Source organism: Arachis ipaensis, chromosome B9, assembly GCF_059453495.1.
Source record: "Arachis ipaensis isolate K30076 ecotype BB chromosome B9, ASM5945349v1, whole genome shotgun sequence".
In the NCBI taxonomy this organism is placed as follows: domain Eukaryota; kingdom Viridiplantae; phylum Streptophyta; class Magnoliopsida; order Fabales; family Fabaceae; genus Arachis; species Arachis ipaensis.
The window spans coordinates 63,027,785-63,099,873 of record NC_142444.1 but is presented as its reverse complement, the minus strand read 5'-3'; the positions used below and the strand labels follow the sequence as shown (position 1 = coordinate 63,099,873).

At 38.1% G+C, this 72,089-nt stretch overlaps 2 non-coding genes across 2 annotated transcripts; one reads left to right on the top strand and one right to left on the bottom strand.

The window, feature by feature from the left end:
* Positions 1-16,801: 16,801 nt before the first annotated feature.
* On the top strand, positions 16,802-16,909 carry LOC148544881 (small nucleolar RNA R71). Its single transcript, XR_015901746.1, has one exon. It is a non-coding gene; the product is annotated as a small nucleolar RNA R71 (small nucleolar RNA).
* A 42,435-nt stretch (positions 16,910-59,344) lies between these two features.
* LOC148544880 (small nucleolar RNA R71) lies at positions 59,345-59,452 on the bottom strand. The gene has a single exon (XR_015901309.1). It is a non-coding gene; the product is annotated as a small nucleolar RNA R71 (small nucleolar RNA).
* Positions 59,453-72,089: the final 12,637 nt, after the last annotated feature.

The following is a 72,089-nucleotide window of genomic DNA, read 5'->3' as shown; positions in this document are numbered from 1 at the left end:
CTCTTTTCCTTTCTAAATTGTTTGCAAGTATCTAAATTCTTTTTCATCACCTGACATACCGCAATACCTTCTCTTATACCTTTTCTTAGGTGTTTAATAAAGAGAATTAAGGAATTCTGGACTCAACACTGCCTTCCTGAGGCTTTTGGGAAAAACTGCTTTTTTATCAATATTTTAATATTTTATTCAACTTTCAAAAATTGCATTTTGAACCCCGAATTTTTTGGAAATTGTATTTTAACCCCCTTAACTTTTAATATTTGCACTTTGGCCCCTCAACTTTCTATTAATTAACTTTCAATCCGAAGCTTTTTAATAATTTCATTTTGACCTCAAAATCATCAAAATAAATGTTTTCACATCCTTCTAAAAACCCAAAATATTTTTCCAAAAGTTCATCAGATTTCCACTTGATTTTCAGCTAGTTTTTCAATCTTTTCGGTAACCGATTTTTACCTGATTTTTACCAAACCAAAGAGCAACGTTTCAGCCATCAAATACACATCAAATATCATGAATTTCATGGTTGGAAAGCCACGTTTTCCAGCAGTAATAGCAACAACTTCAGAACCATCAAAAACTTGATTTTCAAGCATTAAACAACAAGATCTCATGATCAAACCATCACACAAACACTCAAAATCAAGCCTCAAGCAACAAGATCTGATTTTACACTTCAAGAACACAACCAATAATTGATTAATTTACCAAACCTTACCTCCTTTGCTGCTGCCAAAAGTTGAACCAAAAACAAGCTTCCAAAAGCACTTTTTTGCCTTAAGGCAGCTAGAAATCACGTTTTCTTAGAGCCTATGGTGATTGAACAAGAGACCCTAAGAGAAAACATGAAGAAAACATCATCAGCTTGAGTTTCGACCCTGGCTGAAACTTCAAGGAGGAGGAGCGGCCATCATACCTTGATTTACTCCATGAAAATTGACATAGGAATGAAGAGGAGGAAGAGGCGAACACTTTGATCGGGTTAGATTTTTATTACAGTTTTAGTATAAGAAGAAACGGAGAAAGAAGCTCAGGTGTTCATGGAAGTTCTTCCATTTTTCTCTCAAGAAATTTCGAAAATTCTAGCTTGTTTGGAAGAAAAGTTGATGTTAATGATGAGCCTAGGGACCCGTGGGGTTAGGATAAGCATTATCCTAAAGTTGGGTTTAAAAATATCTCAAGAAAAGATAATTATTAAAGTTAGATATATTAGAATACAAGTGTTTCTTTCTTTTTTCTTAAGAAACCTTTGCTTGGAGAGCAAGAAAGAGAACATGTGGTGGCTAACTCTGGGAGAGCCACGTGTCACTGGGTGCTGACTCATCAGAGTTTAATAATAAAATATCATTCTGGAGATAATTATTAAAACTAGAAATATTAGATTACACTACTAAAGGATAAGCATAAGCTTTACTAGTATAAATGACACTAGTAACAAGATAATCATGAGAATAAAAGATATATGATGAAGCATTAGCATTGCTAATTTCATCTAAGAATGCCGGTATTATTCATTACTGGTAGATTTCAAGCTCAGTAATTATATTACTAAACATAGATCAACACCACAGCAGAGAAATAATAATATAATATTCCAAATAAAATAATAATATATGAATATTATATTAATATAATTTTCTTTCAAAATTCGAGATCGGCTCGTCACATAGAGATTAACCACGGAAATCAGAATTTTGAAATTCGGACTCGAAGTGGCTCAAAAATGCAACTTTTCGTGACATGCTTACATAGATCAGGAGAGGTGTCTGGTGCAGTCAAGCTGCTGACTCAGCAGCTTGATGACACAACACCTGTGCGGCAGAGGTGCTTATACGCACTAAAATTCCTAAAAATTCCATAAAAATTCTGTTTGATCCCGAAAAAGCGCCGTTTCTTCGATGCTAGGCCGTTACATTCTACCATCCTAAAAGAAAATTTTGCCCTCAAAATTTCAGCCACGTGTAAGAATCCATCTTCAAGCGATCTATTTTCTTCAAGATATCCTAACGAAGAAATCGGTCCGTTCCTTACAGCATCCAAATCTCACATAGCCATAGCCATGGACATCATAACAACTATGAGAATTGTTGTGCCTCATACGAATTTTTCATTCGGAACTCGATTAAACTATGCCTATTCACAGTCATTGAGGTCTTGTTTGTACCAAACAATCGACATTAAGGTGATCAGTGTTAATATCTCAAGGTAAGCACGAACATTCCCAAAATGAGCGCTCACAGACATTCATGCCAAATGTATCTTAAAGATACCTGATAAACCCCATTTGTAGGGTTTATCTTTTGTTGAATTTAGAGTATTTTATCAACTTTTTCTCACATTTATCCAATGAAATAGCATGATTTTGTGATTCTCCCTTAGTTTGCGCTTAAATGTGAAAACATGCTTTTAGACCTTTAATTTGATGATTTTAATCTTTCTTTGATTCCACTAGATGCCTTGATTTGTTTGTTAAGTGATTTCAGGTAGAAAAGGCTAGGAATGGATCAAAGGAGTGAAGAGGAAAGCATGCAAAGTGGTGAAATAATGAAAAAGCCAAAGATTTAGAAATATTCATCCACGCGCATGCGCACTAAACGCGCACGCGTTGATCGCGAAAACCTCAAGGGACGCGCACGCATGCTGTACGTGTACGCGTCGGTGGCCGCACGTGATTTTTAAATAGAAAATGTGACCAGCGATTTCTGAGAGCTGTGGGGCCCAGTTTACAACCAACTTTGGCGCCAAAATGCATAAAAGGACCAAGGATTGAAGGGGAATGCATCATTCACACATCTTTTGCTCATTTTTACATATTAGGATTAGTTTTATTTAGTTTTAGAGCGAGAAGCTCTCACTTCTCTCTAGAATTAGGATTAGGCTTAGTTCAATAATCTTAGATCTAGGTTTTAATTCATGCTTTCATATTCTTCTACTTCTCAATTCTTTGTTGTTACATTCATCGTTCTTCTACTCTTTTGTTGTAATTTTCTTTATGTTGTTTCTATGCTTTGTTGTAGATCTACTCTTGTTCCTTCTATTTTCTTCCAATTCAATTTGAGGTAATTCATATTAATTGTGTTTCTTTTGATTGTTGTTGTTAATACTTTGTAATAATTGTTGTTAGAATTCATTCTTGTTGTGATTTTATCATGTTTTCCTTTTGTGCCTTCCAAGTGTTTGATGAAATGTTTGGAAGGATGTTAGGGTAGAATTTTATGCTCTTGGCTTGGGATGGTAACTTAGGAACTCTTGAGTTACTAATGTCCAAGTAATTGATGATTGGGAGCCATTGACTCTAGTTCTCACTAATTGATTTGGCGGAGAACTAGGACTTATGGACTTGGATTGATATAGCTCATTTGACTTTCCTCTACTACTAGTTAGAGGATGTTTTAATGGGATTGATCCTTGCCAATTCTCATGTTGTGGTTAGTGATAGGGATAGAAATCCTTAACCACCAAACCTTGCCAAGACCGCTTTATCATTTACATTTCCATTGCCATTTACTTTTCTTGTTTCTTATCTAAACCCCCAAAATATACAACTCATAACCAATAACAAGAACACTACCCTGCAATTCCTTTGAGAGACGACCTGAGGTTTAAATACTTCGGTTTATAATTTTAGGGGTTTGTTACTTGTGACAAACAAATGTTTGTATGAAAGGATTATTGATCGGTTTAGAAACTATACTTTACAACGAGATTCCATTAGTGAAATTCTATACCGTTAAAAATCCATTCATCAATACCCAAACATCATGAGACACACAAGTAGAGTATGCAGTAAAGCATAGTCAGTCCATTCCCTATGCTTTACTGGGAACAAACTGCTCTGATACCAAATTGTAACGACCCAATTTTCAGTATGTCTAGATCATACCGAAAACTGAGCGCTACCAACTTGTCTTTCTAATTATTATCTATTATTTACTATATGAGCCTGATTCGTTGTTAAAAGCGTAGTTATTTTGCAAGGTACTTTTTGTTTTTGAAAACATTTGTATTAATAGACGGAATCATTCATAATCAATTCACATCAGATAATAAATAAAACAGTTATAAACAACCACACATAAATACATCACAAGCAGTTAACAACATTCAGTGATCCAGCCTTTATTTAAGTATAGACTTTTAGTTAGAACACCCCTAGATATATCTAGATAATAACTATATATATATATATATATATATACAACATCCCAGGCCCTGACCTATTCAAGAAGTCCTTAAGCTGTTATCCAGGCTAGCCTAGACTCTATACTCACTTAGTACCGCTAAACTACTAAAGCGAAGGAAAGTACGTTCTAGTCTTCAAGACTCAATTCAGGTGGAACATTATCAAAAGGTGGAGCATCATCTACTACTCCTCTGCACGATTATACGTTGTCATATGACGTCTCATTGGTACTTCATCACGTAGCCACATAACTGGAGTCTCGTACACACAATTTAGGTTAAAGTTCGCATACGAACGGGGTGCAAACGTTGGCTGGTCCCACAGTGTATACATATAAATAAAGAGCGAGATTCACCCTAGACTTAGAAGACTATTTAGAGCGGAGTCCTCTTTATGAACGTTCATCAGCGAATTACGGTAGGGTACTCATGCTTCCATCTGAAGGGGGAAGGGAGAGAGAAGGGGTAAGAACTGGTGAGTTCTTAGCAAGGCCGGGTTTTTAGTTAAGTTCATTAATTCTGTATTGCTTAGCCGACAAATAGCAGAATACAGTGAAGCAGTAAACAGAAGATACAGATAAATAAAGAAATTAAGAAATCAGAAAGCAGAACACAACAAAGAAAACAAGAAAATAAAACACAGACACAAAGAGTATATTACAAACAGGAAAAGCATATATTCAAACAACAATCATAACAGAGGAAATGCACAACCAAGTATGATGCATGTCTGTCCTATGCAGGCCATGAGCTCACGTGTCGGTTTACACCCTGCAGCCCGACATTACCTAGGAACTAGTCCTGGATATGGCTTATTCTCTGTAGGTGAACTTCGGCCTACAGAAATAGCACTCTTGTAAGTGAACTTCGGCTTACAGGAATAGTCTAACCACAATACAACAACTTTTTCTAGGTGAACTTCGGCCTATGGAAATGGCACCTCTGTAAGTGAACTTCGGCTTACAGAAATGGCGTCCCTGTAAGTGAACTTCGACTTACAGGAATCACAACTCTCTGTAGGTGAACTTGGGCCTACAGGAGCAACACCCTGAGATACACATTTGATATTCACTGTAGGTGAACTTCGGCCTACAGGAATAACAACTCTCTGCTTATTCTGTGAGGTCAAACACACAACTATATAGCTTTTAACTCTTTTCCTTTCTAAAATGTTTGCAAGTTTCTAAATCCTTTTTCATTACTTGACATACCACAATACCTTCTCTTATACCTTTTCTAAGGTGTTTAATAAAGAGAATTAAGAAATTCTGGACTCAACACAGCCTTCCTGAGGCTTTTAGGAAAAACTGCTTTTTTATCAATATTATAATATTTTAATATTAAAATAATAATATTTTATTCAACTTTCAAAAATTGCATTTTGAACCCCAAACTTTTTGGAAATTGTATTTTAACCCCCTTAACTTTTAATATTTGCACTTTGGCTCCTCAACTTTCTATTAATTAACTTTCAACCCCAAACTTTTTAATAATTGCATTTTGACCTCAAAATCATCAAAATAAATGTTTTCACATCCTTCTAAAAACCCAAAACATTTTTCCAAAAGTTCATCAGATTTCCACTTGATTTTCAGCTAGTTTTTCAATCTTTTTGGTAACCGATTTTTACCTAAGTTTTACCAAACCAAAGAGCAACATTTCAGCCATCAAATACACATCAAATATCATGAATTTCATGGTTGGAAAGCCACGTTTTCCAGCAGCAACAACAACAACTTCAGAAACATCAAAAACTTGATTTTCAAGCATTAAACAACAAGATCTCATGATCAAACCATCACACAAACACTCAAAATCAAGCCTCAAGCAACAAGATCTAATTTCATACTTCAAGAACATAATCAATCGTTGATTAATTTACCAAATCTTACCTCCTTTGCTGCTGCCAAGAGTTGCACCAAAAACAAGCTTCCAAAAGCACTTTTTTGCCTTAAGGCAGCTAGAAATCACGTTTTTTTAGAGCCTATGGTGATTGAACAAGAGATCCTAAGAGAAACCATAAAGAAACCATCATCAGCTTAAGTTTCTACCATGGCTGAAACTTCAAGGAGGAGAAGCAGCCATCATACCTTGATTTACTCCATGAAAATTGACATAGGAATGAAGAGGAGGAAGAGGCAAACACTTTGATTGGATTAGATTTTTAATAGGGTTTTAGTATGAGAAGGAACGGAGAAAGAAGCTCAGGTGTTCATGAAAGTTTTCGTGGAAGTTCTTCCATTTTTCTCTCAAGAAATTTCGAAAATTCTAGCTTGTTTGGAAGAAAAGTTGATGTTAATGATGAGCCTAGGGACCCGTGGGGTTAGGATAAGCATTATCCTAAAGTTTGGTGTAAAAATATCCCAAGAAAGGATAATTATTAAAGTTAGAAGTATTAGAATACAAGTGTTTCTTACTTTTTTCTTAAGAAACCTTTGCTTGGAGAGCAAGAAAGAGAACATGTGGTGGCTAACTCTGGGAGAGCCACGTGTCACTGGGTGCTGACTCATCAGAGTTTAATAATAAAATATCATTCAGAAGATAATTACTAAAACTAGATACATTATATTACACTACTAAAGGATAAACATAAGCTTTACTAGTATAAATGACACTAGTAACAAGATAATCATGAGAATAAAAGATATATGATGAAGCATTAGCATTGCTAAGTTCATCTAAGAATGCCAGTATTATCCATTACTGGTAGATTTCAAGCTCAGTAATTATATTACTAAACATAGATCAACATTAACCACAGCGGAGAAATAATAATATATTTTTTCTCTTGAAATTCGAGACCGGCTCATCACATAGAGATTAACTACGGAAATCAGAATTTTGAAATTCAGACTCGAAGTGGCTCAAAATGCAACTTTTCGTGAGGTGCTTACATAGATCAGGAGAGGTGTCTGGTGCAGTCAAGCTGCTGACTCAGCAGCTTGATGACATAGCACATGTGCAGCAGAGGTGCTTATACGCACTAAAATTCCTAAAAATTCCATAAAATATTTATTTGATCCCGAAAAAGCACCGTTTCTTCGAGGCTAGGCCGTTACACGTTGGCGCTATTTTGGGCCAAAACCTTTAAGATAAGTGTCTGTTTTTTGTTCTAAATATTTTTCTTATCTTTCATAAAACAAAGATCAAATCTCAAATAGCTCATATCTTAATTTTTAAAAATTTGGGGTCTTACATTATGGGTGTTGGTGGTCTAAAAAAGTTAGGAGAAAGCACGGATTTGGAGGAAATTGCATAAAGAACAAAAAGTTGTAAGTGCACTAGTGCATAGGCACCACTTTGGGCATAGGCATCAATACTCTAAAATATCCAATTTCACTAAGTCAATGACAAATTGGTGTGTGCACACCATTTTGTGCGTACGCATTATGCCATTGCACCATATTGTGCATGTGCATTCTTAGACACACTTGCCTTACTTAAGAAAGCACGTGGACAAGATTTTTGGGCCTTCAAAGGCCCCAACGCATTAGAAATTCAAGGATTTAAAGAGAAAATTCAATAATCAATTCGGGGAGAGTTTATTGTAGTTTAGTGTGATATTTTTTTAGTATTTCTAAAAAAGTTCTCCCTAAGATTAGAGTTAGATTAATTAGTTTAGTTTAGCTTAGTTTTTTTGTTCAATTTTTATTAGTTTTTGCAAGAATCAAGCTTTATTTTCAACTTCTAGTTCTTTGTGTTGCTCTTTGATAAACTCCATTTTTAGGATTTACCTTATGTTGAATTTAGTAGATTTTATCAAATTTTCTCACATTTATTGAATAAAATAGCATGGTTTTGTGAATTTCTCCTAAATTGTGCTTAAGAGTGAAAACATGCTTTTTAGCCCTTAAAATTACTAAATTTAATTAATTTTAATTCTATTCGATGCCTTGATATGTTTGTTAAGTGATTCCAGGTCTATAAGGTAAAGATTGGATTGAAGGATTTGGAGAATTCAAGGCCGCGTGTACGCAAGGCTCACGCGTACGCGTGAGAGGGAAAATCGTAATATGACGCGCACGCATGACAAGCAGCATGTGACCTCATTAAAGGCAACATGCTAGGGGCAATTTTTGAGCCCAACCAAGCCCATATCGAACTCATTTCTGATGCTATTGAACCCAAGGATTGAAGCAGGATGAACCAAGTAATCATAGTTAGTTTTTACCATGTTTTAGGTTAGAATTCTAGAGAGTGAAGCTCTCTGTTCTCTCTAGAACTAGGGTAGATTTACGTTAATTTCTCTTAGGTTTAGATTTTAATTGTTGCTTTTATTTAGTTTCATTGCAATTTATTGTTCTTACATCCTTATTCTTTTAGTTTTATTTGCTATTTTCTTTATTTTGTTGCTTTTATGTTCATGAACTCTTGTTAATTTCAATTTTCATTTAATGCAATTTGATGTTTTCTTTGTTTATTGTTGCTTAATTTAGTTGTTATTATTGTTTTCTTGCATTTGGTAGCCATATATTTTATATTCTTGCACTTTTAGTATGCTTTCCTTTTATGCCTTCCAAGTGTTTGATAAAATGTTTAGTTGGATTTTAGAGTGGATTTTTGTATTCTTGGTTTGGGTTGAGTAATTGGAGACTCTTGAATTGTCAAATTCTTTTGTTGATTGGTGATTGAGGATTTCTAGTTGGCTTGAATTCTACTAAAGCTAATCTTTGATTGTTAGAGTCAATTTTGCTCACTTGACTTTCCTTCAATTGTTAGAGGTTAACTAAGTGAGAGCAAAAGACAATTACCATCACAATTGAGGATGATAATAAGGATAGGAATTCCAATACTCACCTCTTGCCAAGACCTTTCTTAGTTGTAGCTTTACTCTATTGTTATTTATATTTCTTGTCTCTTATTTTAAAACCCCAAAAATACCTTTCTCATAACCAATAATATGCACACTTCCCTGTAATTTCTTGAGACATGACCCGAGGTTTAAATACTCTCATTTTTATTAGGTTTGACTTAAGTGACAAACAAATTAAACTTTGATTGAGGGTTGTTTGTCGGTTTGGATCGATACTTGCAACAGGATTATTTTTGTGAAAATTCCTAACTGACGATTCCCTCACATCAAGTTTTTGGTGCCGTTACTGGGGAATTGCAATGTGTTCTTATTGTTGGTTATTGTATATATGTTGATATTGTGAATAGCTTGATTTTTGGTTTGTTTGCTAGTTTTTTATAGTTGTAGAAGTTTGTTTTCTTTGTTCTTATTGGCTTTTGTTTTTGATTTCTCTTGTCACCATGAATTCTCACCATTTTGGCTATTAGTGTGGTTACAATTATGTTGTAGGAAATGAGGACTACAATGAAGGCTTGAATCAAGGATGGGAGAATCAAAGGTGGGAGGAGCCGTATGCTTATGATCAACCCTTTTGGCAACAACCTCCTCCAACATACTATGAGCATGAACCATTCCATGATGCATACCCATCTAATGGATATGGTGGACCTCCTTGTGGTTATCAACCACAATGATCATATGCCTAGTAAACCACTCCTCAACATAGTTTTGAACTACTATACTCACAAGCCCCATTTTACCAAACACCATCCTATAACCCATATCCATCATACAACCAACCTTCTTTACCTCATCCTTGTGACCATTATGAAAGAAAATCCTTAGAGCCACCACAATTCTAACACAATTACTCACAAGAACCATCTCCATATACATCATCTCCATATGCTTACGAATATGAACCACCTTCCTATTGTGAACCCTTTCTCCCACATGAAGAACCCTCCTATCCACCTCAAACATCAATAAATGACATTCTCATTTTATGCCTCCAAGAGCAAAGGGAGATTTATACTACTATCCAAGGGGTAGTAACTACTTTAGTCGCCCTAAGCTTAGACACTCAAAGCCCTCCCATGGTTACATGTGGAGAATCTAATGAAGAGCGGAGCATAAAGGAGATATTAGAAATTACGGTGGAGAACAAGGAGTGAGATTTTGTATTAGAACAATTGGAGAAAGCTATAATTGTTAAAGAGGAAGAAGTGGTTGAAGATTTAGGAGATACTAAACCTCCATGGGAATCTAGAGTTGTAGAGAATTCCTCCAAAAAGCTTGAAATTGTTGTTGAGGAGGATAGTGCACAACCTCCAAGGCATGTTCCCAATGAAGAATTGGAAAGAATAGAGCAAGAAGTAAGTTTCCTTAGTGGTGATGATCATGAATCAAGTTTGGTGCATGAAATTGTCATCTCAATGGCGCCAAAAACTTGGTACGCACTATCATAATCTCAATTCTTCCTCACAATTTCGTACAACTAACCAGCAAGTGCACTGGGTCGTCCAAGTAATAAAACTTACGTGAGTAAGGGTCGATCCCACGGAGATTGTCGGCTTGAAGCAAGCTATGGTCATCCTTGTAAATCTCAGTCAGGCAGATTCAAATGGTTATGGGATTTTTATAATTAAAATATAAATAAAATATAAAATAAGATAGAAATACTTATGCAATTCATTGGTAAGAATTTCAGATAAGCGTATGGAGATGCTTTGTTCCTTCTGAATCTCTGCTTTCCTACTGCCTTCATCCAATCATTCATACTCCTTTCCATGGCAAGCTGTATGTTGGGCATCACCGTCGTCAATGGCTACCTCCCATCCTCTTAGTGAAAATGGTCCAAATACGCTGTCATCGCACGGCTAATCATCTGTCGGTTCTCACTCATGTTGGAATAGGATCCGTTGATTCTTTTGCGTCTGTCACTACGCCCAGCACTCGTGAGTTTGAAGCTCATCACAGTCATCCTATCCCGGATCCTACTCGGAATACCACAGACAAGGTTTAGACTTTTCGGATCTCAAGAATGGCCACCAATAATTCTAGCTTATACCACGAAGACTCTGATCTGAACCAGGAGCCCAAGAGATAAATGCTCAAGCTATTGCATATAGAACGGAAGTGGTTGTTAGGCACGCGTTCATAGGCGAGAATGATGATGAGTGTCACGGATCATCACATTCATTAGGTTGAAGTACGAGTAAATATCTTGGAATAAGAATAAGCTTGAATTGAATAGAAAAACAATAGTACTTTGGATTAATTCATGAGGAACAGCAGAGCTCCACACCTTAATCTATGGGGTGTAGAAACTCCACCATTGAAAAATACATAAGTGAAAGTGGTCAAGGGATGGCCGAATGGCCAGCCCCCTAAACGTGATCTCTGAACATAAAATTATTCAAAAGATGTGAAATAAATCACTAAAAGTAGTTTTTATACTAAACTAGTAGCTAGGGTTACATAAGATGAGTAAATGATGCAGAAATCCACTTTCGGGCCCACTTGGTGTGTGCTTGGGCTGAGCATTGAGCTTTCATGTGTAGAGACTCTTTTTGGAGTTAAACGCCAGGTTGTAGCCTGTTTCTGGCGTTTAACTCCAGAATAGGGCAGGAAGTTGGTGTTTGAACGCCAATTTGCGTCATCAAAACTCAGGAAAAGTATGGACTATTATATATTTTTGGAAAGCCCTGGATGTCTACTTTTCAACGCATTTAATAGCGCACCAATTGGGTTTCTGTAGCTCCATAAAATCCATTTTGAGTGCAGGGAGGTCAGAATCCAACAGCATGTGCAGTCTTTCTTCAGCCTCTGAATCAGATTTTTGCTCAAGTCCCTCAATTTCAGTCAGAAATTACCTGAAATCACAGAAAAACACACAAACTCACAGTGAAGTCTAGAAATGTGATTTTTATTTAAAAACTAATAAAAATATACTAAAAACTAACTAAATCATACTAAAAACTATGTAAAAACAATGCCAAAAAGCGTATAAATTATCCGCTCATCACAACACCAAACTTAAATTGTTGCTTGTCCCCAAGAAACTAAAAATCAAATAAGACAAAAAGAAGAGAATATACTATAAATTCCAAAATATCAATGAAACTTAGCTCCAATTTAGATGAGCGGGGTTAGTAGCTTTTTGCCTCTGAACAGTTTTGGCATCTCACTTTATCCTTTGAAGTTTAGAATGATTGGCATCTATAAGAACTTAGAATTTAGATAGTGTTATTGATTCTCCTAGTTCAGTATGTTAATTCTTGAACACATCTACTTTATGAGTCTTGGCCGTGGCCGTAAGCACTTTATTTTCCAGTATTACCATCAGATACATAAATGCCACAGACACATAATTGGGTGAACCTTTTCAGATTGTGACTCAGCTTTGCTAAAGTCCCCAATTAGAGGTGCCCAGGGTTCTTAAGCACACTCTTTTTTTACTTTGGACCTCGACTTTAACCGCTCAGTCTCAAGCTTTTCACTTGACACCTTCACGCCACAAGCACATGGTTAGTGACAGCTTGGTTTAGCCGCTTAGGCCAGGATTTTATTCCTTTGGGCCCTCCTATCCACTGATGCTCAAAGCCTTGGATCCTTTTTACCCTTACCTTTTGGTTTAAAGGGTTATTGACTTTTTGCTCTTGCCTTTTGGTTTAAAGAGCTATTGGCTTTTTCTGCTTGCTTTTTCTTTTTTTTTTCTCTCTTTTTTTTTTCTGCAAGCTTTTGTATTCACTGCTTTTTCTTGCTTCAAGAATCAATTTTATGATTTTTCAGATTATCAATAACCTTTCTCCTTTTCATCATTATTTCAAGAGCCAGCAAATTTAACATTCATAAACAACAAATTCAAAAAATATGCACTGTTCAAGCATTCATTCAGAAAACAAAAAGTGTTGCCACCACAACAAAATAATTAAACTTTAGCTCAAGGATGAATTCAAAATCATGTACTTCTTGTTCTTTTGTTTTTAGAATATTTTTCATTTAAGAAAGGTGATGGATTCATAGGACATTCATAGCTTTAAGGCATAGACACTAGACACTAATGATCATGTAATAAGACACAAACATAAATAAAAATAAAGCATAGAGAACGAAAACATAAAAAATTAACTAGACAAGGAGATTAAGGAACGGGTTTACCTTAGTGAGGGTGGCATCTTCTTCCTCTTGAAGAACCAATAGTGTTCTTGAGCTCCTCTATGTCTCTTCCTTGCCTTTGTTGCTCCTCCCTCATAGCTCTTTGATCTTCTCTAATCTCATGGAGAATGATGGAGTGCTCTTGGTGCTCCATCCTTAATTGTCCCATGTTGGAACTTAATTCTCCTAGGGAGGTGTTGATTTACTCCTAATAGTTTTGTGGAGGAAAGTGCATCCCTTGAGGCATCTCAGGGATTTCATGATGAGGAATTTCCTCATGCTCTTGTTGAGGTCCATGAGTGGGCTCTCTTGTTTGCTCTATCCTTTTCTTAGTGATGGGCTTGTCCTCATCAATGAGGATGTCTCCCTCTATGTCAATTCCATCTGAATTGCAGAGGTGACAAATGAGGTGAGGAGAGGCTAACCTTGCTAAAGTGGAGGACTTGTCAGCCACCTTGTAGAGTTCTTGAGGTATAATCTCATGAACTTCCACTTCCTCCCCAATCATGATACTATGGATCATGATGGCCCAATCAACAGTTACTTCGGATCGGTTGCTAGTAGGAATGATAGAGCGTTGGATGAACTCCAACCATCCTCTAGCTATAGGCTTAAGGTATCATCTTCTCAATTGAACCGGATTGCTTCTGGAGTCAACTTTCCATTGAGCTCCTTCCACACATATGTCCATGAAGACTTGGTCCAACCTTAGGGGTGTGCATTTTCTTGCATCATTGGCAAGTTGAACGCCAACCTTACATTCTCCGGACTGAAATCTAAGTATTTCCCCCGAACCATTGTAAGCCAATTCTTTGGATTCGGGTTCATACTTTGATCATGGTTCCTAGTGATCCATGCGTTTGTATAGAACTCTTGAACCATTAGGATTCCGACTTATTGAATAGGATTGGAGAGTACTTCCCATCCTCTTCTTCTAATCTCTTGTCGGATCTCTGAATATTCGCCCTTTTTGAGCTTAAAAGGGACCTCAGGGATCACCTTTTTCTTGGTCACAACTTCATAAAAGTGGTCTTGATGGACCTTTGAGATGAATCTCTCCATCTTCCATGACTCAGAGGTGGAAGCAATTGCCTTCCCTTTCCTCTTTCTTGAGGTTTCTCTGGCCTTAGGTGCCATTAATGGTTATGGAAAAACAAAAAGCAATGCTTTTGCCACACCAAACTTAAAATGCTTGCTCGTCCTCGAGCAAAAGAAGAAGAAAAATAGTAGAAGAAGAAGAAAATGGAGGAGATGGAGGGGAATAGTGTATTCGGCCAAGGGGGAAAGAAGTGTTTGTAATATGTGAAAATGAGGTAGTGTTGAGGGGTTTATATATGGGTGGGGGAAGGGTTAGGTTTCGTGTATTAGGGTTAGGTTTGGGAGGAAAAGGATTTTGAATTTGGAGGTAGGTGGGGGTTTTTGGGGAAGGGTGGATGGATGTGAGTGGTGAAGAGTGTTATGAAAGGGTGTGAAGAGGAGAGAAGAAGAGGTGGGGTAGGTGGAGATCCTGTGGGGTCCACAGATCCTGAGGGGTCAAGGACTTAACATCCCTGCTCCATTTAGGCATGCAAAACGCCCTTAGAGTGCACTTCTGGCGTTAAACGCCACGTTGCTGCTTGTTTCTGGCGTTTAACGCCAGCTTTTCTCCCATTCTTGGAGTTAAACGCCAATTAGATGCTCTGTTCTGGCGTTAAACGCCAGTCTGGTGCCTTTTTCTGGTGTTAAATACCCAGAATGGTGCCAGACTGGACGTTTAATGCCCATTCTGCTATTCTTACTGGCGTTTAAACGCCAGTAAGCTCTTCCTCCAGGGTGAGCTATTTTTCATTCTGTTTTTTATTCTATTTTTGATTTTTCAGTTGTTTTTGTGACTTCACATGATCATCAACCTAAAGAAAACATAAAGTAGCAATGGAAAATAAATAGATATAATTAAATAGCATTGGGTTGCCTCCCAACAAGCATTTCTTTAATCTCAATAGCTTGACAGTGAGCTCTCATGGAGCCTCACAGATAATCAGAGCAGGGTTGGGGCCTCTCAACACCAAACTTGGAGTTTGGTTGTGGCCTCCCAACACCAAACTTAGAGTTTGAATGTGGGGGGTTTTGTTTGACTCTGTATTGAGAGAAGCTTGTCATGCTTCCTCTCCATGGTTATAGAAGGAGACCCTTGAGTCTTAAATACATGGTAGTCCTCATTCAACTGAAGGACCAAATCTCCTCTGTCAACATCAATCACAGCGTTTGTTGTGACTAGGAAGGGTCTACCAAGGATGATGGATTCATCCTCATCCTTTCCAGTGTCTAGGATTATGAAATCAGCAGGGATGTAAATGCCTTCAACCTTTACTAGCACATCCTCTACTAGTCCATAAGCCTGTTTCATTGATTTGTCTGCCATCTCTAGTGAGATTCTTACAGCTTGTACCTTAAAGATTCCCAGTTTCTCCATTACAGAGAGTGGCATGAGGTTTATCCCTGACCCCAGGTCACACAGAGCCTTCTCAAAGGTCATGGTGCCTATGGTACAAAGTATAAAGAATTTTTCGGGATCTGGTTTCTTCTGAGGTAATGTCTGCCTCATTAATGCACTCAGTTCCTTGGTGAACAAGGGGGGTTCATCCTCCAAAGTCTCATTTCCAAATAACTTGGCATTCAACTTCATGATTGCTCCTAGATACTTAGCAGCTTGCTCTTCAGTGATGTCTTCATCCTCTTTAGAGGAAGAATATTCATCAGAGCTCATGAATGGCAGAAGGAAGTTCAATGGAATCTCTATGGTCTCTGTTTGAGCCTCAGATTCTTTTTGTTCCTCAAAGGGAAATTTCTTTCTGTCCAGAGGACGTCCCATGAGGCTTTTCTCACTGGGACTTACGTCCTCCTCACTCTCTCTAGGTTCGGCCATATTGGTCATGGTTATGGCCTTGCACTCTCTCTTGGGGTTTTCTTCTGTATTGCTTGGGAGAGTACTGGGAGGAGTTTCAGTAATCTTCTTACTCAGCTGATCCACCCGTGCCTCCAAATTTCTAATGGAGGAGCTTGTTTCATTCATGAAACTTAGTGTGGTCTTGGATAGATCAGAGACTATGGTTGCCAGGCCAAAATGGCTCTGTTCAGAATTCTCTGTTTGTTGCTGAGAAGATGATGGAAAAGGCTTGCTATTGCTAAACCTATTTCTTCCCCCATTATTATTGAAGCTTTGTTGAGGCTTCTGTTGGTCCTTCCATGAGAAATTTGGATGATTTCTCCAAGAAAGATTATAGGTGTTTTCATAGGGTTCTCCCATGTAATTCACCTCTGCCATTACAGGATTCTCAGGATCATAAGCTTCTTCTTCAGAAGATGCTTCTTTAGTACTGTTGGATGCAGCTTGCAATCCATTTAGACTCTGAGAAATCATATTGACTTGCTGAGTCAATATTTTGTTCTGAGCCAATATGGCATTCAGGGTATCAATTTCAAGAACTCCCTTCTTCTGAGGTGTCCCATTGTTCACAGGATTCCTCTTAGAGGTGTACATGAACTGGTTATTTGCAACCATTTCAATGAGTTCCTGAGCTTCTGCAGGGATTTTCAGATGAAGAATCCTCCTGCAGAATGGTCCAATGACATTTTTGACAACTCAGACAGACCATCATAGAATATACATATGATGCTCCATTCTAGAAGCATGTCAGTAGGACACCTTTTGATCAGTTGCTTATATCTTTCCCAAGTTTCATAGAGGGATTCTCCTTCCTTCTGTCTGAAGCTTTGGATTTCCACTCTAAGCTTGCTCATCTTTTGAGGTGGAAAGAATTTGGCCAGAAAAGCACTGACCAGCTTATCCCAAGAGTTCAGGCTATCCTTAGGTTGTGAATCCAACTATGTTCTAGCTCTGTCTCTTATAGCAAAAGGGAAAAGCATAAGCCTGTAGACCTCGAGATCAACTCCATTGGTCTTGACAGTGTCACAGATTTGCAAGAATTCAGCTAAAAACTGATGAGGATCTTCCATTGGAAGTCCATGAAACTTGCAATTCTGCTGCATTAGAGAAACCAATTGAGGCTTAAGCTCAAAATTGTTTGCTCCAATTGCAGGAAGTGAGATGCTTCTTCCATAGAAGTTAGAAGAGGGTGCAATAAAGTCACCAAGCATCTTCCTTGCATCTCCACCATTGTTATTAGGTTCGGCCATGTCTCCCTCTTTTTCAAAAATTTCTGTCAGGTTCTCTCCAGAGAGTTGTGCTTTAGCTTCCCTTAGCTTCCTCTTCAGAGTCCTTTCAGGTTCAGGATCAGCTTCAACAAGAATATTCTTATCCTTGTTCCTGCTCATATGAAAAAGAAGAGAACAGAAAAAAAAATATGGAATCCTCTATGTCACAGTATAGAGATTCCTTATGTGAGTATAAGAAGAGAAGAATAGAAGAAGGAAAGAGAAAAATTCGAACACAGAGAAAAAGATGGGGTTCGAATTTTGGGTGGGAGAGAAGTGTTAGTAGATAAATAAATAGAAGGAGATATGAGAGGGGGAGAGAATTTGAATTTAATTTAAAATAAAAGGAAAATATTTTTGTTTTTATTTCAAATATTAGTTAGAATTTGAAAATTAAAAAGAGAAATAAAATTAAAATTAAAATTTAAAACAATTAGTTAATTAAAAAGAATTTTGAAAAAAAGGGTGAGGAGTTTTCGAAAATTAGAGAGAGAAAATTAGTTAGGTAGTTTTGAAAAAGATAAGAATCAAACAAAAAGATGAGATTAATTGAAAAAGATTTAAAAATCAATTTTTAAAGGATAAGAAGTTGGAAAAGATTTTGAAGTTGATTTTGAAAAAGATGTGATTTGAAATTTATTTTTGAAAGAGATTTGAGAAAGAAATGTAAAAAGATTTGATTTTGAAAATTGAAGTTGATTACTTGACTAACAAGAAACTAAAAGATATGATTCTAAAATTTAAAGATTGAACCTTTCTTAATAGGCAAGTAACAAACTTTAAAAGTTTTGAATCAATCACATTAATTGTTAGTAAAGATTTTGAAAATAATTTTTTTTAAAGTTTTCGAAAATATTAATAAAAAAAAAGATGAGAAAGATTTGATTTTTGAAAAGGTTTTGAAAAGATAGGATTTTTAAATTGAAAATTTGACTTGACTCATAAGAAACAACTAAATTTTAAAAATTTTTTACTAAGTCAAACCAAATTTTCGAAATTTAATTGTAAATAAGGGAAAGATATTTTTTTTATTTTTGATTTTTAATGAGGAGAGAGAAAAATATCAAAATGACTCAAAACATGAAAATTTAAGATCAAAATAAAAAAATATGCATGCAAGAACACTTTGAATGTCAAGATGAACACCAAGAACACTTTGAATGTCAAGATGAACACCAAGAACTTATTTTTAAAAATTTTTAAGAAAAGAAAGACATGCAAGATACCAAACTTAGAAATTTTTAATGTTGAGACACTAATAAATTGAAAATGCATATGAAAAACAAGGAAAGACACAAAACATAAAATTGCAAAGATCAAACAAAGAAGATCATCAAGAACAACTTGAAGATCATGAAGACCACCATGCATGAATTTTCGAAAATTTTTTTTTTTGAAAAATTAAAACATGCAATTGACACCAAACTTAAAATTTGACATTAGACTCAAACAAAAACACAAATTTTTTTTATTTTATAAAATTTTTTTGGATTTTCAAAAATTAATTAGGAAAAGCAAAATAAAGAAATTCAAAATTTCTAATAAGAATTCCAGGAATGATGCAATGTTAGTCTAAAACTCCGGTCCAGGAATTAGACATGGCTTACTAGCCAGCCAAGCTTTCAGTGAAAGCTTCGGTCCAAAACACTAGACATGGCCAATGGCCAGCTAAGCTTTAGCATACAAATCAGGCATACAACAGCTGAATTGATGAGAATAAAAAAGCTCTTGTGATGATGAGTTGAAACCTCGGTCCAAAAGATTAGATATGGCTTCACAGCCAGCCAGACTTCAACAGATCATCATGAAACTCTAGAATTCATTCTTAAAAATTTTGAAGCCATAGAATAATTTATTTTTTTTGAAATTTTTTTTATTTTTATTTCGAAATTAAAAATAATAAGAACAAAAGCTTAAAATTAAAATAAAATTACCTAATCTGAGCAACAAGATGAACCGTCAGTTGTCCAAACTCGAACAATCCCCGGCAACGGCGCCAAAAACTTGGTGCACGAAATTGTGATCTCAATGGCGCAAAAAACTTGGTACGCACAATCATAATCTCAATTCTTCTTCACAACTTCGCACAACTAACCAGCAAGTGCACTGGGTCGTCCAAGTAATAAACCTTACGTGAGTAAGGGTCGATCCCACGGAGATTGTCGGCTTGAAGCAAGCTATGGTCATCCTTGTAAATCTCAGTCAGGCGGATTCAAATGGTTATGGGATTTTGATAATTAAAATATAAATAAAATATAAAAAAAGATAGAAATATTTATGCAATTCATTGGTAAGAATTTTAGATAAGCGTATGGAGATGCTTTGTTCCTTCTGAATCTTTGCTTTCCTACTACCTTCATCCAATCATTCATACTCCTTTCCATGGCAAGCTGTATGTTGGGTAGCACCGTCGTCAATGGCTACCTCTCGTCCTCTCAGTGAAAATGGTCCAAATGCGCTGTCACCGCACGGCTAACCATCTGTTGGTTCTCACTCATGTTGGAATAGGATCCGTTGATCCTTTTGCGTCTGTCACTACGCCCAGCACTCGTGAGTTTGAAGCTCGTCATAGTCATCCCATCCCGGATCCTACTCGGAATACCACAGACAAGGTTTAGACTTTCTGGATCTCAAGAATGGTCGCCAATAATTCTAGCTTATACCACGAAGACTCTGATCTGAACTAGAAGCCCAAGAGATAAATGCTCAAGCTATTGCAGATAGAATGGAAGTGGTTGTCAGGCACGCGTTCGTAGGCGAGAATGATGATGAGTGTCACGGATCATCACATTCATCAGGTTGAAGTACGAGTGAATATCTTGGAATAAGAATAAGCTTTAACTGAATAGAAAAACAATAGTACTTTGCATTAATTCATGAGGAACAGTAGAGCTCCACACCTTAATCTATGGGGTGTAGAAACTCCACCGTTGAAAAATACATAAGTGAAAGTGGTCAAGGGATGGCCGAATGGCCAGCCCCCTAAACATGATCTCTGAACATAAAATTATTCAAAAGATGTGAAATAAATCACTAAAAGTAGTTTTTATACTAAACTAGTAGCTAGGGTTACATAAGATGAGTAAATGATGCAGAAATCCACTTCCGGGCCCACTTGGTGTGTGCTTGGGCTGAGCATTGAGCTTTCATGTGTAGAGACTCTTTTTGGAGTTAAACGCCAAGTTGTAGCCTGTTTCTGGTGTTTAACTCTGATTTCCAACCTGTTTCTGGCGTTTAACTCTAGAATAGGGCAGGAAGTTGGTGTTTGAATGCCAGTTTGCATCGTCAAAACTCGAGCAAAGTATGGACTATTATATATTTCTGGAAAGCCCTGGATGTCTACTTTCTAACGCATTTGAGAGCGCGCCAATTGGGTTTCTATAGCTCCGGAAAATCCATTTCGAGTGCAGGGAGGTCAGAATCCAACAGCATCTGCAGTCCTTCTTTAGCCTCTGAATCAGATTTTTGCTCAAGTCCCTCAATTTCAGCCAGAAATTACCTGAAATCATAGAAAAACACACAAACTCATAGTGAAGTCCAGAAATGTGATTTTTATTTAAAAACTAATAAAAATATACTAAAAAGTAACTAAATCATACTAGAAACTATGTAAAAATAATGCAAAAAAGCGTATAAATTATCCGCTCATCAAAGTCCTCCTAGTGATGAATTTACATTTGCAAATGAACTCCTTGAGTTTGAGGAATCTTCTCCAATTGAGTTTGAAAATGACGTTGACGTAGACTTTTCTCAATCTCCAATTTATGATTTTATTGATGGAGAAGAGTTGGATGAATTTGGTGAGGAAAAGATTGAAATTGGAACATCATGTCAAGAGGTGGAAGTCCTTCGAAAAGGATGGACGGGAGTGGGATATGCTTTGTAAAGATCATTGGAAACCTCTCTACCTAGGTCACCATCTATCCCTTCATTTGAGTGGGTAAAACTTATTTCTCTTAGGTTTATCATCCCACTTGAATTTGGTTTGCTTGAAACGGATGGTCAACTTAGGGTGCTTTATGGAATGAAGCGTAAGAGAAGGATGATTAGTGGTTGGCATTATAAATCTAGGCTCATTATGGTTGAGACTTCAAGGATTAGATGCAAAGTTTGGACTAGTACTCAATTGGATGGATCTAAGAAGTTGTTTGAGTGCTTAAGTGAGAATTCTAAGAGTTTGTCACCCAATTGGAATTGTAATGATCAACTTGAAGATGGGTGTGAAAATAAGATATGGGATCCCGGATTACAAGATCAAGGCCAATTTTGGGAGCTCATAGCTTGTGAAGAACTCCATCAAGGCTTGGTGTAATTGAATTGGTATCTTGGAGCATTTTGGAAATTCAATCATTGTTGGAGATTCAAGGATGAATACAAACACAAGACACCATGACAAGGAGCCTCCCAAAATATCCAACTTAAGGACTTTAACTAAAAGTGATAGGTGAGAGACATATATACTATCTATATATCCAACTTAAGGACTTTATATGAGTTTATATGCATGCAAGTATATTATATACTATATATATCTATATATACTATCTATATTTTTGATGGGTTTGGTGAAAACAAACAAACAAATTTCCAAGCAAGAGTATAGACATATAGGGCTAAGCAAAGAAATAATTCAATGTAATCAAAATCCAAAGAATTGATTCGACTCATCAAAATGAAGCAACTTGCAAGAATACATGATAAGAGAGGTGGAGACATAGAATTGAGTAATTGAACCCTCACTAGGAGTGTATGCACTCTAATCGCTCGGTGCTTAGGGTCAATTCACTCAAGTCTCCTCTAATAATGTTTTCAAGGATTTGCTTTTCATCTAACAATCAACAACATGTGATGCATGAATGCAAGTATCATGAGATCTTTATAGGATTGTAATGGGGTTAGGATCAAGGTGGGATAGATATGGCCAAGTGGACTAAAATGATTGAATCCTTGATTAGTTTAAGTATCCAACTCAACCTATATCAACCAAATAACAAAGACATCCAATCCTAACCTTCCATAATCTCATTTTACACACATTCATGTATGCTCTTTCATTCACATCACATATGCATTCCTTATTCATTTTTCTTTTCTTTGGGGCAACCTTTGTCCCGTTTTTACTTTAAATTTTTCTTTCATTCATTTCTTCTTTTCTTTCTTTTTGATTTCTTTTCCTTCTTTTTCTAGGACAAATGCATATGGTTAAGGCAAATTAATACATAAATGTGCACCCATTTTCAAAATTTTTCTTTCAATGCGTACCCAAAATATATTTTTTTCTTTTCTTTTCTACCAAGTTCCTTCCAAATATTCCCCCACACTTAAATGAAACACACACCTTAACCTAAGCTAATCAAGGATACAAATCAAGGTAAATTATGATTTTTCGCTTAATATTGTGATGTGGTGATCTTAAAAATAATGGGGTAAGTAAGGCTCAAAAGAGGTTAGCAAAGGTAGATGCAAGGGTAAGTCTATATGGGTTAGTGAGCTATACAAAGATGGCCTCAATCATGCTCAATGCATTCAAATATCAACTATTGGACATAAGAAATCAAGCAAAACTAAGATTACAATCATAGAAGGAGCATAACACACAATGAACAAAAATAGTGGTTAAAATATGTAACCACACATTATAGGCTCAACAACTCACAACGTTGTTTGTTCCATCTGTCTTCTATGTTCCATAAAAATCATTCAAGCAAGTTTAAAAACAATTTTCCAAATCAATTCAATAGAGCACCCTAAAAACAAACTTCTTGAAAATCTGTTGTTTTTCACCAAAGTTATTTCCTATATGTATGTTTGTATGTTGCGATGGATGTAAATTTTCAAAATTTTCCTAGTCCTCTTCCTAATTTTCAACATCGCAAAAATTAACATAAATAATTAGGATAAAATTGAACTAGGCACTATGCTATTCACATCATCCAATCACAACTTCTATCTATAAAATTGAACTAGGCACTATCAATGCAAAATACAATAGCATAAGCTAAGATATATATACTAGAAAAAAATGCAATGCAACAATAAAAAACACTCCAAATATCTATAAGAAACATAATAAAAAGAAACAAAAATAAAGTGCAAAGTATTCAGAAAAGAAAATTTACGCCCCCAAAATGGTGAATTCTCCCTCACACTCAAGCGTTGCATGGTCCTCCGTGCATGAACACAATCCGGGGGGAATTTCTCTCAAGTGCTCCACCTTCAGCTGGTGGATGCGGGGGCTTGGGTTGTGTAGAAACCGCCAAGTCCAATGCATTCTCGGCATCTCTATCCTCAGCGTCCTCCTCCATCCGCCCCAAAAATGGCGAATCCTTCCCACACTTAAGCGTTGCACGGTCCTCTGTGCACGAACACAATCTGGGGGGAATGTCTCTCAAGTGCTCCAACTTCAGCTAGTGGATGCGGGGGCTTGAGTTGTGTGGAAATCACCAAGTCCAATGCATTTTTGGCATCTCCATCCTCAGTGTCCTTCTCCTCTCCCGGCTCCTTGCCTTTATGTCTCATCCTCAAAAGAATGAATAAAGTATAATTAGGAGTCAAAGGGCAAGTAGCACAAAAAGGTAAAGGAGGGAGCAAATGCATTGTATACTTGGAGCAAAAAGAAAACAAACAAGTATTTAATTGAGGAAGTTTGCATAGTGGTGTGGTATGATAAAAAGATGAGCCATGTGTGTATTCCAATTATGCGCGCGGTTAGAACACACACAATGGCCGGTTAAAACAGCATCCACACAATCAAAAAGTAAGCATGAGTTTCTCAACTAAATGGCCTAAGATGCAACTAAGAGATGAGCATCAATTAAAGACAGGCAAGCCAAGAATGCTAAAAAATCTACTCTAACATCCAACCAAGCATTTTGTCAAACACTTGGAAGGCATAAAAAGAAAGCATGGTAAATTACAAGGAAAGATAAATTCTACAACTACCCAATACAAGAAAAGTAAGATCAACAACTCAATTCAACAATAAAAGGAACATAAAACATCAATTTCATTAAAGGAAACCAAATCTAATAGGATTTCATCAATAAACTAAAAGAGGCATGAAAGGGAAATTAACAATGTAAACTAAGAGAATTAAGATGTAGGAACAAGAAATTACAAGAAAAACTAAAGGAAAACAAGAATTATACCCTAGATCTAAGATGCAAAGACCTTAAGAACCCTAATTCTAGAGAGAAGAGGGAGCTTCTCTCTCTAGAAAACTAAACTACATGATGCTATACTATAACTAAGTGCTCCCCCTTAGCCCAAGCTTGAATTCTACATGAAATACCCTCAGAAATGAGTTGGATCTGGGCCTGGGCAGCTCAGAAATCGCCCCCAGCGAATTCACTTTAAGTGAGTCACGTGCTAAGCGTCACGCGTGCGCGTGGACGACGCGTGCGCGTCGATGGCAAAAACTCCTACTCACGCGTATGCATGGGTGACGCGTGCGCGTGGCTTGCAAATCTTCAACGCACGCGTACGCGTGCATGACGCGTGCGCGTGGCCCTCTATTTCCCAAATGCTAATTTCTTCATGAATTCTCCACTTTGCATGCTTTTCTCTTCACTTCTTCCATCCAATACTTGCCTTATGAACCTGAAATCACTCAACAAATACAACAAGACATCGAATGAAATTAAAGTCAATTAAAATCACCAATTTAAGGGCCTAAATGGCATGCTTTTACACTTAAGCACAAATTAAGGGAGAATTACAAAACCATGCTATTTCATTGAGTAAATGTGAGAAAAGGTGATAAAATCTCCTAAATTAAGCACAAGATAAACCACAAAATTGGGGTTTATCAATCATCGGTTAGGAATTTTCACAAAAATAATCACGTTGCAAGTATAGTTCTAAACTAACAATCAATCCTCAATCAAATTCTAATTTGTTTGTCATAAGTACAAACCCAATAAAAATAACTGAAGTATTTAAACCTCGAGTCGTCTCTCAAAGGAATCAGGGAAGTGTGTCTATTATTGGTTATGATGTACTTCTTTTTGGGGATTTTTGGGTTTGATTAACAAGAAATTAAAATGCAAGAAAGTAAATTACAAGAAAATAAACTAACAACTAAAATGGGTCTTGGCAAGGATCAAGAGTCAAGGTATCCTATCTTGGATCATTGACCACAACATGGTGATTACAAAGGATTAATTCCACTTAGTTATCCTCTAACAATTAAAGGAAAGTCAAGTGGACATAATTGATCCTAGAACCAATTAACAATCCTAAATCACCAATGGAACTGGACATCAATAATCACAAGGGACCTAAGTCCTCAATCACAAACCAAGAGTACCAAAATCTACTCTAAAATTTAACCAAGCATTTTATCAAATACTTGGAAAGCATAATAGGAAAGCATGGTAAAAGCGGAAGAAATATAAATCTACAACTACTCAAAGCAAGAAAGTAACAATAACAATTAAAGAAAGCATTAATAAACTTGAAAACATAAATTACATTAAATGGAAATCAAAAGTAACAAGAGTGCATGAACATACAAGTAACAAAATAAAGAAAATGGCAAGTAAAACTAAGAGAGCAAAGATATAGCAACAAAAAATTATGAGAAAAACTAAATTAAAATAAGAAATTAAACCTAAATCTAAGAGAGAGATTAACCTAAATCTACTCTAATTATAGAGAGAAGAGAGAGCTTCTCTCTCTAGAATTCTAACCTAAAATATGGTAAAAACTAAAATATGACTACTTGGTTCATTTTTCCTCAATCCTTGGGTTCAATAGCATCAGAAATGAGTTGGATTTGGGCCTCCATGAGCTCAGAAATTGCCCCCAGCGTATTCACTTTAATGAGGTCACGTGACCAATGCCACGCATGCACGTGGGTGACGCGTGCGCGTCGCTTGACAAAATTCCTTCTCACGCGTACGCGTGAATGACGCGTGCGCGTGTCCTTGAATCCATCAAATCCTCATTTCTTCATGAATTCTCCACCTTGCATGCTTTTTCTTCATTCCTTCAATCCAATGTTTGCTTTCTAAGCCTGAAATCACTAAACAAACATATCAAAGGCATCGAATGGAATTAAAGTGAATCAAATTTATCAATTTAAGGGCCTAAAAAGCATGTTTTCACTCTTAAGCACAAATTAGAGAGAATTTACAAAATCATGCTATTTCGTTGAATAAATGTAGAAAAAGTTGATAAAATCCACTAAATTGAATACAAAATAAACCATAAAATTAGGGTTTATCACACCCCACCATGGTAACATATTTTCACTTTTCTCTTTTGTATATATATCGGTAAATAAGTTTAATTTCATATTTAGTTTGGTTGGCTGAGTTTTTTTAGTAGTTTAGTATATTTAATAAGGTTTGGTGGTGCTTAGATGATTGTTTGGGTGTTTGTAATGCTTGGTTTGGTGCTAGAACTTGAAGAATTTCGAAAAATAGAGCACCCTGTCAGGCGTATACGTGACTTCAAGAATTTGAGCATGCCGGGATCGCGCGAGCACTGTACTAATGCACGGTCCAGATAGTGAGTTGTGCGCGTGATATGAGAAAACTTTGCGTCTAGCATAAACATTTCCCACGCGTACACGTGATCGACGCATACGAGTGACTCCCTATTTTCCCCTATCGCGCTTATGCCTTCCAGACGCGCACGCGTCATATTCCATTCTCCTAACCCACGCTTACACGTGACCCATGCATACACGTGGGCACCCTTGTTTCACACACTTCTTTTCTTCTCTTCTCTCCATTTCTTTTCTTTTCTTCTTCTTTTCTCTTCTTCTCTCTTCCTCCCCTTCTCCAACCATCATCCATCAATATCATTTACCATCTACCATCACCTTGTTTAGTTAGTTTGTTAGTTAGTTAATTAGTTAAATTTTTTATTTTGGTAGTAAGTGGTGGATTATTAATCTTGTTTGATGTTTATTGTTGCTGATTACTAATAGGATGCTATTTTAGCATCATTGTTGTTGATATTCATTGTTGGATTTCTTTATTGAGGTTACAACTTGTTACTTGATTTTGAGTTCTTCATGCTTAATTATGTGAATACCAAGTACTTATGACATTGCCTTCAAAGCTTTCTAAATCTTTTGAATTGCATGATTTGACCACCATGTGATTTGAATTTTTTACCTTGACTAGGCAATTTTTTATGCTGGATTATGTGCATTTATCTTAATGCATTGCATTGCTTGGTCATATGCATCCATATGTTATGCTTGTGCCTTAATGACATGTTAATCCTTGATTGTTTAACTATGTGCTCTACACATACTTGAAACGAGTCATTTTTGCATAATGCTTCAATTTTGAAATCGGATTGTAAGATCACCTAGGGACATCTTTTGAAATTCTCAAGCTATATGGACCATGCTTGCTATGTGATTGACTTTAACTTCTATCTCTCTTTTCCTAAGATGCATAGCAACCATGTGTCTCACTTTATGTCAATTAGGTGATGCAAGAAAAATTCAAAATGTGTCATTGATTGATGTGTAAGTTTCATATTTCATTTTGTTCATTAAGTTTCCTTGCACATCAATCAATGTCCATTCATCATCCATTTCACATTTACTTGATTATTGCTTGAATGCTTTTATGCTTCTTTATTACTTGTTTGTTTATCTTAACCTACAAGTCCTTTAAAGCATCTCAAGCACCCTAGAATGAGTGAAGCGCTTACTCCTTTTGTGTAATTGTGACAAATTTTAGAAAGCATGATTAGAGGAGAATTGAGTGAATCAACCCTATACACTTGAGTGACTAGAACAGATACACATCCGGTGAGGGTTCGATTGCACAACCCTATGTTTCCACTGGTTATTATCTCTTTTCCTGCAAGTTGTTAAATTCTTTTTAATAACTCAATTCAATTGTGGATTAGATTTGATTGTGATTGCTTTAGACCTTATGTTCATATATGTTTTCTTGAGAATTGATTTATTTTGACCAAGTAGTCGCATGCATTTAGATAGATTGCATATAGATAGGTTGCATTTGGATAGTGTGCATTGAATAAGTAATATCCCTTTCTTGTCTTTCTTGAGTTTAGCATAAGGACATGCTTGGTTTAAGTAGGGAGAGGTTGATAAACCCTATTTTTAGGGTTTATCTTGTGTTAAATTTAGTGGATTTTATCAACTTTTCTCACATTTATTCAGTGAAATAGCATGATTTTGTGAAATTCTCCTAAATTGTGCTTAAGAGTGAAAACATAATTTTTAGGCCTTAAAATTGCTAAATTTAATTTACTTTAATTCCATTTGATGCCATGATATGTTTGTTGAGTAATTCCAGATTTATAAGGCAAAGATTGGATTGAAGGAATGAAGAAAAAGCATGTAAAACTGGAGAATTCATGAAGAAAGGAGGATTTGGAGAATTCAAGGCCATGCGTACGCATGACCCACGTGTACCCGTGAGAGGAAAAATTGCAATATGACGCATACGCATCACCCACACGTAAGTGTGACAAATAGCACGTGACCTCATTAAAGGCAACATGCTGGGGGCAATTTCTGAGACCATCCAAGCCCATATCGAATTCATTTCTGATGCTATTGAACCCAAGGATTGAAGGGGGATGGACCAGGTAGTCATAGGTAGGTTTTTACCATGTTTTAGGTTAGAATTCTAGAGAGAGAAGCTCTCTCTTCTCTCTAGACTTAGGGTAGATTTAGGTTAATTTCTCTTAGGTTTAGATTTTAATTGTTGCTTTTATTTAGTTTTCTTGCAATTTATTTTTCTTACATCCTTGTTCTTTTTGTTTTATTTGCTATTTCCTTTATTTTGTTGCTTTTATGTTTTTGAACTCTTTTTAATTTGAATTTCTATTTAATGCAACTTGATGTTTTCTTTTTTATTGTTGCTTAATTTAGTTGTTATTATTGTTTTCTTGTATTTGGTAGCCATAGATTTTATATTCTTGCACTTTTACTATGCTTTTCTTTTATGCCTTCCAAGTGTTTGATAAAATGCTTGGTTGGATTTTTGAGTAGATTTTTGTATTCTTGGCTTGGGTTGAGTAATTGGAAACTCTTAAATTGTCAAATTTTTTTGCTGATTGGTGATTGAGGATTGCTAGTTAGATTGAATTCTACTAAAGCTAATCTTTGATTAGGGACTTGTCGATTAGAGTCAATTTTGCTCATTTGACTTTTCTTCATTTGTTAGAGGTTAACTAAGTAAGAGTAAAAGACAATTACCATCACAATTGAGGATGCTAATGAGGATAGAAATTCCAATCCTCACCTCTTGCCAAGACTTTTCTTAGTTGTAGCTTTACTCTCTTGTTATTTACCTTTCTTATCTCTTATTCCGAAACCCCAAAAATACCTTTCTCATAACCAATAATATGCACACTTCCTTATAATTCCTTGAGAGATGACCCGAGGTTTAAATACTCTCAGTTTTTATTAGGTTTGACATAAGTCACAAACAAATTAAACTTTGATTGAGGGTTGTTTGTCGCTTTGGATCTATACTTTCAACGAGATTATTTTTGTGAAAATTCCTAACCGACGATTCCCTCACATCACACTTTCATTTTCAGACTCCTATTTATTATTTTATTATTATCAATAGTCATGAATGTTTGATTTTAAATTTTTAATTTAAATTTAATGAATGTTTTCTGTTATGGGTATTGTTTATAATTACTTCTTGATGTTGATTTTATGTTTCTTCTAATTTTGATGATATTAGAACTAGATTATAGTTAATTGTAAGTTTATCTTTGAATATGTTTACCAAGTATTTGATGAAATTCCTAATTTAGAATTAGAATAGTTTAGCTGCTTGATTTGGGCTTATGACCTAGGTTAGTCTTCAACTATGTATTTGGAATTAATTCATTACAATTAAAGTGGTTAAATTGATTTAATATATTCATGAATAAATGGTTAGGACTTCGTGAATTAGGCCAAGAAACCTAGTACCTTTCCTAGTTAAAATAGGTTAACCTACTAGAATATCTTTACTTTAATTATATGTATATTGGATTAGATTGAATGAATTAATTAGTTAAATTGACTTGATTCTGTTTGATCTCCAACATTATTGTTGGTTTAACCTACTAGAATATCTTCACTTTAATTATATGTATGGTTGATCAGATTGAGCGAATTAAATTAGTTAAATGGACTTGATTCTAATTGATCTCCAACATTATTGTTGGTTAGTCGATTAGGACTTTTTTGAGTAATAAATGAACTCCAATAATTGCTATTATCATTTGGTGATTGACTTGTGTTTCGAGGGTTACCTGAAACGTTGAGGTCAATCTCGGACGAGATCTTCTGGTCTGGTCAAGCCTGTCCTGTCCGACTTGTTGGAGCTTGAGATGCTGCTGGTCCTTGATCACCGGGGGCTGGTAGTACCTGCAAGAGACTCCGATGCTTAAGTCAGTATGGGCTTTAGGAAGGTTTTTTGTAGAATTGGAGTATAAGTTATACTTGGATGCTCCAGTGTATTTATAGTGGTGTGTGACGATCTCCCTTCGAGATAAGTTTGTTATCTTATCTTATCTTTTGGTGGGTGAGATCATATCTTTTGCCATCCGCATCTTAGTAGGCGGTGGTCCTTCATTTTTGGGCCTCTTTGGGACTTCGTGGCAATCTTCTGAGCTCTCTGTGAAGAGGTCAGTAGTGGACCAACCTTTAAAGAGGTCAGTCCCTTTGTCTTTGGTCAACCCGGCCCTTATAGCTCGGACCAGTGTATGAACAGTGCCTCTGCTTGAGCTTCGACCTCTCCCTGAGGTTGTACTCGTCTCTGAGCTTCAACCTCTTTGGGGAAGTCATGTTCAAGCATCTTCTTTGTTGATCGTGTCCGAGGTGCTGTTGTTCCGTTCGGGCGGGCTTTTGCGTCTTTAATGCTGTTTCGAAACGTGAAGCGTTTTTTCTTTTGTTCTTTAAATGCTGCGCCATTCTCGAGTGTGTTAGTTTCTTGGGTTCATGCAATCGCTTTTAAAGCCTATTAATTTTGGGCTTTTACTCCTTTGCCGTTTTGTTTCCCTCTTTGCATTTTGAAATCAAAGGGGTTCAGTTTCTTGCTTTCGTCAGTTTCTTGCTTCCATCTACTTTCCTTTACTTTCTGAGAGAAAAAACCTTCCTTTATTTCGTTAATTTTCCCCAAGTTTTTTCCTTTCCTTGAAAGCTTCGAGGCGCTTGTTGGTGTGGATCGTCCATGGTTTTGCTATGCATTCGTCGCTACTGCTTTTCGTATTCTTTTTTATGGTTGTGATCCTTTCTGCTTGATGTTTTATTTCTGCTGCATGCTTCTGTTTTTGTTCAAAGTTTTGATCTTTTCATGTTGCTGTTGCTGAAAAAGGTTAGGGCTAGGGCTTTCGATTTTCTTTGATCATTTTATTTGATCTTTTTTGCTTTTCCTTCTCTGCCTGTATTGCCTCCAAAGGGTGGCCCTGGGTTGCGGTGGTAATGCTGCTTTTGTGGACCCTGGGGTGCCCTTTGCTGTCTTGTTCGTTGCTTGTTGGTTGTTTCTTCACTTTCTTGTTTTGGCCGAGTTGTTTGGTAGTGACGCCTCTTTATTTTCTTGCTGTAGGTGAAGTTTCTATGTCTTGTAGAAATATTGTTGAGATGTCCACAAAGGTCCCTCCTGGTATGGCTGACTGGTCAAATTCCATAGTGTTAGAGTGTGTTACTGTAGCGGATCGGGAATATTGTGAAAAATTTAGGAGGTTTCATAGGATTTGTGGGAATAGGGAACATGAGAAAGATTATGAGTTGATGTCGCCCCACCCTGAGGAGGGGTCACCTTTCCTCCTTTAAGTCGGGACGAACGTCCATTCTTCTATGCATATGATTGCTTTTTTACCAAGTTAGGTATTACCCTTCCTTTTACTGAGTTTGAGACCGACCTCCTTTGGAACTGCAAGCTTGCCCCATCTCAGCTTCATCCCAACTCTTGGGCTTTCATGAAGATTTTTCAGTTACTATATTAGGGGTTAGGTGTCCGACTTTCCCTTTGTCTATTCCTTTATTTGTTTGTGCTGACCAAGCCTGGAGCTGCCAAGAAGAAGGCTTCTTGGATCTCTTTCTGGGCTACTCAGGGTAAAAAGGTCTTTTCCATTTATGATGACTCCTTTCATGATCTTAAAAACTTCTACATCAAAGTTCGGGCTGTAGATGGTGTTCACCCCTTTTTTCTTGATGAGAACAAGGAACCTCTCTTTCCATTTTGGTGGCAAGAAAACCCTGTAGTTCTTAGGTATTCTTTAGAAAGTCTTGATGAGGTAGAGAGGGCCTTTGTGGGTGTTTTGGAGGAGCACTGGGGGGAGCCTCCTCATTTGGATACAAATAAGTTTTTAGGGGATCCTGCTCTTCTTTGTTCCGAGCTAGGTAGCGCCCGATTTCCTACAAAAATTTTTTAATGTCGTTTGTTTGTCTTTGTCCACTATATAACTGTTTTCATGATTCCTTTTTTTAGAGATGGTTGCCAGTTTTGATTCGATGAGGGTCCTCCGTAAGACTAAGAAAACGGTGGCTGCCCAGAACTTGTAGAGAAAGACGTCGGGGGAGGGTTCTTCCCAGGTTCCACTGAAGAAGCCGGACTTCGGACCTCAAAGTCCGAGAAAGATTATTCTGACTCCTCACGTTCGGGTTGCCTCTACCGACCCGTCTCTGGCGACTTCTGGTGTTGTCTCTCCCCTTCTTCATTGCTCCATATGGGTTTGTCCCAACTAATGATGTGTCCATCCTTAAGCATCTTGATTTTTTATCTAGCAACAGTGTTCAGATGGCTAAACTCAGTGCGACGTTGTCAAGGGAGTTCAAAAAGTCCCCTATCAATACTACCAACGCCTTTCTTGGGAGTGCTAAGGTTGATTACGAGAGGGTGGAGGGGTTTAGACTTGAGCTGGAGGCAAAAAATGTTTAGCTGGAGCTGTCTTTAGAGAAGGAAAAGGCCTAGGCTACTGCGGTAGAGGCGGCTGCCAACTTGGCTAAAGATATGGCAAAGAAGGCCAAGGAGAGCTATACCCGGACTTATGGTGAGCTACTGGAGGTTAAGAAAAAACTCCAATCTTCTTATGATGATTACGCCGAGCTACAAGGTCACATAGTGAATGGCATGACCGCTCTGTACGAGAATTTGAAAGCTCAAGTCCGGGTTCTTGCTCCTGATGCCGACCTCACCTTATTTTTCATGGAAAACATTGTGGAGGATGGCAAGATTGTGCCTGCCCCTGATGATGATGAGGTTCCTCCTTTTGACTCAATGACCAAGGCTTCTACAGCCCCTTCTGCTGAGACATCCTGACCTGAGGCAGACCCCGATGTGGAGATCTTGAATGGCCTGGATGGTATCGTCGAAGCTGTTCCAATTTCAGTCATTCCTTCAGCTCCTCAGGATGTAGCGACGAGGTCGAACCTTGATCCCTTGTGACTTCTCTTTTTTAGTGCTCTTTTGATTATGTGTTGGTATGGTCCGACTTGTGGGCCTTTAAACTCTTTATATTGCAACTTTTTGAGTAGTTCTCTGACACTTGCAGTTGCTTTCTAGAAACTTTTAGTTTTTAATCAAAACACTTTCGCTCTTGGGTTGCCGTTAGGTAACCTTTGAGTCTTTAATGTTTATCTTTCTGAAATTTCCTTGCTTTGATGGTTCTGGTGGTGTGCTGGCCGATTTCAGTGGGATGCTTTTATCTTTTGGTTGTTGTTTTAACCTTTTATGGCCTTTGTCTTGGGATAGTGTCCCTTTGTGGGTTTTCCAGCCATGTCTTAGGATTAGGTGTTGGGCTTTCCCGGCCAGCATCCTTTCTGACGACCTCCAGGTAGTGTTCGTTTTATGAACTTCTACCTTTGCTTATTGGTCTGCGCCTCTTCTAGTTGTGTTGACAACTTTTCCGGGTTACTTTTTATTCTACTTTTGGCGATTTTGTCCTTGCAGCTTGTTGTTTGGTGTTGCAGGCTTTTAGTCGGTTTCCAATAACTTTCTAGGTAGTGTTCTATTCTGAATCTTTTACCTTTTAGTTTATTTGGACGACCTTTTAGCCTTGTTTGGTTTTGTGATTGCTTTTGCTTTTTAGGTGGCATCCTTTTCGGACTCCTACCTTTTAGCTTCAGCAATTTTGATACTAGGTTTTTCAACCTTTCTTTGACCTTCGCCTGGTTAAGAAGGCCTTGTTCCCTTTTTAGTGATCCTTTAGCTGGTCCGACTTCTCTGTCGGGTCTTTTCAAGTTATTTCTTTTTTGCAATCCCGTTTTTCATCCAACCTTGTCAGGCTGCTTTATACGGGTTGCTTTTATAACTTCTCATATTAATTTTGGCCTTGTCGCTTCACCTTGCCGACCTTTTCTAGTCGGACGATGAATTTTACATTTTTTTTTAGCATAAATTAATGTGCCTTGGTAGGAAACTTTTTTAGGGAATCTCTATTTTTATTAAAATAAAATGCAATGAATTAAAAAGCATAAGTAAGAGTATGTACATGTGTGGGGTTACCCTGCTAGTCTGGCCGCCTTGAGGTCTTGGCCTGGTGCCTCATTAAAAAACCCTTTAGTGGGAAAAAGAGCACACCTTGGCTCAAGACATTTTTCTAGCTATAGTACCTTCTTAGGTTACAGGCGTGCTATAACCTCGGGAGCTCCCGTCCTTGGAGGTCGGCCACCTTGTACTAAGCTTTTCCTAGTACTTTCGTAATCCGGTATGGTCTTTTCCAGTTAGCTGCTAGCTTTCTCTCTCCTGACCGACCTACTCCGATGTCATTTTGGATTACGATGAGGTCGTTAGTAGCGAAGCTCCGTTGGATTACCTTCCGGTTGTACCTTGAGGCCATTCAACACTTCAGGGCTTCCTCTTTGATCCGAGCTCTTTCTTGGACTTCTGGAAGTAGGTCGAGTTCTTCCATTTGTGCTCCAGAGTTGGTGTCCTCATTGTAGAAGATCACCCTAGAGGATCTTTCATCTCTTTCTACGGGGATCATTGCCTCCACTCTGTAAGTGAGTCGAAAGGGTGACTCTCTTGTGGTGGAGTGTGGTGTTGTCCGGTACGCCCATAGGACTTGGGAGAGCTCTTTAGCCCTGGCTCCTTTCGCATCCTATAATCGACGCTTTAACCAAGCCAGTATGACTTTATTGGCAGCCTCCGCCTGCCCGTTGGCTTGTGGGTGTTCCACCGAGGTGAATTGATGCTTGATTTTTAGATCAGCGACTAGGTTTCTGAAGCCAGTGACGGTGAGTTGTGTCCCATTGTCAATGGTGATGGAGTGGGGAACCCAAACCTTGTGATGATGTTTCTATACAGGAACTTTTGACTTTTCTGGGCGGTGGCGGCGGCCAGTGGCTCTGCCTCGATCCACTTTGTGAAGTAATCTATTCCTACAATGAGGAATTTGACTTGCCCTAATCCCTGGGGGAATGGCCCGAGGAGATCGAGCCCCCACTTTGCGAACGGCCAGGGTAAGGTGACGCAAATGAGCTCTTCAGGTGGGGCGATGTGGAAGTTAGCGTGCTTCTGGCATGGAGGGCACGTTTTGACAAACTCGGCCGCTTCCTTCTATAGAGTTGGCCAGTAGAAGCCGGCTCGGAGTATCCTTTTGGACAGTGCCCGTGCTCCGAGGTGGTTGGCGCACATTCCCCTGTGGACTTCTTCCAGGACCTCCTTTGTGGCGGAAGTCGGGACGCATTTTAGGAGGGGTGTTAAAACTCCTCTTCTGTACAGGACGTCGTGTACCAGAGTATAGTATTGTGCCTTCTGTATGAGCCTTTTTGCTTCCTTCTTTTCTGTGGGAAGTGTTTCGGACTTGAGGTAGTTGATTATAGGGGTCATCCACCCCTGGTCTTGGTCTGCTATGCTTAAGACCTTCTCTTCCCTTAAGGTTAATGGGTGCTATAGCGTTTCTTGGACGAGGCTTCTATTGTTGCCTCCTGGTTTGGTGTTGGCTAGTTTTGAAAGTGCGTTAGCTCGGGCGTTTTGCTCTCGAGGTATATGTTAGATCTCATATTCTCCGAAGTTCCCGAGCTGTTCTTTGGTCTTGTCCAGGTATTTTTTCATAGTGGGATCATTTACCTGGTAGCTTCCTCCTATCTACGAGGTGATTACTTGTGAATCGTTGAAGATGGTAAGCTTTTGTGCTCCGACTTTCCCAGCCAGCTTTAAACCAGCCAGTAGGGCTTCATAGTCTGCTTGATTATTTGAGGTGGGAAATTTGAATCTTAAGGAGAGTTCGAGTTGAGTCCCTTGGTCACTTTCTAAGATGATGCCTGCTTCACTTCCAGCTTTGTTTGATGAGTCGTCGACGTAGAGGTTCCATTCTATGGGGGTTCCCAGGATATCTATGTACTCTGCAACGAAGTCGGCCAAGTACTGGGATTTGATGGCAGTGCGAGCTTCGTACTTGAGGTCGAACTCAGACAGCTCGACTGCCCATTGTAGAATTCTTTCGGCTAAATCTATTTTCTGCAAGATGCCCTTCATGGGCTTATTAGTCCGCACTTTGATGGTATGGGCTTGAAAATATGGTTGAAGTTTTCTAGAGGTGAGGATAAGGGCGTATGTGAACTTTTCTATCTTTTGGGAGTTCAGTTCTACTCCTTGTAAAGTCTTACTGATGAAGTAGATGGGTTGTTGTCCATTGTCGTCTTCTCTGACTATGCCAATGCTATCGCCCGACTTCCTACGGTGAAGTATAGTATCAGTTCTTCTCCTTGTCGAGGTCGGGTCAGGATGGGTGGTTGCCCCAGGAATGTTTTGAAGTCTTGGAAGGCTTTTTCGCACTCTGGGGTCCACTCAAACTTCTTTCATGCAGGTCGGGCTTTTCATGTTGAGTATGGCTTGGCATTTGTCTGGGTTTGCCTCAATGCCTCTCTGGGTAAGCATGAACCCTAGGAATTTGCCAGCTTCTACCACAAAGGTACATTTGTGGGGTTTAGCCTCATCCCATGCTTTTTTATGGTACTGAATACTTCGGCGAGATCAGGCAGTAGTGTTTCCTCTTTTTGGGTTTTTACGAGCATGTCGTCCACATAGACTTCCATCAGCTTCCTGATGTGGTCAGCAAATACTTTGTTCATTAACCTCTGATATGTGGCCCCCGCGTTCTTTAGTCTGAACGGCATTACTACATAGCAGTAGTTTGCTTTCGGGGTTAGGAAGGAGGTTTTCTCTTGGTCGGGTTGATACATTGGGATCTGGTTGTACCCTGATTAGGCGTCTATGAAGGAAAGGTACTTGTATCCCGATGACACGTACGCGTGGATTGTCAATTTCCAACTCTTTTATCGAAGACATTGGTGAAAAATGTTGGAGGCAACATTAGCACACTAATGTTGGCCTTGTCACGCGTGCGCGTCACCCACCCGTACGTGTGGATTGTCAATTTCCACGATCACGCGTACGGGTTTCCCATGTGTGCGCGTTGCGGGAAATTTTTCCAATTCCAAATTGACATTTTATCGAAGACGTTGGTGAGGAACATTGGTTCACCAATGTTCCCACCAACGTTAGGCACCCTTTTCTTTGCAACGTTGCCAGCAACGTTGGCTTGGCCACGAACGTTGCTTCCTTCTCCTCTTCCTTGCTCTTCCTCTGCTTCTTTCCACCTATCATCAACCAAAAAAATGCATCAAAGCCTTGCCATAATCATAAGATTTTGCATCATTCATAGCATTAGATAATTCTTGCATACATCTCATGAAAATGCACAAAATTAACAATGTTTGATTGAATCAAGGCATGCATGAAATTCTCATCCAAATACTTACTTATTGCCTAAGAAATGCATAAAAACTAAGTAAAACTAACTAAAAATAGTTTGTGAAACTAGCCAAGATGTCTTGGCATCACAATACTAAAATTAAATCTTGCTTGTCCTCAAGCTAGTGATAGAACATAAGAAGAATGAAATGAAAATACAAGAGATACAAGTCCTTATTCAGAGAATTCAAATCCTTGGTTTATGGAGTTTCATGCATGGCAATTTAGGTTCATGTTCTCGCTGGTTTCTAGGCTATCACATGCTCTTGAATTCTTACTCTATTACCTTCTATGAGACTCTTATTCTTGATCCTTAACTTCTCTGTTTTTGTTTTCTTTCCTTCTTTAAAGCTTATTGCTTTCTATAGCTAAGTGTTCTGTGTTGAGACAACTCTTTAGGATAGGCTTTTAGCCAACACTCCCGAACCACTTGGTTCAAGGCTCTAGGTGTTGAAACACCCCTCAGGACTTAATCACCCAAGTCTTTCCTCAGCACATACACACCACAAGCACATGGTTTGTTATTCCTTCCTTAGACCTTGGTGTCCAGCACCTCTTTGGGTTGCTAAATGTTTTGTGACAAGGTTGCTCTTGATAGTGGACTTTCAGTTGATAATCCCGGGTTAGTTAACCCAAGTTATCAAGTGATAAAGCACTCCTAAGAACTTACTCACCCAAGCAGATCTTTGCACAACAACATCACAAAAACATGCCTCAAGGTTCAAACTATTAGTGCCTAGCTTTATTTTCTGCTCTTTTCTTTCTTTTTCATTCTCTTTTTCTCTTTTTAGGATCTTATTAATCCATTTAAGTCTCATAGAGTGCACTTCAAGCTCATAATTTAAGAGATATCTTAGCTTTGTACCTTATTGATGAACCAACTTAGCTAGTAAATACCACCACAACACTAGGACTTTATTCTGCACATTGGATTTTACTCTTGTCTTTCACAGTAAATTCTCATAATTTCTTTTATTGAGCTCAAGGACACAACATACAATTCAAGTATGATGAAAATGAAGCAGGCACTTAGACTAGTAGCCCAAAATGACAATAAAGAAAGACACATAGAATTTAAAGGTTCATGCAAACAGGGCACAATCATACTTTCAATTAAAGCACTATAAACCAAAAATAGCTGAGAAACAATAGAAGCTCTTGGTGTCTTCTTGTTTCTTCCTTGTCATCATCATCCATAGCTTTTGCATCCTTCTTTGTCTCCTTGGATGATGGTGCATAGTTCTTCCAAGAGATTGATTGAATTCCTGCAAAGTTATTGGAATTTGCTTGCTCCCCAAGAATTTGAGAAATAGTTAGCATGCATGTATGCTTGTGTTTTTCTGAACTTAAATTGGTGTGTGGACACCAGACTTAGTTCCTTGCCTAATGTAGCAGATTGAATACATGCAAAGAACCTCATGTGCTTTTATTAAGAAAACAACTATGAACTAGAAATTAAGCAATTGTTAAGTAGTTTTTCTGATTGGTTGGAGCTAGTGACTAGTCATGCTGAGGTTTGCAATATGTTCTTAATGAAATCTTTGGTAGAACACGAAACTTAGCATCCCACATTCACTCTTGAATTAATTTGGTGAGCAACACCAAACTTAGCTCCTTGCAATACAGAGAAATCTAATTAACTCTTTTATTGAAATAACTAAGAAAAGAAAGTTACCTCTGGTTGGGTTGCCTCCCAACAAGCACTCTTTTAATGTCATTAGCTTGACATTTTGTTCATGAATTTATTCCTCTTCTTCCAGTTTGTTAAGAGGAATGACCTCAAGTGGAAAGAGGGACCCGTTACTATCCCTTGTTTTGAGTGCCTCTTCCCAGCAAGATTTCTGTTGTGATTGGCTTGAGTGAACTTGCTTGTTGGATCAGGGGTCGGATTATTCTTTGACCTTTTCTTTTTCATGGATATGATTCTTTATTTCTTGGTCACAATCTTCCTTTTGGTGCTTGGCTTTACTGCCTTCACATCTTTGATATTAAGACTTGGGTGTTGTGGGATGGTTGGAGCATCCTCTTCATCAAGAGCTTCTTGAATTGGTGGTTCAATGAACTCACCCTCTATGCAACTCTCTGTTTCAATTGAGTGTTGACACCCTTGATTGACTTCCTCCCTTTCTTCTACATGATGTTGCATTGAGTCTTTTGGGAGTGAGTTTGCCTGTTCCTTTGTCAACCCTAGTAGCCTCTGTGGGTATAGAGCCCTAGACTTATATACTCTCACAACCTCCTCCTTCTTCATAGGAATCTCACTTGGTATGGGTGCAACTTTTTCTTGTTCTTCTGACTCCTCCCTTGTACCCACCATTTGGTCCTTATCCTCCTTGCTAAGCATCACTCCAAAGTGTTTTGCTATTTGGTTTGAATGTACTTCAATGTTTTTGAAGGTGATGTCTTATTTTTCCTCAGCTCTTCAATGAATTGTTCTTCAGAATAGGGTTGTTCTTTCTGTCTCAATTTTTCTTCATGCTTTCTTTTTGCTATTTTATTCTTTGTTTATCTTTATCATTTCTTCAAGGAGGAGTTCTATCCTAGAAAGTCTATCTAACGAAGGTTGTGAAGGTTGGGATGGTTGGTTGGGGTTGGCTTGTGCGTTTTGAGAGTGGTATGACTGTTGTGGGTAATGGAATGAGTTTTGTGGACTGTGAAAAGAATTTTGTGTGTAGTGAAATAAATTTTGTGAATGGTGAAATGAATTTTATAGATTTGGGAAGGAATCTTATGCTGAGGCATACTCAAGTGATGAAGAATTTGGACATGTAAAACTAGGAGGTGAGGTTGGATAATTAAGAGGTGATGGCTCTTGATGAATGGGGTATGAATGAGTGAAATCTCTGTGATTTTGATCTTCCCAGCCATTGATGAGGGAAAAATGATTCCACACAAATTCACCGGCAAGTGTACCGGGTCGCATCAAGTAGTAATAACTCACATGAGTGAGGTCGATCCTACAGGGATTGATGAACTGAGCAACTTTAGTATGGTGATGAATTTAGTTAAGCAAATATTTGATGATTTGGGGTGAAATTCGAGTAACAGCCAATAAATTGCAAGAAAATAAAATGCAAGAGGTAAATTGATAGAATCTTAAAGTGCAGAAAGAGTAAATTGTAGAAACTTAAAGTGCAAGAAATTTAAAAGAGCTGAAACTTGAATTGCAAGAAATTTAAATTGCTGAATCTAAATTGACAGGAAACTTAAATTGCATGAAGAATAAAGGGATTTGGGTGCTGGGAATCAAAATAGAAATAGAAAATGTAAAATTCAATAAAATAAAGAACTCTCAGATGAAGAAATTCAAATCAGGATTTCAGTACTAAAACAGAAATGTAACATTGCAGAAGAATCAAAACAGAATGAAAACTTAGATCAACCTTAAAATCCTAAAAGAGAGATTGACAATTGCAGAAGAGTAACTAAAATAGAAAGAAAATTTAGATCTCAATTGCTCTCTTAACAAAACAGAAAAGAAATTGTAGAAGAAAGAAAATCAGAAAGTAAACTATGATCAGATCTCCAACTTATAAAACTATCAAAGGGAAAATAAAAGAGAACTCCAAGATGAAGGAATTCAGAAGAATTCTTCAATCCAAAGTCAAAAGACCCAAAAACAGAAAGTAGAAGTTGCAGAAGAGAGAAAACAAAACAGGAAGGAAAACTCAGATCTGATCTCAATTCTAAAATTCTAAAAGCAAATTAAAAGAGAGCTCCCTAATGAATTAAATTCCTATCTATTTATACACTTTCCAATTATGGCTTTTAGTCCTTGGAGTGGGCTTTTTGGCCTTGTATGAAGTGGATCAGAGGTGCACTTGTTGTTGCTTCCAGGGGAATGTTGCGTTCTCAAAGTGAGCACAGCGTTCACTTTTCCATGCGTGCGCGTCGCTTACTGAGCGTGGCGTTCTTTGTTTGAACGCAACGTTGCTCTGTACTGACCCTCTTTCTCTTCATTTTCTCACCTGTATTAAATCAAAACAGCAATCAAAGTCTCACAAAAATCTTAAGAATTCGCATTATTCATAATAATCACTTAATTCTTGCATAAATCTCATGATTTTGCATAACATAAATGATTTTGATTGAATCACAAAAATCATGAAATTCCACTCCAACCACTTACTTATTGTCCAAGAAAGTGCATAAAACCTAATGAAACAAATGAAAAATGCTTGTGAAACTAGCATAAGATGACTTGTCATCACAACACCAAACTTAAATCTTGCTTGTCCCCAAGCAAGCACTAAAGCATGAGAAGAAATGAAAGAAGACAGAAAAGCATATGTGTCCTTATTCAGCAGATAATTGAATTTGGTTTATGGGGTTTTATGCAGATAGAATGTAGCTTAATTATTATCAGCTTCCAGATGTGAAATGTCTTTTTGAGGATTAACTAGGGTTGCTACTATAATGCCTTGCTTTTTTATTGATCCCTGTTAGATTTTTCCTTCTTTCTTTTGCTTTAGAAACTTATTTCTTAAGTAGCTCAGTGTCAGGTGTTGCAGCAGCCTTTTGGCTCAATTTTGCTCAACACCTCTTCACTACAGACACTTGGCTCACAATTCTTCTTAGAAACATTGATACCCAGCACCTCTTTGGGTTACTAAATGCTTTGTAACTAGGTTGCTCTTGATAATGGACTTTCAGTTGGTAATCCCGGATTAGTTAATCCAAGTTGCCAAGTTTTAAAAGACTCCTCAGAACCTAATTGTCCAAGCAGATCCTAGTACAAAAAGCACTACAGGCATATGTCCTAAGGTCCAAGCTATTGGTGTCTAGCCTTATTATTTGTTTCTTTTATTTTTTTGTTGCCAATTCTTGGCTTTTCCTTCTTTTTCCTTCTTACTTTTCCTCTTTTTTTTCCAGGGATACTTATTGATTGAAGGCTTTACAACAGCAACTAAGCTCATACTACGAGAGACATTCTATCCTGCAGCTTTTATTATTGAGCTTATCATCTAATCAAGCAATTACCACCACTGAACTGTATTATTACTCCTACCACAATGGACAATCACTTCCTGATTCAATATTTTCTCTTATTTATGCAGGGGGAACAAGACATATATTCAAGTAGATGAAAAATGAGACAGGCATTCTGGCTAAATCACTTAATTGAATACTAAAAGAAAAGACAGAAGACAAAATACAAAACTTACTCGAAACATAAAAATGTAAAACATAAAATCTTAATCATAAAAACTGCATAACTTGGAAGGCATATCATTTTGCAGATATGCATCTTCCTTATTTATTAAGATTATGAAGGAACTTTACCACTTCTACTTTTTATGCTCTTTTCCCTTGTTGGACTCTCCTTTCTTCTTTGGCTCCTGCTTCTCTTCTTGCTTGTTTCTTGTGGCTCTTCAGTAGGGGATTTCTGAGGCCAAGACCGGCCTACATGATCCCATAATCCAGCCTCCTTCAGCTTTTGTTCCATTCTTTCTATATTCCCATAGGCTCTTGCTCTTTGCTTGTTTACCAATTCCTGGCACTCGATGAATGGTTTGATCTCTCTATTTACCACTGGCATGCCACAGACTATATAGTTCAGCTTTACTTGAGTCTCTATATCATAATCAATCCTGTCTGAATGCCGAGCTTCTCCAACTGCGTGGTATATATTCTTCCATTGATGAAAACTCTAGAGGTACTTCTCCTGTTCAGCTTGTTGTTGAAACAATTTGTCGAATGATTCTTAAGAGTGACCAAATTGTTCCCTTTGCTGCTCCAGAATTCTTGCTTGGAATTCCCTCTGTTGATCCAAAATCTTGAGCTGGAAGTTTTCTTATTGTTCCATCATCTTTAGCTTCCAATTCTCCTGTTGCTCCTGGGCTCTCAAGTACTGCACATGTTGCCTCAGGTATTGCTCTTGTTGTTGCTCCTGTGCTCTCATGTATTGCTGAGACATTTCTTCAATGGCTCTTTGCATTTGGCTTAAGTCCATTGCACCAGAAGCTTGTCTTTCCTCCATTTGTGGTCTCCTTCTTCTTCCTTGGGATCTTCTCTCTTGCTGAGTGTTAGTGTCAGTGGCACCTTCAATTCTTTGCTTGGTGATTCCTCTACCTGCCTTTACCCGATCTATATCTGCATCTTCAAAGAGTACCCCTGCTCTATTGCATAGCCTCAAAATAGTACTTGGGTGACCAAGTCTGCTTGATTTGCTGCTATCCTCCACCATCTCTTGGATGTTGTCTGCTATGAGCTGTGGGATATTGATTTCTCCTCCTTTGAGTATGCAGTATGTCAGAATTGTTCTCTTTATTGTGACCTCTGATGTATTTCCAGTGGGGAGTATGGATCTTCTTACTATCTCATACCAACCTTTGGCCTCAGGTATAAGATCAATCCTCTTCAAGTGGCTTAGTTCTCCATCTGAATCCCTTTCCCAATCTTTGCCTTCCAAGCAAAAACCATTTAGTAGCTCATCAGGATCATTCTTACCCTTCATTCTTTCATCAAAGCTGGGTTCTCCAAAGGGTATTACTCTTATTTACAAGACCCTCATGATAGATAATGGCCTGAAATCCACAGCAACCCCCCTAACATAGCTCTTGTAGAGGGGTAGTTTTTCTTGGCCTTATAGCATTTGCATAAAACTCACGTATCATGGTTGCACTTATGTCTGTAAAGGGCTCACACAGGAGTTCCCATCTTCTTTGTTCGGTTATTCTTCTTATGATGGGGTATTCTCCTTCTTTCATTCTGAAGCCAATTTCTGGGATAACTTATTTTGCTTTCATCAACCTATGATACTGTGACTCATGAAATTGAGACTTAAATCTCTTGGAATCATAGGTTGGTGGTTCAGCTTCAACCAGTTGCTTTCCTTTCCTTCTTCTGGAACTTGATGAAGCCATTTGAGTGGGGAAGGATAAAGGATAATGATGCTTTGGTTAAAGCACGGTTTGAGATGAAAGGAAGGGAAAGTGGGTACCGTGTGATGTCCTCAGTTGGAAGAAAGGAAGATGCAAATTGTATAGAGGAGTTATATGAATCAGGCAAAAATGTGTGGCTCAGGAGGTATTGCTGGCCAATTTTTATAGCAGGGACATGAATCATTGAAACAGAACAATAGGTTAGTGGTTTGGTTAAGTTGCAATGAAGGGTGAATATTGGACAAGTCTTTGTTAAGATCATGGGAATGAACGATTTGCATGTAAGGGTGAGTAAGGACAAGGATCACCTCTTTATTGGGCACATGGGTTTGATTTTCTAGGTGCTAACCCTTCTCTACTATTGTGCAGGTTCGTACTTCCCAAGGGTCCACTTTCAAGCACATGTGACATGCTGTTTACTCTTGTAACAACCGTACATTGATGAGCGGATAATTTATACACTTTTTGGCATTGCTTTTAGTATGTTTTTAGTATATTTTAGTTAGTTTTTATTATGTTTTTATTAGTTTTTATTCAAAAATCATATTTCTGGACTTTACTATGAGTTTGTGTGTTTTTCTGTGATTTCAGGTATTTTCTGGCTAAAATTGAGGGACCTGAGCAAAAATCTGATTCAAAGGCTGAAAAAGAACTGCAGATGCTGTTGGATTCTGACCTCCCTGTACTCAAAATGGATTTTCTAGAGCTACAAAAGCCCAATTAGTACGCTCTTAATTGAGTTGGAAAGCAGACATCCTGGGCTTTCCAGAAATATATAATAGTTTATACTTTTTCTGAGATTTGATGGCCCAAATCGGTGTTCAGAGTTAGCTCAAAATATCTTGGCGTAAAACGTCCAAACTGGCACCAGAATTGGAGTTAAACGCCCAAACTGGCATCAAAGCTGGCGATTAACTACAAGAAAAGCCTAAGCACGTGAAAGCTTCAATGCTCAGCCCAAGCACACACCAAGTGGGCCCCAGAAGTAGATTTTTACACTAAACACCCTAGCTTACTCATTTTCTGTAACCCTAGGTCACTAGTTGATTATAAAAACCACTTTTAGTGATTCTTTTTGTACCTCATGATATTCTACACGTTTCATATTATATCTTCTACGGCACGAGTCTCTAAACCCCATTGTTGGGGGTGAGAAGCTCTGCTGTTCTTCATGAATTAATGCTGTTCATGGTATAGGCTAGAATTGCTGGCGGCCATTCCTGAGATCCAGAAAGTCTAAACCTTGTCTGTGGTATTCCGAGTAGGATCTGGGAAGGGATGACCGTGATGAGCTTCAAACTCGTGAGTGTTGGGCGTGTGACAGACGCAAAAGGATTAATGGATCCTATTCCAACATGATCGAGAACCAACAACTGATTAGCCGTGCGGTGACAGCGCATTTGGAATATTTTCACTGAGAGGACGGGAAGTAGCCATTGACAACGGTGATGCCCCACATAAAGCTTGCCATGGAAAGAACCTTGCGTGTATAAAGAAGAAGACAGTAGGAAAGCAGAGATTCAGAAGACAAAGCATCTCCAAAACCTCAACCTGTTCTTCATTACTGCATAACAAGTATTTATTCATGTTCTTTTACTTTTTACAATTAAATTTGAAAATTATTGTTATCCTGACTAAGAGTTACAAGATAACGATAGCTTGCTTCAAGCCAACAATCTCCGTGGGATCGACCCTTACTCACGTAAGGTATTACTTGGACGACCCAGTGCACTTGCTGGTTAGTTGTGCGGAGTTGCAAAAGTGTGATTGTAATTTCATGCACCAAGTTTTTGGCGCTGTTGCCAGGGATTGTTCGAGTTTGGACAACTGACGATTTATCTTGTTGTTTAGATTAGGAATAATTTATTTTTGTTGGTTTAGAGTCACTAAATTTGAGTCTTTTATTTGAGTTAGTTTCATATTTTAAGTTTGGTGTCAATTGCATTCTTTTATTTTCTTTTAATTTTTCGAATTTGCATGTTCTTAGTTCTTTCTTGATCTTTAAAAATTCTAAGTTTGGTGTCTTCTTAGTGTTTTCCTTTAAATTTTCGAAAATTTGTGTTTGATTTTCTAATAATTTTAAGTTTGTTGTTTTTGTGCTTTTATTCACTTAAAAATTTTTCAAAAATTTGTTCTTGGTGTTCATCTTGATCTTCAAAGTGTTCTTGGTGTTCATCTTGACATTTAAAGTTTTCTTGTTTGTTCTCTTTGTTTTGATCTAAATTTTCTAAGTTTAGTGTCATTTTGTTGTTTTTCTCTTTCCTCATTAAAATTCAAAAATAAAAAAAATATCTTTTCCTTATTTTACTCATAAATTTCGAAATTTTGCATTAAATTAGTCAAAGATTTTCAGAATCATATCTTTTTTTAGTCAAGTCAAAATTCTAATTGCAAAAATTGATCTTTTCAAATCTTTTTCAAAAATCAAATCTTTTTAATTTCTTCAATAATATCTTTTCAATCATATCTTTTTTTTTATTAAATTACAATCATATCTTCTCAATCATATATTTTTCAAAATAATTTTCAATCATATCTTTTTGATTGCTAATTCCAAAATCTTTCTAATTAATTAATTAATTTAGTTTTCAATTTGCTTTTATTTCATTTTCCTCTAATTTTCGAAAACCATATCCAAAATTTTTAAAATCTTTTTAATTAATTAGCCATTTTAGCATTCGAATTATTTATTTATCTTTTTACTTTTTCTTAAATTTTCGAAACTTTTATTTTATTTTTCATTTATTTTGTTTTATTTTTTTTCGGTTACTTTTAATTAAATAAAATAAAAGAAAATTCATATCAATTCCCTTTTCTCCATCATGGACATAAGTGGAAGTGGACAGTCCAGAAGGACTCTGGGGTCATATGCTAACCCCATTACAGCTGCATATGGGAGTAGCAGCTGTATACCTCCCATCAAAGCAAGCAGTTTTGAGCTAAATCTCCGCTCATTATCATGGTGCAGCAAAATTGCCATTATTCCGGTCTTCCACAGGAAGAACCTACTGAGTTTCTGGCATAGTTCTTATAAATTGCTGACACAGTACGTGATAAAGAAGTGGATCAAGATGTCTACAGATTACTACTATTTCCATTTGCTGTAAAAGATCAAGCTAAGAGGTGGTTAAATAACCAACCCACAACAAGCATAAAAACATGGAGACAGTTAACAGACAAATTTCTGAATCAATTTTACCCTCCAAAAAGGATGACACAGCTAAGACTGGACATCCAAGGTTTAGACAAGAGGATAATGAATCCCTTTATAATTCCTGGGAGAGGTACAGAGGGATGCTGAGAAAATGCCCCTCTGAAATGTTTTCAGAGTGGGTACAGTTAGACATCTTCTACTATGGGCTTACAGAAAAAGCTCATATGTCTCTAGACCACTCAGCTGGTGGATCTATACACATGAGGAAGATGATTGAAGAAGCTCAAGAACTCATAGATACGGTTGCAAGAAATCAGCATCTGTACTCAAGTAGTGAATCCTCTATAAAAGAAGAGGCTAGGGCAGTAACTACTGATCCTAATCCTCAAGAACAGATTGTTGAACTTAATCAGCAATTACTCCTTGTGACAAAACAATTAGCAGAATTTAAAGAGATGCTCCAAGACACTAAAAATGCTAACAAGAATATGAAAGCACAATTGAATCAGACAAGACAGCAACTATCTAAACAGATAATAGAAGAATGCCAAGCTGTCCAATTAAGGAGCGGGAAGACATTGAATAAATTAGCTCAAAGTAGCAGAAAGCCAAGAAAAGAACAACTAACAGAGGATGACCAAACCACTACCCAAAATCCCTCTGAGGACAACAAGAGCCCAGAGAGGAATAATTATGGCGTTCAAACGCCAGAAAAGGGTGAAAGATTGGCGTTAAATGCCCAGTGGATGCCTACTTCTGGCGTTCAAATGCCAGAAAAGGGAGAAAAGTTGGTGTTAAACGCCCATTCCCTACCCAGTTCTGGCATTCAAACGCCAGAAAAGGGTGGGAAGCTGGCGTTAAACGCCCATCCAGCACCCAATCATGGCATTCAAACGCCAATGAGGGATCAGACACCTGCAAGTGCTGATAGTAACCCCTCTAAGAAGGCTTCTCCAACCACCTCTACAAGGAATAAACCTGCAGCAACTAAGGTTGAAGAATATAAAGCCAAGATGCCTTATCCTCAGAAACTCTGCCAAGCGGAACAGGATACACAATTTGCCCGCTTTGCAGACTATCTCAGGACTCTTGAGATAAAGATCCCATTTGTAGAGGCACTTGAGCAAATACCCTCTTATGCTAAGTTCATGAAAGAAATCTTAAGTCATAAGAAGGATTGGAGAGAAACTGAAAAGGTGTTTCTCACTGAAGAATGCAGTGCAATCATTTTGAAAAGCTTACCAGAGAAGCTTCAAGATCCAGGAAGCTTTATGATACCATGCACATTAGAGGGTGCTTGTACCAAGACAGCTCTATGTGACCTTGGAGCAAGTATCAACCTAATACCTGCATCCACTATTAGAAAGCTTGGCTTGACTGAAGAAGTCAAACCAACCCAGATATGTTTTCAACTTGCTGATGGATCCATTAAATACCCATCAGGCATAATTGAGGACATGATTGTCAAGGTTGGGCCATTTGCCTTTCCTACTGACTTTGTAGTGTTGGAAATGGAGGAGCACAAGAGTGCAACTCTCATTCTAGGAAGACCTTTCCTAGCAACTGGACAAACTCTCATTGATGTCCAAAAAGGGGAACTGACCCTGAGAGTCAATGAGGATGAGTTCAAGTTAAATGTTGTCAAAGCTATGCAGCATCCAGATAAATCAAATGACTGCATGAGCACTGATATTATTGGTGAAAGAGATCAATATGATTGAGAGTCTCGAATCAGAGCTAGAGGACATCTTTAAAGATGTTTAGCCTGATCTGGAAAAATCAGAGAAAATAAAAGAACCTCTGAAAATTCCTCAGGAAGAGGATAAGCCTCCTAAACCCGAGCTCAAACCACTACCACCATCCTTGAAATATGCATTTCTGGGAGAAGGTGACACTTTTCAGGTGATCATAAGCTCTGCTTTAAATCCACAGGAAGAGAAAGCGCTAATTCAGGTGCTGAGGACACACAAGACAGCTCTTGGGTGGTCCATAAGTGATCTTAAGGGAATTAGCCCAGCAAGATGCATGCACAAGATCCTATTGGAGGATGATGCTAAGCCAGTGGTCCAACCACAGAGGCGGCTAAATCCAGCCATGAAGGAAGTGGTGCAGAAAGAGGTCACTAAGTTACTAGAGGCTGGGATTATTTATCCTATTTCTGATAGCCCCTGGGTAAGCCCTGTCCATGTTGTCCCTAAGAAGGGAAGAATGACAGTGGTTCATAATGAAAAGAATGAACTGGTTCCTACAAGAACAGTTACAGGGTGGCGTATGTGTATTGACTATAGAAGGCTCAATACAGCCACCAAAAAGGATCATTTTCCTTTACCATTCATAGATCAGATGCTAGAGAGACTAGCAGGTCATGAATATTTCTGCTTTTTGGATGGCTATTCAGGTTACAACCAAATTACAGTGGATCCTCAGGACCAAGAGAAAACAACATTCACATGTCCTTCTGGAGTATTTGCCTACAAAAGGATGCCTTTTTGTCTGTACAATGTACCTGCAACCTTTCAGAGGTGCATGCTCTCTATCTTCTCTAATATGGTAGAGAAATTTATTGAAGTCTTCATGGATGACTTTTTAGTATTTGGAGACTCATTCAGCTCCTGCCTTAACCATTTAGCACTTGTTCTGAAAAGATGCCAAGAGACCAACCTAGTTTTAAACTGGGAAAAATGTCACTTTATGATGACTGAAGGAATTATCCTTGGGCATAAAATTTCAAACAAGGGAATAGAGGTGGATCAAGCTAAAGTGGAAGTAATTGAAAAATTACTACCACCTGCTAATGTTAAAGCAATCAGAAGCTTTCTAGGGCATGCAGAATTCTATAGGAGGTTTATAAAGGATTTTTCGAAAATTGCAAAACCTCTAAGCAATCTGCTAGATGCTGATACACCATTTGTCTTTGACACAGAGTGTCTGCAGGCGTTTGAAACCCTGAAAGCTAAGTTGGTCACAGCACCAGTCATTTCTGCACCAGACTGGACATTACCATTCGAACTAATGTGTGATGCCAGTGATCATGCCATTGGTGCAGTGTTGGGACAAAGGCATAACAAGCTTATGCACATCATTTACTATGCTAGCTGTATTTTAAATGATGCATAGAAGAATTACACAACCACAGAAAAAGAGTTACTTGCAGTGGTTTATGCCATTGACAAGTTCAGATCCTATTTAGTAGGTTCAAAAGTGATTGTGTATACAGACCATGCTGCTCTTAGATACCTACTCACAAAGCAGAATTCAAAACCCAAGCTCATAAGATGGGTGTTGCTTCTGCAAGAGTTTGATATAGAAATAAGAGACAGAAAAGGGACAGAGAACCAGGTAGCTGACCACCTGTCCCGGATAGAACCAGTAGCAGGGGCGTCCCTCCCTCCTATAGAGATCTCTGAAACCTTTCCGAATGAGCAACTTTTCGCCATCCAGGAGGCACCATGGTTTACAGACATTGCGAATTATAAAGCTGTGAGGTTCATACCCAAAGAGTACAGCAGGGTGCAGACGAAAAAACTAATTTCAGATGCAAAGTACTACTTATGGGATGAACCTTATCTCTTTAAGAGATGTGCAGACGGAATGATCCGCAGATGGGTACCCAGAGAAGAGGCACAGAAGAACCTATGGCACTGCCATGGATCACAGTATGGAGGACATTTCGGAGGTGAGCGAACAGCCATTAAGGTCCTCCAATGTGGCTTCTACTGGCCTACTCTCTATAGAGATGCCCGAGAGTTTGTGTGTAACTGTGACAGTTGCCAAAGAACTGGAAACTTACCTCATGGTTATGCCATGCCTCAACAAGGGATCTTAGAGATTGAGTTGTTTGATGTATGGGGTATTGACTTCATGGGTCTCTTCCCACCATCAAACTCAAAACACTTACATTCTGGTGGCAGTAGACCATGTATCTAAATGGGTAGAAGAAATTGCCACACCCACTAATGATACTAAGACCGTACTAAAATTCCTCCAGAAATATATCTTCAGCAGATTTGGCGTCCCCAGAGTGCTAATCAGTGACGGGGGCACTCATTTCTGCAATAAACAGCTATACTCTGCTATGGTCCGATATGGAATTAGGCACAAAGTAGCAACTCCATATCACCCACAGATAAATGGGCAGGCTGAAGTCTCTAATAGAGAACTAAAAAGAATTCTGGAATGGACTGTAATTGCCCATAGAAAGGATTGGGCAAAAAGCTTGGATGATGCTTTGTGGGCATACAGAACAGCATTCAAGACTCCTATAGGAACCTCTCCATACCAGCTTGTGTATGGCAAGGCCTGTCATCTGCCCGTGGAATTGAAACATAAAGCCTACTGGGCAACCAGATTCCTAAACATGGATGCTAAGTTAGCTGGAGAGAAAATATTGCTCCAGCTGAATGAGCTAGAGGAATTCAGAATCAATGCTTTTGAAAATGCAAAAATTTATAAGGAGAAAATAAAAAGGTGGCATGACAAGAAACTGTCATCTAGAGTCTTTGAACCAGGACAGAAGGTTCTGCTGTTTAACTCTAGGCTCAGATTATTCCCCGGGAAGTTGAAATCCCGGTGGAGGGGACCATATGTGATTACAAGTGTGTCACCATATGGATATGCTGAGCTTCAGGATATTGACTCTGACAAAAAGTTCATTGTTAATGGACAGAGAATCAAACATTATCTTGAAAGCAATTTTGAGCAAGAATGCTCAAAACTGAGACTAGAATAAAGCTCAGTCAAGGTCTAGCTAAAGATAATAAAGAAGCGCTTATTGGGAGGCAACCCAATGTTCTTTAATTATATATATTTATTTTCCATTATTATCTTACGTTTTCTGTAGGTTGATGATTATGTGAAGTCACAAAAACAATTGAAAAAGCAAAAACAAACTGAAAAATAGAATGAAAAACAGCACACCCTGGAGGAGAATCCTACTGGCGTTTAAACGCCAGTAAGGGCAGCAGAATGGGCGTTAAACGCCCAGTCTGGCACCATTCTGGGCATTTAACACCAGAAATAGGCACCAGACTGGCGTTTAATGCCAGAAAAGGGCAAGAAGCTGGCATTAAATGCCAGAAATAAGCAGCAACCTGGCGTTTAACGCCAGGATTGGCAGCAAAGGGTGTTTTGCAAGCCTATTTGGTGCAGGGATGAGAAATCCTTGACATCCTCAGGATCTGTGGACCCCACAGGATCCCCACGAACCTCAACTCACTCTCTCTCTTCTTCACACCTTTTCATAATACTCTTTCCTAAACACCCTTCACCAATCCACATCCATCCATTATAAATCCCACCTACCTCACCATTCAAATTCAAACCACTTTCCCTCCCAAACCAACCCATACATGGCCGAACCTTACCCTCTCCCCACTCCTATATAAACCCATCTTCACCCCTTCATTTTCACACATCTTCAACACTATTTCTCCCCCTTGGCTGAAACACTAACCCCCCTCCATCTCCTCTATTTCTTCTTCCTCTACTCTCTTCCTTCTTCTTTTGCTCGAGGACGAGCAAACCTTTTAAGTTTGGTGTGGTAAAAGTGTTGCTTTTTATTTTTCCATAACCATTTATGGCACCTAAGGCCGGAGAAACCTCTAGAAAGAGGAAAGGGAAGGCAAAAGCTTCCACCTCCAAGTCATGAGAGATGGAGAGATTCAGCTCAAGGGATGTAATTTTCCTCCACAAAATTATTGGGAGCAAATTAACACCTCCCTAGGAGAATTAAGTTCCAATATGGGACAACTAAGGGTGGAACACCAAGAGCATTCCATCCTCCTTCATGAAATTAGAGAAGATCAAAGAATCATGAGAGATGAGCAATAAAGGCAAGGAAGAGACATTGAGGAGTTCAAGCACTCCATAAGATCTTCAAGAGGAAGAACCAGCCGCCATCACTAAGGTGGACCCGTTCTTTAATTTTTTTGTTCTTTATTTTCTATTTTTCAAATTTTTATGCTTTATGTTTATCTATGTTTGTGTTTTTATTACATGATCAGTAGTATCTTAGTGTCTATGCCTTAAAGCTATGAATCCATCACCTTTCTTAAATAAAAAGTGTTTTTAATTGAAAAAGAAAAAGAAGTGCATGAATTTTGAATTTTAAAGCAGCTTAATTATTTTGATGTGGTGGCAATACTTTTATTTTTCTGAATGAATGCTTGAACAGTGTATATTTTTTAATTTGTTGTTTATGAATGTTAAAATTGTTGGCTCTTGAAAGAATGATGGAAAAGGAGAAATATTATTGATAATCTGAAAAATCATAAAAATGATTCTTGAAGCAAGAAAAAGCAGTGAAAAGCTTGCAGAAAAAGAAAAGAGGCGAAAAATAAAGAAAAAAACAAAAAAAAAAACAAAAAAAAAGAAAGAAAAAAAGCAAGCAGAAAAATCCAATAGCCCTTTAAACCAAAAGGCAAGGGTAAAATAAAAAGGATCCAAGGCTTTGAGCATCAGTGAATAGGAGGGCCCACAGGAATAAAATCCTGGCCTAAGCGGCTAAACTAAGCTGTCCCTAACCATGTGCTTGTGGCGTGAAGGTGTCAAGTGAAAACTTGAGACTGAGCGGTTAAAGTCGTGGTCTAAAGCAAAAAGAGTGTGCTTAAGAGCTCTGGACACCTCTAATTGGAGACTCTAGCAAAGCTAAGTCACAATCTGAAAAAGGTTCACCCAGTTATGTGTCTGTGGCATTTATGTATCCGGTGGTAATACTGGAAAACAAAATGCTTAGGGTCACGGACAAGACTCATAAAGTAGCTGTGTTCAAGAATCAACATACTGAACTAGGAGAATTAATAACACTATCTGAATTCTGAGTTCCTATAGACGCCAATCATTCTGAACTTCAAAGGATAAAGTGAAATGCCAAAACTGTTCAGAAGCAAAAAGCTAATAGCCCCACTCATCTAATTAAGACTGATCTTTATAGATGTTTTTGGAATTTATTGTATATTCTATTCTTTTTATCCTATTTGATTTTTAGTTGCTTAGGGACAAGCAAAAATTTAAGTTTGGTGTTGTGATGAGCAGATAATTTATACGCTTTTGGGCATTGTTTTTAGTATGTTTTTAGTATATTTTAGTTAGTTTTTATTATGTTTTTATTAGTTTTTATTCAAAAATAATATTTCTGGAATTTACTATGAGTGTTTGTGTTTTTCTGTGATTTTAGGTATTTTCTGGCTGAAATTGAGGGACCTGAGCAAAAATCTGATTCAGAGGCTGAAAAAGGACTACAGATGCTGTTGGATTCTGACCTCCCTGCACTCGAAGTAAATTTTCTGGAGCTACAGAAGCCCAATTGGCACGCTCTTAATTGTGTTGGAAAGTAGACATCATGAGCTTTCCAACAATATATAATAGTCCATACTTTGCTCGAGATTTGATGGCCCAAGCCGGCGTTCCAAGTCAGCATAGAAATTCTGGTGTCAAAACGCCAGAACTAGCATAAAAGCTGGAGTTAAACGCCCAAACTGATACAAAAGCTGGCGTTTAACTCCAAGAAATGTCTATACACATAAAAGCTTCAATGCTCAGCCCAAGCACACACCAAGTGGGCCCCGAAAGTGGATTTTTACACTAAACACCCTAGCTTACTCATTTTCTGTAATCCTAGGTCACTAGTTGATTATAAAAACCACTTTTAGTGATTCATTTTGTACCTCATGACATTCTACACATTTTATATTGTATCTTCTACGGCATGAGTCTCTAAACCCTATTGTTGGGGTTGAGGAGCTCTGTTGTTCTTCATGAATTAATGCAATTACTACTGTTTTCTATTCTATCACGCTTGCTTCTATTCTAAGATATTCATTCGCACTTCAACCTGATGAATGTGATGATCCATGACAATCATCATCATTCTCGCCTATGAATGTGTGCCTGACAACCTTCTCCGTTCTACATGCAATCAAGCTTGAATGTGTATCTCTTGGGTCTCTAATCTAAGATTGGAACCTTCGTGGTATAGGCTAGAATTACTGGCGGCCATTCCTGAGATCCAGAGAGTCTAAATCTTGTCTGTGGTATTCTGAGTATGATCTGGGAAGGGATGACCGTGACGAGCTTCAAACTCGTGAGTGTTGGGCGTGTGACAGACGCAAAAGGATTAATGGATCCTATTCCAACATGATCGAGAACCAACAGCTGATTAGCCGTGCGGTGACAGCGCATTTGGAACATTTTCACTGAGAGGACGGGAAGTAACCATTGACAACGGTGATGCCCCACATAAAGCTTGCCATGGAAGGAACCTTGCGTGCATAAAGAAGAAGATAGTAGGAAAGCAGAGATTCAAAAGACAAAGCATCTCCAAAACCTCAACCTGTTCTTCATTACTGCATAACAAGTATTTATTCATGTTCTTTTACTTTTTACAATTAAGTTTGAGAATTATTGTTTTCCTGACTAAGAGTTACAAGATAACCATAGCTTGCTTCAAGCCGACAATCTCCGTGGGATCGACCCTTAGTCACGTAAGGTATTACTTGGACGACCCAGTGCACTTGCTGGTTAGTTGTGCGGAGTTGCAAAAGTGTGATTGTAATTTCGTGCACCATACATGCATGGTCTTGTCTTTTCCTTCAGTCTTCTCTTCTTCATGCTTATCCACCTGAATTAATATAACAAAGATTTAATTCAAAGAGGTGGTGGTTTTAAATAAAAAAAATTCAACTAAATGACTAGCCATAGGAAATTGGAAATCTCAGCCATATGTTCCTTATACATGAATAGCTAACCGTGTCACAAGGAATTGAACAAAATATTGGTAAACACCAAACTTGTTTTGTGCCAAGTGATTCACATGAAAACCCAATTAATTTTCTATTATGGTTAGTATATTCATTACAAGGGACATTTTATTTTCTACCTTAGCAAAATAAATTCACAAAAATGATGTAAGATATGGTTTATCTTTTCACAAACTTGACTCTTTGAGTAAAGAGTGACTTTCTTGAGCTTCTTATCATATGTAGAACATCAAACTTAATGTTTGGCTATATACTCCAGTAAAATGATTGAGTATATATCCTAAGATGGACATATGATCATTGATAAACCATTATTTTATGATTTATATTGTGTTTAATTGTGTGGCTTTATCAAATCTTTACCCACTTATTCATATGATTAGCATGTATTTACAATTCCTTCAAAAAATCACTCCGTGGTTGAAAACTTGCTTCCTAGAGACTTTTAATTATGTATTTTAATTCTCTTTTATCCCATTAGATACCGTGATCTGTGTGTTAAGTGTTCCAGGCTTCATAGGGTATGAATGACTTGGAAATTGGAGAGGAGGCTTGCAAAAATGGAAGGAACACAAGAAACTAAGGAGATGACCAGCGAGCAATGACGTGAGCGCATGGCTCATGCGAACACGCAAAATGGAGAATTCGCAGCGACGCAAACGCGTGCTTGACGCAAACACGTGGATTGGAGTCTGCACGAATGACGCGAACGCGTGATAAGGAAAATCGCTGAATAACGCGAACGCGTAGACGACGCGTACGCGTGACCTGCGCGATCTGCAAAAAATAACAGAATACGCTGGGGAAAATTTCACGCCGCATTTTGACCCAGTTTTCGGCCCAGAAACACAGACTAAACCTAGGAAACATGCTAAGACTCAAGACGCATCCACACACATTCAGATTCCTCACATTAGGATTACGTCAGTTTTAGATATGAGCTTTTAGATTTGCATTACATTGATAGATTATGCTTTTGCTTGGATTTTTGGATGCTGAGAGTCATTACCTCCGTTGAAGACATTACTTTAGTTTGTTTCCTTATTCCCTTATTTTTAATTAGTTACTGATTGACTCTGTTCAGATAATTATGTTGCGTTTCGAATTTATTAATATATAGAGTTATTTTTATTTTAATTAATTTTAATTCTCTATTTTATTTTATTTAATTATGTCTTCTCATATTTTTATGATTATTAATTTCATGTCAATGGAGTTGAATTTCTACTTGACATGGGGGTTGATTAAGAGGAGATACTTGAGTTGGAATGCTCAAGTGCTTGGTTGAATTGGACGTTGTTAAGTAACTCATACCTACTAGCACTAGACCTCCCCAAGGGAGAGGACTAGGATTTGAGGGTAAGAATTAGTTTAATCACCATACTTTTCCTTATTTAGTAAGGGATAACCAAGTGAGAACAACACCCTTTTTACACTACACTTGAGAAGATCCCAACAAGGATAGAAATTCCATTTAATTATTCCCCCAGTTAAAGCTATTATTTGGAATATCAATAATTATTCTTAGTTTATTTTTATTGCTTTAATTCTCAATTAATTTAGTTATTCATTATCAAAACTCAAACCTTCTGGGAATTTTCTGATTAATAAAATAGCACACTTTCCTGGAACTCGTTGGGAGACGACCTGGGACTCATACTCCCAGTATTTTATTTCTAAAATTTGTGACAACCCCTTTTTAAATTGGTGAGGCAGATCTTAGCCGGTTAAGAGCTATACGTGCAACGCTGTCCTCTTAATTGAAATCTCTAAATTGGTTAACTTCTGCCACGCACCAATTTTTGGCGCCATTGCCGGGGAGTTTCAATAGTGTGCTAAATTATTAATTAGTGTATATATTTTATTTTTATTTGCATATTTTATTTTTATTTCTGTTACCATGAGTTACATGTCTTTCTCATTGAATGACGCGTTCATTGCCTGATCCAAGTTTAGTCCCATTTGATCCTGAAATTGAAAGAACTCTTTCACATATTAGACAAACTCGACGTCGGTTAGCCTCTGAGGGTGGTGAAGTGATTATTATCAATTCACCGGTCTCATCTGAGGGCGAATCTGAACCGCCATCTGAGAGCGAGACAAGCTCATTTACTACTAATCCAGTTGATTTACATGTAGGAAACATGGCAGCACCTAGGAGGATCACTCTCCAGGAAGCTGGAGCCCCAGATTTTACACTGCAGCCGTATCAAGTGTATCACCCGACTGCAGCTGCAGATTTTGAACTAAAAACCACACTGATCAACTTGATGCCCAAGTTTCATGGCTTACCTGCTCAAAATCCTATCAAGCACCTTAGGAATTTCCAGACAACCTGTTCTACTGTTAGGTGTCATGGTGCAGATGAAACTTTTATTCTGTTAACCGCTTTCCCATTTTCTCTTGAGGGAAAAGCAAGGGAGTGGTACTACTCCCAACCTGAAGTAACTGTTACCAACTGGGATATACTCAGGAGAGAATTTTTGGAAAAATACTTCCCAGCTGAAGTCACAGATAGACTGAGAAAAGAGATCTCCTGCATTGTTCAAGGTGAATCAGAGACTCTCTATGAATATTGGGAGCGCTTCAATAATCTCCTGGGCGCATGTCCCCATCACATGATTGGTAAGCTAGTATTGATCAGCTACTTCACTCAAGGCATGAACCCCCAGGATAAGACTACATTGGAAGGTGCCAGTAATGGTTCTCTGAAAAAGTACAAAACCGCAGATGAAGCATGGCAACTGATCAGCGACTTAGCTGAGTCCACTAGGAATCACAGACAGAGGCACAACAATCCCAAAGCTGTTGCAGAGATTTCCTCTAGCAAAGAGACTACTGCTCTTACCCAGAGTATATGTGAAATGACCAACCTACTGAAGCAGATGTAGTTAAATCAACAACAGGCACAACAAGCTAAGCCTTAACCACAACAAAGCCAATAGTTAGTTCCACAAAGATTATGCAGGATCTGTGCTGATTATAGTCATTATACTGATGAATGTCTGCAGCTCTAGGAAGACAACACTGTGGCAGCCACTCACAACTTCTATGACCGCTCGAATCAAGGATACAATCAACAAGGTGGCAACTACAACCAAGGTGGCAACTATAACCATGGATGGCAGGACAACTCCAATCAAGGATGGAAAGATAATTCTAACCATGGATAGAGGGATAACTTTAACAGAGGAGGCAGAGACAATAATGGAAACCAGAGGTGGAATAACAATAATAACAACAGACAACAGAATCAGAATCAACCTTACAAAGCACCTCACTTAAGACAATCACAAGGAACCCAGCACAACCAACAACAAATTCCTCAGATCACTTATTCTAATTCCTCATCAAATGACGAGATGCTCCATTCTCTTGCGCAAGGACAACAAGACATGCAGGCTCAGCTGAACTCTAGTCTGAATGTCTTGACTGCCACTTTATAAGCTCTTATCTCCCGAATGGATTCATCACTTAATTCCACACATCAACCTTCAAGCTCCAGTAGAATTCCTTCTCAACCACTGCCTAATCCCAAAGGTGGCATCAATACCATCACCTTGAGGTCTGGAACCACACTACAAGAGAGGAACCATGAGGAGCCAAGCCCACTAGAACACGTGCCAGCAGAGGATGTGGTGGAAGTGGAAGATGCTGAAGAGGAAGAGGACATACAAGACATAGTTGAAGAAGAAGCAGTTCAACCACAGAATGAAACATCAAAGGATGTTGAAACTACAAGGAGCGCCAATCCTATTCCCTTTCCATAACTTGCAAGGAAGCACAGAAAGCAGATGGAACTTGATCCCAAAATGGTAGAAATATTCAAAAAGGTTGAGATAACTGTTCCCCTTTTTGATGTTATTCAACAGGTACCTAAATACGCAAAGTTTCTAAAGGATTTGTGCATACATAAAGATAAAATTAATGAATTAGAAACTATTCCTTTAGGTAGTTCTATATCTGCTTTAATGGGAAATATACCTGAAAAATGTAGTGATCCAGGTCCATGTATGGTTAACTGTACCATTGGAGGTGTAAATTTTTCTGACTGCATGTGTGATTTAGGATCATGTGTTAGTATAATGCCTTTGTCTATATATGATACTTTGTGGCTCCCTCCCTTAAAAAGGTCGGTAGCTCGTTTTGTGTTAGCAGATAAAAGCATTATTACAGTAGTTGAAATTGCTGAAGATGTATTAGTGAGCATTAAGGGGCTCACATTTCCCATTGATTTTTACATCCTGGAAATACCCCCTAATGACTCAGGAAGACCATCATCAATCCTGCTTGGAAGACCATTCCTGAAGACTTCAAAGTTCTAGCTGGATGCATTCTCAGGAACTTACTCCTTTGAGATAGATGGCAGAACAGTGAGTTTCAGTTTAAATGAAGCTATGAAGCATTCTCCGGAAGATCGTTCTATCTTCCAATGTGACATTATTGATGAAACTGTAGCTGAAGTTCACCAGGAAGAATTAGAAGAGAAGTACATGGAGCAAGGTCCAAGTGTGGGGACACTTTCTGAAAATAATGAGAAGACTTTACCATTATCACCAGCCCCGGATGATCTAGAGCCTAGCTATGAGCAGAAATTAGAATTAAAGCCCCTTCCTCCACACCTCAAGTATGCTTACCTTGAGGAAAAGCAGAAGTTTCCAGTCATCATTGCAAAGGAACTCACTTCTCAACAGGAAGAACAACTACTCAGTGTGCTGAGAAAACATAAGAAAGCAATTGGATGGAGCTTGGCGGATATAGTAGGCATTAGCCCTCAAGTTTGTGAACACAGAATATTCTTAGAAGAGGGAGCAAAGCCTGTCCGTCAGCCTCAAAGAAGATTGAATCCCACCATCTTAGAAGTTGTCAAAAAAGAAGTAACCAAACTACTTGAAGCAATAAGAAATGAGCATGGAGAGCTCCTGACAACTAGAGTGCAGAATTCATGGAGAGTTTGCATTGACTATAGGCGTCTCAATCAAGCCACTCGCAAGGATCATTACCCCTTGCCATTCATTGATCAAATGCTTGATCGCCTGTCAGGTAAATCCTATTACTGCTTTTTAGATGGTTATACAGGATACTTTCAAATTCATATAGCTCCTGAAGATAAGGAAAAGACTACTTTTACATGTCCTTTTGGGACTTATGCTTATAAGAGAATGCCCTTTGGCTTATGCAATGCACCAGCTACTTTCCAAAGATGTATGATGAGTCTTTTCTCTGACCTTATTGAGAACTTTATGGAGGTTTTTATGGATGATTTCAGCATATATGGTGATTCATTTAACCTTTGCTTGGATAGTTTATCTAAAGTGTTAGATAGGTGTGTTAGTACAAACCTTGTATTAAATTTTGAAAAATGTCACTTTATGGTCAAACAAAGAATTATACTAGGACATGTTGTGTCTAATACTGGCATTTCTGTAGATCCAGCAAAGGTGGATGTTATTTCTAGTTTACCTTACCCCTCCTCTGTGAGGGAAGTCCATTCGTTCCTTGGCCACGCAGGTTTTTACAGGAGATTCATTAAGGACTTCAGTAAGGTAGCATTACCTTTATCCAGATTGCTGCAAAAGGAAATTGAGTTCGAGTTCAGTGAGGATTGTATGCAGGCATTTGATAAGCTGAAGAACGCCCTGACTCAAGCTCCAATTGTGAGAGGACCAGACTGGAGCCAGCCATTTGAAATTATGTGTGATGCTTCCAACTATGCTGTAGGATAAGTGCTAGCTCAGCACGAAGGTAAGGACCCTTTTGTAATTGCTTATGCATCTAAGACTTTAGATGCTGCTCAGTCTAATTACACTACTACTGAAAAAGAGCTTCTTGCTATTGTTTTTGCTATGGATAAATTCCGAGCCTATTTACTTGGTACTAAGGTAGTAGTGTACTCAAACCATGCCGCTCTAAAATATCTATTAGCTAAAAAGGAGTCCAAACCAAGGCTAAAATGTTGGATACTGCTGTTGCAAGAATTTGATTTAGAAATTAAGGATAGGAGTGGTAACCAGAATTTAGTGGTAGACCACTTGAGTCACCTTGAGCACATTAAGGATGACTCCACTCCTATAAATGATAATTTTTCATTTCATAGCTTACAAGCAGTATCTGAAGTAGTTCCTTGGTATGCACCTGTAGCTAATTATCTAGTTAGCCACACTTTTCCTCCAAATTTTACTAAGCACCAAAGAGAGAAGCTGAAAAACGAGTCCAAATATTATATATAGGATGATCCATATTTATAGAGGTGTGGTGCTGACCAGGTAATAAGACGGTGTGTGCCTCAATCAGAATTCCAGTCCATTTTGGAGGCCTGCCACTCATCTGAGAGTGGAGGACATTTTGGCCCTCAAAGAACAGCTAGAAAAATTCTAGACTGTGGATTCTGGTGGCCTACTCTTTTTAAAGATGCTGCTACATTTTGTAAATCTTGTTTCCATGCCAAAGGTTTGGTAATATATCCAAGAGGGATGAGATACCTCAACAGATTATGCTTTTCTGTGAAATTTTTGACGTTTGGGGCATTGACTTCATGGGTCCGTTTCCAAATTCTAATGGGTACTTTTATATACTGTTAGCCGTAGATTATGTTTCTAAATGGGTGGAAGCAATTCCTACCCGCACTGATGATGCTAACACTATTGTTTCCTTTGTTAGAAACCATATTATCTATCGCTTTGGATCATCACGAGCAATCATGAGCGATCAAGGCACCCATTTTTGTAATAGGAGACTAACAGGATTACTAAAAAAGCATGGGATAATTCACAAAGTAGCAACAGCTTATCATCCCCAGACCAATGGGCAAGCAGAAGTCTCTAACATAGAGATTAAACATATTCTAGAGAAGATAGTAAAACCTCATAGGAAGGACTGGAGTGCCAGGCTACAAGATGCACTCTGGGCATATAGAACAGCGTACAAGACACCCATTGGGATGAGCCCCTTCCGCTTGGTATATGGAAAGGCTTGCCACCTCCCCGTAGAGGTGGAACACAAGGCTTTCTCGGCTGTAAGAGAGTGCAACATGAATCTTACAAAAGCTGGTGCTGAAAGAAAGCTGCAACTAGCAGAACTAGAGAACCTCCGCCTAGAAGCATATGACAACTCCAGGCGTTACAAGGAGAAAATGAAGGCTGTCCATGACAAGAACATTAAAAGGAGAGAATTCAGACCAGGGGAGTTAGTTCTACTATATAACTCCAGAATGAGGCTCATGCCGGATAAACTGAGATCAAGATGGGAAGGTCCATACAGAGTAGAAAAGGTAGAGCCATACGGAGTTTTCCACCTGCGTCATCCTATTAACTCCAAATTTCTAAAGGTCAATGGACATCGCCTAAAGCTTTATCATGGTGAGAAGATGAAGAATCAAAAGGAACTAGAGATTTTCCTCTTGGAAGACCCACCAAGAGAAGCAGAATGAGCCTAAAGAGTGTCCAACTTAAGGATGTAAAAGCAAAGTGCTACGTGGGAGACAACCCACCATGGTATGATCGTTCCGTTTCAGTCTTAGTTTTATTTTTACTTTATTTTTATGATGTTAATGACTCTTCTCATCATCCCTACATATAGCTGCATATAGTTTTCATGAGCATTCTGCATATTATTAAAAAAAAAAAGCACGCACGCGACGCGGCAGCGTCGCTGACGCGTCCGCGTCACCAGTGCCTTTTGAAGAAAAGAGAATTGGACAGAGAGTCACGCGAAAGCGTGGCTGGAGGCGTGCCTTAGGCACAAACATGCCCATGCATCTGCGTCAACCACGTGGCCGTGTCATTTAGAAAATAAGCCTCCCATGTGTCCGCGTCATCCACACGAACACGTGCCCTTAAAAATCGACGTAAAAGAGGTGTATGGCAGCAAGTTATGATGGAGTGGGGCTGGAGTGATGCTAGAAGCACCAGCCCTGTCTCGCAACCACGTGCCCCACGCGTCCGCGTCATCCTTCAAAGAATGGCCATTCACGTGATCGCGTCAACCACGCGATCGCGTCACCTAAATATTTTGGCAAAATAAGTTTGAGACAGAGAGTTGCGCGAACGCGTCGCTGCCCTCGCGCCATTCGCACAAATCAAGTCACGCGACCGCGTGACCCACGTATCCGCGTCAGTTAAAAAACATCACACACTACGCGACCGCGTGACTCATGCGTCCGTGTCACGTGCGGCGCACATAATATCCAGATCAGCCAAAATATCTTATCTTTTCTTCCCCAAATCTTAATTTTTCTTATCCTTTCTTGTTTCTTTCTTCCCTCTTCTTCCTTCTTACTTCTTTCTCACTTTCTACTTCTTCTTTTTCACTACCATTATCAAGGTATTTATTTTCTTCTTCCCCTCTTTAATTTTCCATTATTATTCTTATTTTTATTATGTTTTCTTCTTCTTTTTCTTTTTTTACTTTCTTTATCTATATTTTCTTTTTCTTTTTCTTTCTTCTATTTTTTTCCTTTTAATTGGTGTTGGAAATTTATTTCGATCTTTATTTTCTATATTTTGCTTGTGGATTATCATGGATTTGTTTAACAATTAATATTACCTTTTAAAGGGTTACTTGCATGTTCTATTTTATATTTTCAAAAACATATTTACCATGCATGCTATGTGTTTGTGAAAAAGCCCATATGGCATCATGCACTACTTTTATGTTATCCTACTACTTTAATGCCTGTTTTTCACAAAACTCCTTTTATATTTTATTGATTAAAATATAATTATCAATACAAACAGATTGTTAGTTTGAATGATGTGGTAATCTAACTTGGACATTGAATGCTTGATCTATGCTGCTCATGCCTTTGCCGGCATGCCAATAAACATCTTGCATTTAATTACCATCACATGCACTTACTATATTACCTTTGATGAACTTTTCACATGTAGTCTAGACCATGTGTTAACGACATCCTTCCTTACTGTGCATTAATTACCACTCATAATATTCGCTCCCTTGCTCGAACCCTTTGCTTTACATATTACTTTCTCTTTCCTTTTTCAGGATGGCCACCAAGAAAGGCCAGGAGAAAACTACTCCCAACCCACCAGCAAGGAGAGGAACAAAAAGGACATTAGTGGTAGAGCCATCTTCAACAGCGGTTAAATCCTCAACAAAAAGAATCAAGAGGATCATTAAGGTCGATGAAAAAGAGAAAACCTTCCCAGTAAAGGACACTGCGCGGTTCACTAACCGCTACTGTGAGTAGATGTTCCCCATCTTGGCAGCAAGGAATTATAACAGTGAGCACCTTCTCATCCTTCCGACCCGCATTGCTGAATTTGTCGAGCTGCAAATCGAATAAAGACAATGGGAATTCCTACGGAGACAGCCACAGCAGGTTAATCTCTCATGGGTAGTAGAATTCTACTCCAACTTTCACATGCCAACCATGCAGTCTATCTTTGTCCGTCAGAAGCAAGTCTCCATAACTGAAGAGGCCATTCAACAAGCTTTAGATCTTTCCCCTGCTCTAGAAGGATTAGACGCACTCCAAAAAGCCTCACTCAAGTGCCAGACATACCAATTTGACTGGGACGCCGATCTCAGAGTTATTGCACAACCTGGCAGCAGATGGATCTACGGATACCATCGATCCCGACCAAAAGGGATATCGGCTTCAGCACTTACCTTGGGGGCTCGAGTATGGGCACAAATCATGTCCCATTATGTCTTTTCGAGCACTGACAAGTCCTCCTTCACTGCAGACATGGCTGTTTTACTCTGGTGTATCCTTACAGACCAGCACCTAAACTTACCAAGACACATCCGGAATGTAATGGGACACGTACAAATTGCGGGCAACTTACCTTTTCCCGCCTTGGTTTCAGATCTCGTCTCGACAGCCAGAGTCTCCTACAGAGCTGGGGACACCAAAGCTTTACTTCCACGGGATGATCAGTACGTCCCTAATGGGAAATATATCAGACCGCCAGTAGCCACTACAAGCTAGCCTACAGAACCAGGTGAAGACATTCCTCCTTCAACACCACAAGCACCTACAATAAACCAACTGCTCCATCAGATACTTGAAAGGTTGGATCGGCAGGAACACAAAGCAAAGTTAAGAGAGCGTCGTAACAAGCGCCGATTTACATACCTTAAGGAGCTACTTATGGGAAACTACAAAGACCCAGACACCCCGGACTCCACTTCATTTACCAGCACAGGGAGCCATGACGGTCCCGATGGTGGAGATGCTACTACCAGCCCCCCTTTGTTCCTGACAAATGGCACCGAGGACGGTGCAAAGCCTTAAGTGTGGGGAGGTCGGTCAATACCTGACTTCCGGAGGTAAACTCTCTTCCTTAAACACCAGTAAAATAGGATATTTAGTTAATTTTTCTTTTGTAGAATATGATAGATTGCATAGAAATAGGTTATTTGCATGCATGTTCTACTTGATTGAAAATAATAAGTCTCTTCTAAGACCCTATTTTTTGTTTTTGAAAAATTTCACTAATTTAAGTCAAAACTTTTGTGTTAAATTTGTTTGAAGTTGTATTTGGAACATATTTTAAAAAGCTAAGAACACACAACCTGTGAGATTTGAGCTTAAATACATGGTTACATTATTTAACCATAAATATTTTATTCTTGTGTGTTTACTTCTCTATGATTGTAATCTTATTTTGTTTCATCCTATATGTCCAATGTTTAATATGTTATATGCTTGCGTATGATTGAGGCCATTATTTGTTTAGCTCACTTATCCCAAATAAGCTTAGTCAGCCATTTTGAGCCTTTTAATCCCATTTGTTCTATATTTTACCACATCACTAGCCTTAAGCGGAAAAACAATTAAATATCCCAATTGAATCTTTGGTTAGCTTAAGATAGAAATTGTGTGTTAATTGAGTATGGAAAGATTGTGGAAACAAGGGTTAATAAGGGAATGTGTCATGATAAAATAATGGGAATTTGGGTACCTACTCATGTGAAACTATAAAAATTAAAAATCCATGTGCATTGATAAGCTATATTTATTTTCATGTTAAAATAATAATAATAATAATAATAATAATAATAATAATAATAATAATAATAATAATAATAATAATAATAATAATAATAATAATAATAATAATAATAATAATAATAATAATAATAATAATAATAATAATAATAATAATAATAATAATAATAATAAGGGGACAAAATTACCCCGATTCTAAGTTAAGTAAAGTTCAAAGATCAATGCATGTGCAATAAAAATTAAAAGAAAGTTGATGCATGAGTATGTAATGCAAAAGTAAAAATTATGGGTAGCTAGGCATGATTCTAAAGTTATATAGAGTATATGTATGTTAGGTGAAAGCTTAGATTAATTAAAGATTCAATTTATAAGCTCACTTAGCCATATATATATATATATACCCTCACCCTTACCTTAGCCCCATTACTACCTTGAAAAGACCTCATGATGTTTGCATTGGTATGTTAAATGTTGTTGATTGATTAGGTGAAGAACAAAATTTAGAAAGCATGATTAGAAAGAGCAGAGTGATTACCCTATACACTTGAGAGACTGGAGTGCACATACACCATCAGTGAGGGTTCAATGCTTGATTCTATGTTCCCTGCTTTCATGAGCTATCTTCCTACAATGTTACCTATTTTTACTATATAAATTAAATTAGTGGAATTTGATTTATGTTTGTCTTGAAGAGTTTATTTACTTTTAACCAAGTAGACAAGGATCATATAGTTGCATTCATATATATATATATATATATATATATATATATGTTGCATTGCAATTCATAAGTTTTACATTTTCCTACTCATTTACTTTATCTCCTTCAACTAAGCATGAAGACATGCTAATGTTTAAGTGTGGAGAGGTTGATAAACCATTATTTTATGATTTATATTGTGTTTAATTGTGTGGTTTTATCAAATCTTTATCCACTTATTCATATGATTATCATGTATTTACAATTCCTTCCCAAAATCACTCCATGGTTGAAAACTTGCTTCCTAGAGACTTTTAATTATGTATTTTAATTCTCCTTTATCCCATTCGATGTCGTGATCCATGTGTTAAGTATTTCAGGCTTCATAGGGCATGAATGACTTGGAAATTGGAGAGGAGGCTTGCAAAAATGGAAGGAACACAAGAAACTAAGGAGATGACCAGCGAGAAATGACGCGAGCGCATGACCCACGCGAACGCGCGAAATGGAGAATTCGCAACGACGCGAATGCGTGCTTGACGCAAATGCGTGGATTGGAGTCTGCACGAATGACGCGAACGCGTGAACCACGCGAACGCATGACAAGAAAAATCGCTGAATGACGCGAACGCGTGGACGATGCGTACGCATGACTTGTGCGATCTGCAAAAATAACAGAATACGCTGGGGGCGATTTTGGGCCGCATTTTGACCCAGTTTTCGGCCCAGAAACACAGACTAAACCTAGGGAACATGCTGAGACTCAAAATGCATCCACACACATTCTGATTCATCACATTAGGATTACGTCAATTTTAGATATGAGTTTTTAGATTTGCATTATATTGATAGTTTATGCTTTAGCTTGGATTTTTGGATGCTGAGAGTCATTACCTCCGTTGAAGACATTACTTTAGTTTGTTTCCTTATTCCCTTATTTTTAATTAGTTACTGATTGACTCTGTTCAGATAATTATGTTGCGTTTCGAATTTATTAATATATAGAGTTATTTTTATTTTAATTAATTTTAATTCTCTATTTTATTTTATTTAATTATGTCTTCTCATATTTTTATGATTATTAATTTCATGTCAATGGAGTAGAATTTCTACTTGACATGGGGGTTGATTAAGAGGAGATACTTGAGTTAGAATGCTCAAGTGCTTGGTTGAATTGGACGTTGTTAAGTAACTCATACCTACTAGCACTAGACCTCCCCAAGGGAGAGGACTAGGATTTGAGGGTAAGAGTTAGCTTAATCACCATACTTTTCCTTATTTAGTAAGGGATAACCGAGTGAGAACAACACCCTTTTTACACTACACTTGAAAAGATCCCAACAAGGATAGAAATTCCGTTTAATTATTCCCCCAGTCAAGGCTTTTATTTGGAATATCAATAATTATTCTTAGTTTATTTTTATTGCTTTAATTCTCAATTAATTTAGTTATTCATTATCAAAACTCAAACCTTCTGGGAATTTTTTGATTAATAAAATAGCACACTTTCCTGGAACTCGTTGGGAGACGACCTGGGACTCATACTCCCAGTATTTTATTTCTAAAATTTGTGACAACCCCTTTTAAATTGGTGAGGCAGATTTTAGCCGGTTAAGAGCTATACGTGCAACGCTGTCCTTTTAATTGAAATATCTAAATTGGTTAACTTCTGCCACGCACCAATCATCATGCTTGAAAAGCCATCTTAAAGTTCCTTTAGGCACACTAAACTTAGGAATAAGACATATGCTTCGACACGATGTATATAGCCATTAAATTTACCCATGAGAGTTCAAATTTATGCCAGAAAAATCATTAATTATTGAAATTAAAATAACAGCAAGAAAATTAAATCATGGGGTGCCCCCCATGGAGCGCTCTTTTAGTGTCACTAGCTTGACATTAGTTCCTTGTTAGGGTGGCTGATGATTATAGTGCCTCAGCTTGTCCCCTCTCACTGTGAGCCTTCTTCCTGTACGTTGATGATCAATCTCCATATGCTCTAATGAGAGTATCTTATTGACAGTGTAATAATCATCAATTTGTGGATCTGTCTCCAACTGCTGGTAGATCAATCTTACTTTGTCCCCTTTTGAGAATCCTTCAGTTAGTATTCTTTTGTTTCTCTACCCTTTTGGAGCCCTTTTCTTGCTCTTTTTTTCTTTCTTCAGTGGCCCTTCTTTCTTGGAGGAAGGTTTTATGTTAGGGACTTTCTTCCCAATGATCAAATCTTCAATCTCTTCCTGCCTTCTCTTCTCATCCTTCACATGTTCCTTACCCTCTGTTTCTTCTCCACTGTCTATCTTTCGCTTCATAGGTGAGCTGATAAGTGCCTCCTTGGCTTTTTCCTTCCAGTTCAAGTATTCCTTTTCAACTCTCATGCAGCTGTTCTCTTCAACAGTAGTTGCATTTCCATAAAGACATTCAGAATGATCTTCTCATCATGTGCTCTCAAAGTCATTTTCCCCTTTTCTACATCAATGATGGCCCTTGCTGTGGCTAGGAAAGGTCTTCCCAATATGATAGAGTCACCTCCCTCTTCATCCAAATCCAAAATCACAAAGTCTGCTGGGAAAATGAACTTACCCACCTTGACTAAGAGATTTTCAACCATTCCCCTAGGGATCACCATTGATCTATTAGCTAGTTGCAAGGTCATCCTTAGAGGTTTCACTTCTTCGATAGACAACTTTCTCATCATAGATAAGGGCATCAAATTGATACCTGATCCTAAATCACATAATGTCTTATCAATAGACATATTGCCAATGGTGCTAGGCAGAAAGAAACTCCCAGGATCTTTGAGCTTTGGTGGGAGTCCTTCTTGGATTATTGCACTGCACTCTCAAGTTAAGAACACTGTTTCCCTTTCATTCTAGCTTCTCTTTTTGTTGATGGGCTCTTTGAGGAACTTAGCATATAGAGGCATCTGCTCCAATGCTTCAGCAAGTGGGATGTTGATCTCCAGCTTCTTAAAAACTTCTAAAAGTTTGGGGAACTATTGATCCTTTAGCTCCTTTTGCAATCTTTGAGGGTATGGCAGAGGAGGAGTGTAAGGCTTCACTTCTTTACTCTGTTCTTGTGAATGTTCCTCAATAATCTGCTTTCCCTTCTTTGAAGCTAGTGGTTCCTCATCCTTCTCCTTGAGCTCTTCCTAGTTCTTTTCTTCAATTGCCACTTTCTTCTTACTACCAACCTTATCATCCTCCAATGTTCTTCTACTCCTCAGTTGGATTGCTTTACATTCCTCTTTGGGGTTTAGAATGATGTCACTGGGGAAGGTATTGGTTGGTCTCTCTGGTTGTTTGGATAATTGGCCTATTTGTCTTTCCAGGTTTCTTAATAAAGCTTCATGATTTTTGTAAGCTAGCTCTTGATGTTTAATCATCTTCTCCATCATCATCCCTAGATTGGAGATTCTTTGGGACTCTTAGGGTGAATATGATTGAGTGTGAGATGAGGATGGTTGGTGGAAATTGTTTTGGTTAATTAATGGGTTGTAGGGTGGATAGAAGTTAGAATTGGGTAGTTATTTTGTGATTTTCTGTATAGATTTTGATTATTCTGCTGATGGTTCTGGTGGTTT